This window comes from Leptonychotes weddellii, chromosome 9, assembly GCF_054177405.1.
Source record: "Leptonychotes weddellii isolate Sample4059 chromosome 9, ASM5417740v2, whole genome shotgun sequence".
Lineage (NCBI taxonomy): Eukaryota > Metazoa > Chordata > Mammalia > Carnivora > Phocidae > Leptonychotes > Leptonychotes weddellii.
In genome coordinates, this window is record NC_138377.1 from 126,277,280 (window position 1) to 126,344,604 (window position 67,325).

The 67,325-nt window shown below is 56.1% G+C and overlaps 2 protein-coding genes and 1 long non-coding RNA gene across 6 annotated transcripts; 1 reads left to right on the forward strand and 2 right to left on the reverse strand.

Moving 5' to 3' along the window:
* Positions 1-1,210: 1,210 nt before the first annotated feature.
* On the reverse strand, positions 1,211-18,323 carry SKIC8 (SKI8 subunit of superkiller complex). Of its 4 annotated transcripts, none has more exons than XM_081831822.1 (12): positions 18,232-18,323; positions 15,584-15,633; positions 14,777-14,804; positions 13,196-13,301; positions 12,643-12,815; positions 6,772-6,920; positions 6,490-6,583; positions 5,601-5,694; positions 4,118-4,210; positions 3,505-3,585; positions 3,331-3,409; positions 1,211-1,460 (listed from the first exon to the last, which is right to left on the reverse strand). In XM_081831822.1, exons 2-12 carry the CDS (start codon positions 15,593-15,595, stop codon positions 1,371-1,373), a joined length of 999 nt encoding a protein of 332 aa, XP_081687948.1. In that variant the 5' UTR covers positions 15,596-15,633; positions 18,232-18,323; the 3' UTR covers positions 1,211-1,370. The 4 variants fall into 4 exon arrangements, with proteins under 4 accessions (XP_081687948.1, XP_081687949.1, XP_081687950.1 ...); XM_081831823.1 differs by having other exon boundaries at positions 18,162-18,237; XM_081831824.1 differs by lacking the exon at positions 3,505-3,585.
* A 16,635-nt stretch (positions 18,324-34,958) lies between these two features.
* On the reverse strand, positions 34,959-38,408 carry LOC145723315 (uncharacterized). The gene is made up of 3 exons (XR_014148246.1): positions 38,327-38,408; positions 37,853-37,938; positions 34,959-36,805 (listed from the first exon to the last, which is right to left on the reverse strand). It is a non-coding gene; the product is annotated as an uncharacterized LOC145723315 (long non-coding RNA).
* A 3,618-nt stretch (positions 38,409-42,026) lies between these two features.
* CRABP1 (cellular retinoic acid binding protein 1) lies at positions 42,027-48,256 on the forward strand. Its single transcript, XM_006749511.2, has 4 exons — positions 42,027-42,172; positions 42,705-42,883; positions 44,655-44,768; positions 47,974-48,256. Exons 1-4 carry the CDS (start codon positions 42,103-42,105, stop codon positions 48,022-48,024), a joined length of 414 nt encoding a protein of 137 aa, XP_006749574.1. The 5' UTR covers positions 42,027-42,102; the 3' UTR covers positions 48,025-48,256.
* Positions 48,257-67,325: the final 19,069 nt, after the last annotated feature.

Here is a 67,325-nt window from a genome sequence, read left to right on the forward strand (position 1 = left end):
GCGGTTCTGGCGAGAAGCGCGCTGCCCGGGCTCTGCTGGGCACAGTGGCGAGGGCCGCCTGCCCGGAGGGACAGTTCTCCACTGCTTCACTCCCAGCGGGCGGCCCTCCCCTGGTTCTGCAGAAGCGGACAGTCTGACGCAGACCGGGGGCCGCCGCAGGAGGGCAGAGGGGCCCATGAGGCCCTCCCAGTCGGGGTGCGCCGGCTTGGGGGGGACCGGGCTCCAGCAGGACCCATGCGGGCGGGTGCCACTTGCTCAGAATAGCGCCCACTCTGACCATTGGTCAGGACCGATCTAAAACCTACTCTTCCAACCCAGCCTGTGTGAAAACCCATGTACAAATGGACCACAACTCCAGGGAGTCCCGTCCGTGCTGCGACTTCCTGATTAGCACCACAGAGCTACTGCTGATGGGGGTCTCCGTTCAGCTCCAGATTCCTGGGCATGGAGATAGGACGTGGAGGGTGTTCCTTCAAACTCACTCCACCTGTACATCTGTCCTTTCGAAATCAAACCCGAGCTGGGATGAGAGACAAACGGCTCTGGTTGTTTACATTTTCTCCAGCCCCACCGAGGGCGTTAAGTGCCAGCCTGCCTCACACTGGTGGACGGGAGCTGGTACCTGGGGTGGGGGTGAGTGCTGACGCTGGGGGGAGGAAACGTCCACGGCTCTGGTTACAGGAGGGCCACCGAGGCCAAGAGGCAGGAGAGGGGCGCGGGCTTCATCCTGAGGGCGATGGGTTTGGGGGACAAACGTGCGACCTCACAGGCATATGAAGTCGTTAATAAAAAGCAACAAGCTTCAGAGTGTGAACCATTTCCACACAGGCCCCACTGAAGGGGTAACGGAGGTGGGGCTGGAGACTGTGGATGCCGTGGAGGCAGCCTCTTCCACTGCAGGCCGCACCCCTGCCTGAACTCAAGTCGGGTGCGGCAGGTGAGGTCTTCAGGGTATCAAATAGACACCCAGATAGGCAGGACTCCAGAACATTCCCACCTGGGGAAATACCCTGTTCCCTTCAGGACCCCATTCTGAAACCGAGAGCTGCTTCGTCCCGTCTGTGGGGCTCAACCCTCTGGAGAGCCAGCCTGCACTTCTCAGCTGGGAGGTTCGGTGACTGCCCGGATCGCATCATCTCTGGGGCAGGTACTCCTCCCACTCTCCCACCCACAACAGGGCAGCTGAAAAAGCCCATTCATGAACACGGTGTTGGTGTTATAAACACTTTATGTTCAAGTATGAACAGCATTTCCAATAACAGAACATGAAAAGATTGATCCTGTATCTACAAAATTTGTTTTTGCTCCAATAAATGCTAGAAAGGCAAGGAATGTTGTGATCTACACACCAGCCTGCGAGACTCTGGTGTTTACACGGGGCAATCGTAGACGTGGATTTCCTGGTCATCGCCCACGGACACAATTTTTGAGCCATTTCCATTGTATTTTACTCCCCAGACCTGTAAATCAAAAATAAAGTTCTAATGACTTTATTGTTTATGAACAAACATCCTTTTGTATTCTCACTATACTGAATCTAGAAAACCAGTGAGACGGCTGTTGTGGTGCTTTCTGAGCCAGCGGGAAGGGGGCCCTTGTCCTTAACCAGGCACTTGCATTGCTACTGTTTATCACTCCCTCACCTCCCATACTCTGTAAACCTTCTGGAGTCTCGGAATCTGGGGAGTGACTGCATGCCATGAAGCTGGCATCTGCAGGGGACCAGCATGGGCTGTCACTCACGTCTCCAGAAAGAAGGCCCACCACTACCCAGGGGCGTCACCTCACTCCTGTGCCCTGCCCCCAGCCCGTGATCCTCCGTCTGTTCCCGGAGGCCTCTGGAGCCTGCCCGTCCCCGGAGCTGGACCAGCAGGCAGCATGGGGCACTGGTTTGACTTGCTGTGTTAAACCAGCAGTCACACCTTCCTGACAAAACTGCTGTGGCTGGAGTTTGGGTCAGCCTGTCACTGACTCTGAGTGGGGGTGCCAGCCGAGTCCAGTGTCGTCACGGGGTGGACCGATGACCTCCCTTCCACCCAAACAACCCTTCTGAGATGGCAGCATGCTCTGAGCCCCACGTGCAGGGAAACAAGCTGGCAGGGAGGATTTACTCTCACAGTGAAACGTTAAGTCCAGAGGTGCAATATCAAGATGAAATCCCCCCAACTTCATTAGCAATGATTTAGGACTAGATGTGAAAGAGCATGAACAATTATGTTAACTAAGCTGCATTCCAAAGAGGAGACCATCAGGGCGCCCGGCTGGCTCAGTCAGTAGAACGTGTGACTCTTGATCTTGGGGTTGTGAGTTCAAGCCCCATGTTGGACGTACATACCGATTACTTAAACAACAAAAATAAGACAAAATGAAAAAAAAAAACCCAGGATTTTCATAGAAACATTAAAAGTACATTAAAAGCCAGCTTTTTACTGCCATGGGCATTTTATCTAAAGTGACTAGTTTCCTGAGACTTGCTACTCAAAGTGGTGGGACCAGCAGCATGGACCTCACCTGCAGCTGCTTAGAAATGCAGGAGCCCAGGCCCCGTGCGGACTGACTGAATGGACCCCTTCCTTTCACTGGAGCCCCGGGGGTCCCTGGGCACAGTACGGATGCCCTGGTTCCTTTCACATCCACACTGGCAAAGACAAAAAGGCTCCTGGGAGAATAGAGCCCCCTCCTCCCCCATTTAAAGACTGAAGCAAAAGTTACCAATGTCGCTAAAACCCAAACCACCTGTAAGAATTTATGGCTTCAGTTATGTTATTAAAAAAAAAAAATCACATCACTTTTGTGGACAGCTCCAAAAATGGCAAGTGCTGTGTGTTTGAGCAATGGGCACTTTAAGATTTTTTTTAGAACTATTTGAGAGCGAGCGCACGCGTATGAGCTGGGGGGGTGGGAGAGGGAGAAGCAGGCTTCCCGCTGAGCCTGACGTGGGGCTTGATCCCAGGACCCTGAGATTGTGACCTGAGCTGAAGTCAGACGCTCAACTGACTGAGCCACCCAGGCACCCCAGGGCAATGGGCACTCCTGAGGAAGGCCCTTCCGAGCCAGCCATGGCAGGCTGCACCGGGAAAAGTGCTCCCAGCACGCCCCGGGCACCAGGGCATTTTCCAAAGGCACTGAACGGCCGTGAGGCTAGTGCTGTGTGTCCTGACCCTCAAAGGGACATCACACCTCACGGCTCGCCAGGCTGACCGCGCAGACGGTGTGTGGGATGCTGGCTGATGGACACCCATGCAGGGAGAGCAGCCCAGCAGCAGGTCAGAACAGGGACAGGTGTCGCTGGTGCTCAGACAAGGAACGCGAATGTGAACTCTGCCGTACCTGATCCTGGTGGTCGAAGAAGGTGTGGACACACGTTCTCGTGCCAACATCCCAAACTTTCACACTTTTGTCAGATGAACTATGTGCAAAAGGGAACATTAGTATCAAAACAGTTTGCATTCTGGTTTTAAGTCAGAAGGAATCAGACCAGGAACTCCACCCTCCTTGACTCACCTACACTCTGCCCACCAGTGTGCACCGTGACCAGCACGGGCTCCAGGGGGCTCCGGGTGCTGGCCTCCCTGGTGGATTTTCCTGCACACAGAGCGGCCACTTCCCTCAAGTTCTCATCTGCCCAGCCCTCATCCCAGGGTTCCCACCAGGAGTCTCAGACACATGTGCCTGTTTCCAGGTCGGAGGGGACCTGTTAAAGTCTCTGTGAAGCCGCTTCTGAATGAAGAGGCTTCTGGAACTCTGTGCAATGCTAGGAAGCTGGCTGTCCTCGGCCTGAGTGACACTGGGATCCAAAGGCACAACATGTGCGCACAGCTTTACACAGTTTAAGTTACTACTGGAACACAGGGATCCCAAAAGTCACTACATGTGGAAGCCTAGATTTATAAGGAAAAACGAAAACTTGAACTGTTCCGAAGAATCCACCTTTGTTCCAGCGAAGGACAACTACCTGCATAACTTAAAAAAAAAAACCAACAACCCACAAAACCAATGCAGAAAACAAAGTCTACCTCAATAAAAAGGGTCAGACCATCTTCAAATCTTAAGGCAATGCATAAAAGACAATCTTCATCTTCTTAGCATTTAAGAAACTGCTAAGAATCATACGTACCTGGAAACGAAGTGAGTGTCGTCGGGACAAAAGGCAACGTTCAGCACCCACGATGCGTGGCCGCTCAGCGTGCCGGCCAGATTGGCGTGTTGTCTGAAACGGGAAAGTGTCAAACAAACTGGAGACGAAACAAAGTCTTACAGGAACACGAGCACAAAATGTGTGGCTTTCCCCCATGGCAGAGAGTAGGATGCCAGCAAGACAATCCCTAAGATGGGGAGACAGAAGCAGGGGCAAGCCGGCCACCTCAGGACAGTGGCGGGCTCCGAGCCCACCAGCACGCCAGCGCCCTTTCCACACAGGCCGGTGCCTCCTGTCCCGGGAGCCGCCAGGGTTCACTCTCCGTAACAGATGTGGCTTGGACAGACCATGTTTAATCGAACCAAGAACAAGATGGGTCTAATTACGAAAGCCATTTTTACTTTCAAATAAGTGAAATCCAAGCAGCAAAGGCCTGAGGAGAACAATCCCGAGGCCTGACGGAGGTTCGGTGACCCCAGGAGCAGAGCAGATTGCAGGCGGGTCGGAGGATGTGTGGCCTCAGAGGAACCCGCCTCTGCCCTCCGGGGACACCAGTCACCCGCAGTCGGGAGGCAGGCGGAACCACAGCCACGAAGGCCTTGTGCAGAGAGTCGGGCACTGAGGCATCGGCCACGGCTGACTGTGGCCCTGGGACTGACGAGCCAGCACAGCTGGGCAGAGGCTTCCCTCCTGAGCCCGCTCCCCTGCCCTGAACACAACCTCCTGTCCTCAGTGTCCCTGCTCCCAGCGCAGGCTCCGGGAAAGCCCGCACAGGCCCACACGAGGGCACGCACACAGACGGTCAGGACCGGGGCAGGTGGACGCAGATAAGCGTGCCGTGTGCACCCAGGGCACCAGAAGGCCACATTGGGAAGCCGTGAGCCAGAGCCACAGACCGCAGTACTGAGTCAAAGGGTCAAGGACACCAATCAATCCCCTTCCAGGGGAGGCTTGAGGGGGAAGCCCAGAAGGAAGGGGCCTCACACAGGCTTACAACCAAAGGCAGCCGTGACCTGAAGAGAATGACCCTCACTCCCACACCTGCGGTCAAAACCACCCACAAAAAGGCTCCTTCATCTAGACCTGCAGCGAGCTGGTGGATAAACCGACAGCCCCCTTGGCAGGGCGGAGGAGAGCTTGCTGGATGTCCACGTTTTTGCCATCACTCTGGGCCAGCGACCGCCAGTGGTTCTGCCTCCTCCTCCGTACATGACTGACTAACCTGAAGGAACTTAAAATCCGTGAGCCCTACAAGAGACGGGATGACTGCAAACAGGAAGGAAGTACTGATCCTAGCAGGCAGCCCGTGACATTCGAAGTTCAAGGACAGGGGTGTGGACGGGGGAGCAATGCCTGGACCCTGCACACGAGTCCCTGCCCGACCCAGGACTCCTCCAAGCAGCGGGAGACAGGAAGGGCACTGGTCCCGGGCGAGAACCCTTGAGTCGGCACGATAACTTACACATCATAGATCTTGATGTAGCCATCATCTGAAGCAGTGACAAGGAGCTGGGAATCCGGGGAGAAGGTCAGGGAGCGGATGGGCATAGCGTGGCCTGAAATTCACAAAGGCCCTTGTTAATCTGGCAAATCACGGGCTCCCCACTGATGGAGTCCCTGGTAATGACCACTATCACTGATGCTTCTGTCAGGGCAGGGAATGACTGCATGGACCCCTCCTCCCAGTGTTCTAGAAACATCCACATAACCCAGGCCCCTCCAGGAGCCATTTCTCCTCGGTTCCCTTCCCCCACCAGCTGGACCTCAGCACATGAGGCTTGGGAAAAACTCCTCTGCTACAGACATGGACACACGAAGAAATACACTCTGATCTGTACAGATGAACAGGGTGCCGTTCCCCACCAAATCCTGTGCTGTAGGGTAAGTGATACAAACTAAGGAGGCAATGTATTCACTTGGTCAGAATTCAAACTAGTAGGAAAAGCAGAGTGGAAGACTCCCTCCCACCCACACCCCGAGGCTGCGGGCGCAGGGGGCGGGCACAGTGCTGTCATCCACCTTCAACTTCTTGACAAAAAGTCATTTCCTAATCACAAAGTTCTGTAGAGCCAAACAGGACAGAAACGAAACACTCATATGGCTGAGATACATTAACACATAAAAAGGTAAGCCCGTTCACCAAAATAAGCACTTAGCACTGGAACCAGAACCAGCACATCCAGGTTGTAACTAGACGACAAAACCAAGACTTGGAGGCATTTCAGATTTCTAACGAGATCACTATTTTGCAAATCTAAAGCTCATCTGTCATTTAGTAGCATTTTAATAAAAGACCGATTCGTCCTTTGTGATCTGATAACTTAGTCTGCACAAAATAAAATGAGCCATACCTTCCAGCGTGTGCAGGAGTTTTCCAGTTGCAATATCAAAAATATTGATGATCCCGTCTATGGCTCCACTGGCCAGATACTTCCCATCAGGGCTCTGTGCAGAGAACATGCGGAGGACATCTGAGACTCCATATGGTTAGGCCGTCCCCACCAAACACGCAGCGCTCCTGCTCGCTGCAGGCCCCGGCAAGCCAGACAGCGGCTGCCCGCTTGGAGCCCTGCCACGGGCGGGAAGTGCACATTGCGGAGTTGGGGAGAGAAACGAGAGCAATGTCTCCTTACATATGCAATACTAAGAATGAATTTTCCTCTTGTGTCCAAAGAATATTCCTTTTTCCCACTTTCCACACCAAAAATGTTCACTTTCCCCACATGAGTTCCTGTGGCCAGATACTGGGAATCAGGAGAAAAGGCCAAAGTCCAGGCATCCACTGAACAGGAGAAAAAGAAGGAAAAAAAAATACAGTGAGAAAAGGTGTGACCTTAATTTTTAAGACTTTTAAAGTTTTATCAAAAGGTAAGTTTTTAAAAATTAGAAACAATGTCCTGATTCAAAAACCTATGAGTTGAGATGCTAATTCTTTACCAATTTAGCTTAAGGGCTTCTTAAATTTTTAATAAAAATAGGACAATACCAAGTGTTAACAAGGATGTGGAGAAACCAAAATCCTCACATACTGGTGGGAACATAAAATGGTGCAGCCACTCTGAAAAATAGTTAAAGTTTCTTTTCTCTCTTTTAAAATTTTAATCACCTGGCACTCATCAGGATACGTGTTCTCCTTCATCCCCATCATCTGTTGCCCCCAACCCCCATCACCTCCCCTGGTGACCAGCAGTGTGTTCTCTGTAGTTGAGAATCTGTTTCTTGGTTTGCCTGTTTCTTTTCTTCCCCCCTTTGCTCGTTTGCTTTGTTTCTTAAATTCCACATATCAATGAGATCATATGATAATTGTCTTTCTCTGATTGACTTAACTCACTTAGCATAACACTCTCTAGTTCCATTCCCACCGATGTAAATGCTAAGTATTCATCCTTTCTGATGGCTGCGTAGTATTTCATTGTATATATGGACCACATCTTCTTTATCCATTCATCTGTCGATGGACATCTGGGCTCTTTCCATAGTTTGGCTATTGTGGACATTGCTGCTATGAACATTGGGGTGCAGGTGCCCCTTCTTTTCGCTACATTTGTATCTTTGTGGTAAATATCCAGTAGTGCAATTGCTGGGTTGTAGGATAGCTCTATTTTCAACTTCTTGAGGAACCTCCATACTGTTTTCCAGAGCGGCTGCCCCAGCTTGCATTCCCACCAACAGTGTAGGAGGGGTTCCCCTTTCTCCACATCCTTGCCAACATCTGTCATTTCCTGAGTTGTTAATTTTGGCCGTTCTGACTGGGTGTGAGGTGGTATCTCATTGAGGTTTTGATTTGGATTTCCCTGATGCCGAGTGATGTTGAGCATTTTTTCACGTGTCTACTGGCCATTTGGATGTCTTCTTTGGAAAAATGTCTGTTCATGTCTTCTGCCCATTTCTTGATTGGATTATCTGTTCTTTGGGTGTTTTGGTAAGTTCTTTACATATTTTGGATACTAGCCCTTTATCTGGTAAGAAATTTGCATATACTTCTCCTATTGTGTAGGTTGTCTTTTGGGTTTGTCAACTGTTTTCCTTTGCTGTGGGAATGAATGGGAATGTGTTATGAAGTCCCAATAGTTCACTTTTGTTTTTGTTTCCCTTGCCTTTAGAGATGTATTTATAAGAAGTTGCTGCAGCTGAGGTCAAAGAGGTTTCTGCCTATGTTCTCTAGATTCCAGTCTCACATTTACGTCTTTCATCCATTTTGAGTCTATTTTTGTGTGTGGTGTAAGAAAGTGGTCCAGTTTCATTCTTCTGTATATAGCTGTCCCATTTTCCCAACACCATTTGTTAAAGACACTGTCTTTTTTTTCCATTGGATTTTCTTTCCTGCTTTGTCAAAGACGAGTTGACCATAGAGGTGAGGGTCCATCTCTGGGTTCTCTGTTCTGTTCCATTGATCTGTGTGTCTGTTTTTGTGCCAGTACCAGACTGTCTTGATGATGACAGCTTTGTAATAGAGCTGGAAGTCCGGAATTGTGATGTCACCAGTTTTGGTTTTCTTTTTCAACATTTCTTTGGCTATTTGGGGTCTTTTCTGGTTCCATACAAATTTTAGGATGATTTGTTCCAGCTCTGTGAAGAATGCTGATGGTATTTTGATAGGGATGGCATTGAAAGTGTAGATTGCTCTGGGCAGCACAGACATTTTAATAATTTTGTTCTTCCAATCCATGAGCATGGGACGTTGTTCCATTTCTTTGTGTCATCTTCAATTTCTTTCATCAGTGTTTTATAGTTTTCAGAGTGCAGATCCTTTACCTCTTTGGTTAGGTTGACTCAGAGGTATCTTATTGGTTATGGTGCAATTTTAAGTGGGATTGTTTTCTTAACAGTTTGACAGTTTCTTTTTTTTTTTTTTTAAAGATTTTATTTATTTATTTGACAGACAGAGAGAGACCGTGAGAGAGGGAACCCAAGCAGGGGGAGTGGGAGAGGGAGAGGGAGAAGCAGGCTTCCCGCTGAGCAGGAGCCCAATGCGGGGCTCGATCCCAGGACCCTGGGACCATGACCTGAGCCGAAGGCAGACACTCAACCGACTGAGCCACCCAGGTGCCCCAATTTAACAGTTTCTTAAGTGAAAACAAACTTACCACAATACCTTGCAGTCCCACTCCTGGGTATCTACATACCCAGGAGAAATGAAAACGTATGTCCACACAAAGACTAGTACCCAGGTGTTCACAGCACTATAATGTTTACACAGTAGAAAACAGGAAAGAATCCAAGTGTCCGTCAAGTGGTGGGTGGCAGAACAAAACAGAAAGGAACTGCTGACATGCCACAACGTGGACGAGCTGTGGAAACATGATGCTACAGAAAGGAGATACACGATCCCACCTACACAAACTACGGGGATGGAGAGCAGATGGGTGGCTGCCTGAGGCTGAGGGCGGAGCACAGACGGACTCTCCACGGACACAAGGGAGCTTTCTGAGGCACAGAACTGCAGTGGCGACCGCACAACTCCAGAGACTAAAACTCGCTGAACACTTACAATGGGTTAACTTTACAGTGCAATTACAGAAGTGAAAGCTCACCTCAGTGAAGCGGTCAATAAACGAAGATGGACTACACAAATACTCTCCAGGTAAACTACAATATGACCGAGTATTTACCACAAATTAACAAGGACTGGAAAGAGGCACTGTTGTTTTGGAACAATCACCTGGTTTCTCAGTTACACCATACAACTTAGTTCAAGAGCTCTATTCCAGTGTGATTTGCGCAGCGCAGTGCGTCCTCAGCCGGATGGAGGGGTCTCCAGGCTCCTATGCGGCTGGGGCAAGCGATGGCTCGAGATTTCTATCTGGGAACACACACTGGTGGTAGCGTGGCATTTATTTTCTGGGCTACTCAGAAGCTCTTCAGCGCAATCCCAAAGAGCTCCGGGGGCCTCTGGGGTCAGGGCCTAGAGGCCAGGGAGTCATCCAGTTGCCCACTGCCTGCCTGTCCCTTTGCCCATGTGCACTCTTTACAGCAACGTGCCCGAAGTCTTGCCACCCCGCCCCGACAGGACAGTGCTCGCCAGATCAAAGGGAAAGCAGAGAAAGGCTCCCTCCCAAGTCACTGGCCTCATTCCTGGGAACGGCTCACAGAGGGCTGGCCCTTCCCAGCCCACTGGACTGAGGAGAGGCCGCTGCGAACTTGACGCATGGCAGACAGTGGGTCCCAGCACAGATGGGCCAGCGCCATCTCCCAAGGTGTTTTAAAACAACAGTCTCTTGCAAATTTCAACGCACATGTTTAAAAGAGTAATAAATAATTTAGCTCTATCGCTTTTCTCCTGAAATATGTTTTAAAAAGGAAATTAACTTCAAGAATGCTCAATTAACCGAGAAGATCTGAAAAAGCATTTGTAAGCAATTTCTCAAACAGCTGCTTTTTAACGTCTCCTTACTAATGACTAGCATTTATTCCAACAGGATTATGCTTTCTTATTCCCATTATAATTAACTGTTTAAGGAATAATGGTTATTAGAAAATCTGCTCTGAATTCCTTGCAGTTTAATAAAATAACATTCCTAAATTATTTTCATATTTCCCTGTTAGACGGTTTACAGTACAGGATTTTTCATGTCAAATATCCTTATGCTCAAAATTCAAGGAATTTTTGTTCCCACGCTCTAAGACTTACAATATTTGCATAATAGATATTTGCTGTCATCACTAAGCTCCACCTCGTCACCGAGCAGCTCTTTACTCTCGGGCGTCTTGCCCGTCTCATGGCGTGGATGCTCATCCCGAGTGCCTGAGTGCCGGGAAGCACGGCTGGTGTGCCCACAAGGCGCTCCCCTGTGTCTTCACGGCCTTCCACGTCCTCACTTTCTTCTTCAGGATCAGGGACGTTCTCTTTCCCTTCTCCCTGTTGTTTGTGGTGGTCCACATCCTCCATGCATATTTTCAAGACAGGCACAATGTAAGTGTCGGTGTCCCCACACTCATGACCCAAGCAGTGTGACCTTCGGATGGTTTAGCTGCTCTTTAGCTGTCAACAGCAGCACCTGCTTTTACTACCCAAGTAACTGCTGTGTAAGGACCAGATTCCTGTCTAAAGAGAAAGTAAATCCAAGCCTCTGACGATTCTCTGTACCTTGTTTCTTTCCACATGCACTTGCCACACACGGAGCCGATACCGGATGTTTAGGGCACTGTGTGTCAGGGAAGGCAAGCTAGGGGCAGACCGGTCCTCTGCCCTGGAACCAATCCAGAACTCATCTCTTCAACTGCAGCGTGCCCAGGGCCACAAAGCCCCACAGTGACCTCAGCGTCATGGGTCTGGGGAAGGCTTAGGTGTTCAAGGTAAAAAGGCAGCAACAGATCTGCTTCTTCCTCCTCTCCCCGGCTTTGTGTCTTCGCAGACTTTGGGGGCTGGCCTGGGGCCCCAAGTCCTCCATGAGCGATGTCAGCCCGTAAGGATATAGGTAAAGACAATCACCTGGGAAGTCAGTGTCCGGGTAGCTCTTTTCACAGACGTAACCCCATCCACACAACCTGAAAACTGCTTCAGTGGATGCAAAATAGGGTCTAGGCATGCATATTCTTTAAAAATTTCCAGTAGTAAGAATCATAGACATGAAGTATTGCTTCCAAGGGGAAATGCACTCAGTATCTAGATAACCGAGCTTCCCTATAAGCCATGGGACTATTACTCTTTCCAATACACAGACAGCCTGTGGTGGCTACTGAGCGTAACCAGTGGGAGGCCAAATCCACCTAGGACTCCCGTCAAGGGGACTACGTTCAGGAAACACCTAAGCACCTTCTGTGGCACCCACCCACGAAGGGTGTGCCACAGAGGGAGGTGGCTCTCTAGGGGTCATCACCCATTCCAGCTGATGGTGAATGCTATGCGGTCATTTACAAGTAGACTGAAGGCTCCAAGGAAGCCTGAGATGTCGTGTTGCTCGTTCCACATTAATCCAGCCCACTGAAATCATTGTTAATTCCTATTACCCCAGATATTTATTAAGGCTAATAGATAAGATTATGCTGTCCTACAGTACTTAAAAAAAATGTTACTCTAGAAGTTTCATATCTATTAAATGCTGGGAATCAGGTCCTGTAATCATGATTAGCAGAGATTACCATGATACAGATCTAAGAGGACACAGTGCCTTACATTCAAGACCTCTATTAGGCACTGCACGTAACAAATCAGAATATGGCAAACAGAGAAGCTCTGGACCATCCGAATTCAGGTCCACAACCCCAAACTGGCAATTCTAAAATCTAAAGCCTCTGAAAACTGTGAGTTTTTCAACAGGTTTAGTATCAAAATTTATTTGGCAGTAAAACCTAAACCAAACAGACGTATAAACCCCTGTCTCGTTGCTGAGTCATTAATGCTTGGAGGACTGCCCCCACCCCACTAAAGGTATTTTAAGCAGTCCATGCACCCATATTACCCCCTCAGACCCAAACAGTTCTGAACTGTAAAACTTCTATCCCTAGAGGTTTGGAAAGGGATTGTGAGTGTTTATTATCCTCCCTAAAAGTAAAAATCTTACCAGGTCCTGCATCTATAGACTTGATCTGTTTGCCGTTTTCCAAGTCCCAGAGACGAATATGAGCATCGAGAGAACTGGAGGCAGCAATGGGCAGAGTGTGGCTGATGTCCACGGACACCACACCCAGTTGGTGTCCCTCCAGACTCCACTGTAGGTCCAGCCTCTCATCAGACCTTCAGCGGGGGACAGAGAAATGGGTTTCTTCACACAAAACACGCTCTACCAGCATCTGAAATTCTGGGCCCCCATGACCCACCCCCTGCTCCCATTACCAACGGTCTGTGAAATGCAGAATCGGAGAGGAACCCACGAGCACAGAACACTAAAGGCAGCCAAGTTTTAACTGTGGGACTTTTTTTTCTTAAACCATAGGCCTTAACACTGAGTAAGAGGAAAACAAGTCAGGAAAAAATAAGCTGCCTTTTTAAACCACCATAATGCTACTGCCTTCTTGTCTAGAAAACACTTAATGCTTTCCTGATTGCAACTTGGGAGTCTAAGAGAAAAACCCTAGACCCCAATTTCCAAGGCTTTTAGGGGAGAGGGTGCTCACCATTTCCAGACCTTCACCAGGTCATCCAGGGATCCTGTGACCACTGTCTCCGAGTTTTCTTTCTTGTTTGTCCCCCAGGCGACTGACCAAATGGCATCATCATGGGCTAGAATAGAAAGCACTTCGTGTAAAAATGCTCATGCAACAGCTACCCTGCATGGGCTGAAAGGAGGCTGAAGTGCTGTTCCCCCAGCTCTGAGGTCACACCGCCAGGAAACCGGCCACCTGGTTTACTGTCTTGCCAAGTGCTTTCCCTCCTGCTTTTATCAGAACTGCAGAGGCACACACAACACCTGCCCCAGATCACAGGTGTACCAGGGAGGGAGGGAGTTCCGGAACAATCCGATGCTCTTCCCACTGCAGCACGCTACCTGTGTGCCTCAGTGAGGAGTGCCTATCACCTGGCTGAAACTAGAGAAACCAGCAGGACGCCCCCCACCCCCCCAACAAAGACCTAAACTTGGTAAGACTCATGTCTTAGGGACCCTTGGGAGCCAGCAGGCAGTTCAACTGCAAACAGTACAGTCTGAGAATAAGCACCTGCATACTCGAGCTGTCTCCTGTCACAAATGTCTCCTATGCTTAATGAGTCAGTTACTACATTAACTTTTTATGAATATTATCTCAATTAATCACAACAACCCTATGAAGTAGGTACTGTTAATATCCTCATTTTACAGACAAAGAATCAGAGGCTTGGAGAAGCCACATAACTCACCCAAAGTCAAAAGCTAAGAAGGAGCAGGACTGGGATTCAAAGCCGGTGTCTCTATGAACTCAAGTCCACCTTAAATCTGAAGGCCTGACTGTGGGGTCTGCAGGCCCCATGCAGGTGCATACACACGCAGGTGCACGCGGAGCCTTATTCACGCCACGTGGGGACAGTTGAGGGACACCTCTCCACGACATGAATACTGGGCACTGAGCAGCTGTGACTCACATGCAGCTGCAATGACGACGCCCACCTGAGCCGAGCCCGCCAGCGAGCTGCCTGGACGGCATGAGCTGCATGCTGGGTTGCTGACTGGCACGCCTGACTAGCCAGTTACCCATCTGAGCTAACTTGGAAGAATGCTTTTGGTTTAAACTTCAGACCACCTAAATGGCAGCTACTTAGAGCGGAAGAAACGAGGCCCACATGAAGCCCCGCGTCCCTGGCAAGCTGCACCTCCAGCCATCCCCACACACTGCTGTGCAAGGTCATGGTCTCTGCAGGAGCCCCTGCACTTGTCTGAAGTGGGGAAACCACTGTAAAGACCCCAGGGCAAGTTCTGAGGCTCTACTGGTTCCCTCTGTCACCCTGGTAGCTGGGAAGCTCAGAGCTGCATCTTTCTCGGGCGGAAAAGCTTCCCTCAGCCTGGAGCGTCCCAGTCTATTATGTGACTCCCGCGTTTTCTTTCCAGTGAGTTGTGTGGGGGCTTCTGTTGCAGTTTGCTTGTAAATATCTGTTTTCAGCTGCGTCTGCTGATTCTTCTGCAAACTGAGTACACTTGGGGACTGCGTGTCAGGTCAGCAGACCCAAAACACCAGGGATGACACAGTTTCCACAGGTGAATCTCCTTCAACAGGCAGGCTGCTTACCTTGCTCTTGTTTGAAGAGAATACTGTACTAAAAAAGAACAGACGCCACATTTAACCAGTGGTCAGACTTCAGAGGTATCCCATCCCCTCCCTAAAACACCCCCTGGCACCCACCTCACCCCCACCCCCCACTGGGTTAGCTCCCCGCCTGCCCTCCCTCCACCCATCCTACAAGCTTCCTGATTCCTGCTCATGCGAGACTGCAGAGTTGACCGTGCGAGAAAAAAATCAGTTCTTACAGAAACCGTACTCTCTCCTCGCTCCATCCCGAGGGGACTGATAAATCCCGTGCACTCCCTGCTCGGATCACAGGAGGCTCTGCATCCAGTTTCCAGCCTAAGTTTTGCAGTTGTATAAAACCACACAGCCTGCCTAAACTGTTACCATTGTCCCTAATCCTATTACAAAGATTTCTCTCTTTCTGATTTTTGTTTCTTTCTTGTTTTTTTTTTTTTTTTTAATTCAGTAAGCTCTACGCCCAATGTGGGGCTTGAACTCATGACCCTGAGATCAAGAGTCGCGCACTCTAGCAACTGAGCCAGCCAGACTCCCGAGTCCAAATTTTTTTCCTCAATCCCCCCGTCAACCGTGGAAAGACTTAGATAGCCAAAATAATCCTCCTCTTGGTGCTGCACATCTCACAGCGCCACCTAACCCTGTGGTGACTAGGTGCCCAGTGTCCCCCAGCACTTCCGGAGCAGAGCAGGAATCAGATGCTAGTCTCCTGACTACACACCCAGACCTCGTACTGGCCTTCACCCTGCCAAAGAGACCAGCTGCGGTTCTTCTCCTCACCACAGGCCTTACCTGGTTGGTCATTTCCTTAACCGAGGATGAAGGCTAGAGGCCAGACGGTTCTGTGGGAACATCAGGGCTTCAGTAAGGGGGAGGGGGATACAGGAGGTTCCCCTTACCAAGACAATAAGGCAACCCTCTGCTGGAGCAGAGATCAGCCCCAGGGGCCCCCCTCACAAGCCCTACAGTGTGGTACGATCTTCTTTTTCCCTTGGAGCCCAGGGAGTCAACTAACACCTACCCCATGCCATGTTTTCCTCTCCCCAAGTCTGACTATAGACAGGGACCAGTCTCCATCCCTTGCTGCTCTTCAGAGAGATAAAACCACAGGTCCTTTTAATTGCAAATATTATTTATTCAAAACTCAACAAGCAAGTATGTGGGAGCAAAGTGGTTAGAGTCTCTGAAGGGATGTCAGCCAAATATGCCCACGAGAGCCAACAGGCACGTGAATGAGACACATCTTCCAAAGTCTTCAAGGACTGAGCTCAACTAAACACAAACTTCCTTTAAGAATAGACGTATTTTTGGGATGCCTGGGTGGCTCAGTCGGTTAAGCAGCTGCCTTCGGCTCAGGTCATGATCCCGGGGTCCTGGGATCGAGTCCCACATCGGGCTCCCTGCTCAGCAGGGAGCCTGCTTCTCTCTCTGCCTGCCACTCCTCCTGCTTGTGCTCTCTCTCTCTCTGACAAATAAAATCTTAAAAAAAAAAAAAAAGAACAGGTGTATTTTCTCAGGCTGTAAGGGTTCTTCATATTTCATGTGTGTGCCCTAGACCCTCCAGCAGCCTTGTAAACCCTTCTCAGGACTTTGCAAATGCATAGGACCAGAAAGGGAACCAAGTAGAGTCACTGCTTGTTACTCGAGGCTCTTATATTCTATGAAGTTATCAGGAACACCAAATTAGCGAATATGGACCCCACTGCTCCCAGGAGAAATCCTGGGTTAGGGTCCCGATCAATACATCATTTCAATGCCTAACAGAAGCTTATTGCACACACGCACGCTCTCCATAGGAACCTCACACGAGGTGCACTAAGGAACATACACTTTCACACTGCGCTTGGGGGCTATTTTAACAGTGATACTACCAAATAAAAGCACAAAAATGCAACAATCATGACACTAAATAGACTGAAAAAAGGACCCTTGTTTACACGAGAGAGGTTGACACAAGAAGGCAGAGCGTGCCCTTGTTCTGCTGCAGCTGAAAATGTGTCTGGGGACTCAAAGTTTTCACCACCGTGCACATGTCCGTGAAAGACCACAAAAGCGCTGCAAGTAATGATTTGGGGCCACAAATAAATTTTAGTGTGCAAACTTGCAAATACAGAGTCTGAGGATAAGAAAGATCAACTGCACACCTAAAAGAAATGTTACCAAAATACGAAAATTAAATTTGTGATAGCTGTTTATTAACAGCTTACATAACAAGGTCTAGCAGCAAGTCTGATCACCACAATACTTTCAATGTTGTGACGAGCTTACACAGTATCCTAAGATACGGACACCGCTGTGATTTCTGTTGCTGACAAATTCACGCTGTTAATACCGTGGTTTGTTGCCTACATCCGTAACCGGAGGAAATGCTAAATTTCTGCTAGAGATTACAGAACCTAAAAATGCAGTTTTTCTTCTCATCCACGTTCATGCCCCCTCAATTCTGTCCAGGGACAGAAGAGACCATACAACGAAGGCATCCACGTTCAGGTGACTTGCTTTAAATTTGTAAACCCCAAAAGGCCACCACGATGCTCCAAGGATAACAGGAAAACTAGTAATTCCTACATAATCCTTGTCTGTGAAGATCTCCATCAAGTTGGTAGTGTTAACTCATTTGTGAGCCAAGAGCAGAGCAGGGAAGGCAGAGGAGCTCGGGCCAGGTTCGCTGCCCAGGGAAGCACAGGCCTGCCCTCTCCCCGCCCAAGCGGATCTCGCGTTTAGCAGCGGGGGGACACAGCCAAGAGCGGGAAGGCTTGCAGGAAGCCCCCTCCCCAGAAGCCAGCCTCCTGAAAACGAAGGCGTGCTTCTGTGAACGCGCGCACACACATTAGCTCACCGAATGCACCCCCCCCGCGGCGTCCCTGTTAGCGCCTCCGAGAGCTTAAGGCAGCGCCCCGGGATCGCGGGGACGGTAAACGGTGCGCACAAGCCACAGCACAGGCTGCCAGGCGACAGCACCTGGTGGAACAAGCAACTTCAGAGCTAAGGGGCCCCGGAGCCTCCTCCGCCGAAGTCACCGCGCGCCCCCGTGTGCCAAAGAGCACCACACACGCTCTGTTACCCGGGCAGGTCGGGAGCCCACAAGACGACACGGCCCGCGCCTGCACCCGTCCGGGGATGGGAAGCTCGCTGCCCAGGGGGCAGCACGGCCCGACCACTGGAAAGCCTCCCTTGCCGTAAGAGCGACCGCTCCCGCAGAGACGCCAGCCCCAGCCCCGAGGCTGCGCAGGACGTTCTCAGGAGGCAGGACCGGGCCCCCTGCTTGTCCTCTCGGGCCCCGCGCACCCACCGGAGCCCCGTCGGGCCCGCGGCCTGGAGCGCCCCTGGCAAACCAGCCCGGAGGCCCCTCCGGCGCACGCTCGCTCACCCGCCCTCCGGTCCCGGCCGCTGGCGGCCCCAGAGACCGCCATCGCCAACGGCCGGGCACGTCAACTCACCACCGTCCCGCCGGCTGCACGGCCGCCGCACTGGTGACGCGAGGCTCGCAGCGACGGCGTCGCGCAGCGATGAGCTACGGAGGGGCGGGGCGGGGCTCTCGCAGCCTCGGCCCCGCCCCAGGGCGCAGGCGCGCGCCGCAGCGCCCCCTACCGTCGCGGCGCCGCGCCGCCCCCGGCGCCGCGGTGACTTTCCGCGCCTGCCCGGCAGGCTCTCGCCTTTCTGCCTCTTCCGCTTTGTCGTCTGAGCTTCGCGCCACCCGACGACTCGTGGCGTGCTGTTGCCATAGAGTTTTGTGTTTCCAACTGCAAGTCACAGCCTGTGTGCGATAGGTTTCCATTTAGTAGGTTGTGACCAGCCTCTACCAGACCGTGGCAAGCAGGACCCCCACCGTCCTAGTCCTCCCGGCCGCCCGTCCCGCGCCCGGGACGGAGGGCGATGCAGGGCCGTGGCTGTCTGGGGGCGGCCCCTGAATGGCCAGCGCTGTGTCGGCCAACCCCCGGACAGATAGCAGTCTCTCTTGATTAAAACTGGGGTAGAAGCCAAGAAGACTCCCAGTCCTTTTTTCCGTGGAAGTTAGAGCCTCACGGGTCAAGTTTATTAGGGCGGTCTGCAGGTGTACCATCGATTTCAGGAACCTGTTAGGCCACACAACAGTTTATTCACAGGGCGGCATAAAGTTCACCTTGGGGCGTGAGCTTTGCTGAGTACACACACAAGTCTCCCAGGGCCGCTTGTCTGGTCCTCAGTAATTCCTTCAGTGACTCCTGGGCCGTGGAAACTTCATCCAGCCCCAGTGGATCCCCTGCATGTCACTAGCTTAGAAAGTTTGGGTCAAAGCGAGCAGGCTTCAAGACATCCTGAATTGCCAAAATTCTTATGTGGTGCATCCTAAAAATCAAGCTGTTCCTGTAACCATTCTGGATATATTTGACCACAGGACATTTGCTCCTGAGGCCGAGAAAGAATGGACAGATTATACCTCCAAACTGGGGGCAATTCCCATTACATTGACCCACATGCTGAGTGGACCCTGTTCAGGCTCATCCCACAGAAAATTAAACTTGCAATCCTGGGACCCAGGTTCCTAAAGTGCAGAAAGGCCTTCACATCGGTCTGCAAAGCACTGGCTGTTAGAGAAATCACGAGTAATCCGCTGTCTTTCTGCACAACCCGTCGCTTAGTTTTGGTCGATCTGCCCCTTTGTGTTTGTTGGCAAAATTTGTGGGTTTCTCTAGTTTTTGAAACTAGACTGATTATGATGTGACCACTCCCAAACCAGGATAATTGGACCATCTTTACTTTGATTTTTAGCTCTTGAATGTAAAGAAGTATTTTTGAAGACTTCCACTTTAAGAATGATAAAATTGTGGCTATCAGAAGTGCCTCCAACTACGTAAGTAAAGTGGATTTTAATTTGTATGATTTGGGCTTATGTGGACATTTTTTCTTTTCTGCACATTAAATCCCCCACTTATAGATTACTCTAAAAGCACACTGATCACTTCTTTGCCTTTGAATTTTATCTGTTGTCAGAATATTAAGGCTTTCACCCTTCTGTCTGTTTGCTTCTAAATCTGCTACTATTCATTTCCAATTGAAGCAAACTGGGTATTAACTCAACTCTTGTCAAGCATTACAGTTGTGAATAAAAATTCAATGAATCATCTCCCCAAAATGAAATAGAACAGGTTAAAAAAAATAGCATAGAAGGTGTAAGAGTTCATCATGCATGGTAAAATTATGTTAAACAAACAGGCAACCTGTTTCACATACGCAGGTAATATGCTGCAAAGGAAAATGTACTTCTTGCCGTGAGTTGTGCCAAGACGTTCGAAAATCGTTGCAATAAAGGCTTTCTAAAGACTCTCCAGCTCCATGATTCTATAATTGTGTTGGAACTCCAAATCATTCATTTAAAAAAAGAGGTATTGTACACCGGCTTTCTCCCCTGTGCCCCAGAGCACCGCCCAGAGGGTCCCTGGCATGCCTTAGCCACAGTACTGTGACACAGGGGTGACAAGGCTTTGGGGCGCCATGAACACCTTTGGCATCTCAGGAAGTCCACGAGCCCTGTCTCCTATAATGTATTGAAATGCATAAAAATGGAGTGCATGGGTTTACAAAAGAAAGCAGTTATATCAAAAACGCTATCAAAATATTTCTGGAACAGTAGCATATGCACTGCTCTCTTCACACAGACGTCTAAGAACGTCTGTAACGTCAGAGTAGTGAGGAGCAGAAACAGTGTTTTGGATGATTCGCAACAGCTGTACTATGATAAGAAAATATGGTTTGTATTGGACAAAATGACAGGGTCTGCTAAAACCTCTGCGGCTTATTGCTGACATTCGTAATTACAGGAGGTGTTAAATTCTAGTTAAAGGAGAAGGAAAATAAAGATGTAATTATCACCCACCAGTTCTCACGGACCCCCTGAATGCCCGCTGCAGAGCAGACCTGGAGAGAGTTGCTGGTATAACTGACATTTCAATGTCGCAATGGGTTGCGGTCTCGCAGGTCAGGGGGGAATGAAAGGGCTTTAGAATAAAACCAAGTGAAGGGGCGCCTGGGTGGCTCAGTCGGTTAAGCGACTGCCTTCGGCTCAGGTCATGATCCTGGAGTCCCGGGATCGAGTCCCGCATCGGGCTCCCGGCTCGGCGGGGAGTCTGCTTCTCCCTCTGACCCTCCTCCCTCTCATGTTCTCTGTCTCTCATTCTCTCTCTCTCAAATAAATAAATAAAATCTTTAAAAAAAAAATTAAAAAAAAAAAAAAGAATAAAACCAAGTGAAAACCCAAGCTAACTGTCAAAGAATTAGCTCAGGCGCAGATCCTTCGGAGGCCAAGGTTGGGAGGCCTGTCCTGAAGGGCTGCGGGTGGGATGGAGCTGTTCCCAGAGAGTGGCCAGCTGCCTTTCTAACCAGGCTGGACCCGGAGGGAGTCCACAGCAGTCACAGCGTCCCGAGCCATCCCCACTGCAGCTCTCCTGTTCACTCAGAGTCACTGGTCTGAGCATTCCGGAAGGGGAAGGAGCCTTCCAGATCTATCCCACATCTATCTCCCTCTACACAACCCCATTATAAGGTCATCCAGCCTCTGCTAGCACACCCCCAAAGACAGGGAGCTCACCACCTCAATAGGAGGGAGAGCGCCTTTGTTCCAGTTCCGGGAAGCCCGAGTTGACTTCCTAGAAAACACAGGGATCCGTGGGTGTGGTGTGGGGCCCAGGGGAAGGTCCTGCTTTCTGCTCAGAACAGGCCAAGGGCGGGGAACTCCGTGGGCTGTGTGTCTGCCCTGTGTGGGGCTCTCCGTGGCCCTCCTCAGAAGCCCGTCTGGCAGAGCCTGATGTCAGGAACCTCATCCTCTTTCCCATGTTCGTCCCAGGTGCCCCCGGACCCACAGCTGGTCTCCCACCCCACCCCGCCCCAGGCTACAGTATCTCACTGGTGCCCCTCCCTCTAGGGCCTCCGCCCTTCCCTCTGCCCCAAGACTCCCACTCTGGGAGGGACCCGCACCTCCTTCTATGCTCCTTGCCCCCACGGACAGGCTCCCGGGCCTTTCTTGTTCTGGGCTGGGCACACAGGGGTTAATGCGGGCTCTAGCACCAGGGCTCCTGGGCCCACCCGTGGCAGCTACACTCCGCAGCCTAACCTGGGCCTTGTTTCCTCATCCCTAAAATGGGGATAATGCGACGATAGTGCCTTCCCTTTAGGGCTGATATGGGGAGAAAACGCTGTTGTTTTTCTGGGAAGTCCTAAATGCACAGCCCACCTTAGGGGAAGGCCCGAGAGCCCAGGGTCTCCTTCCTTCACTGGCTCCCTGAACACCTGAGGGCACGTTCATCTGAAGCTGACAGCCAGGGCGACTCCCAGGCCTCACCTGGAAATGACCTATTCTGGGCACTTCCTCAGAAGGAAACTTTTAGAAAGCGATGGGGATTCTCTCCTTTAAAGCAGTGACCCCACATACCTATCATTAAAAATTTTTTACCATGCACCCTGATATGTGTACGTTATTTATAAATTATGTGTATGTACTATCCTGCTAATATACATATTATAAAACAAATACAAAAACAGGATTTAAAAAGGATGAGATAAAAGTAAATATAATCTGAAGGTCTAATATATTCTTCCCATATCCCAGTGGACGGTCTTGCTCACCATCAGGGCACAGAAATCCCATATTGGAGACCCCAGCACCTCCACATTTTTGTTCTGGTTTTAAACATTTGGAGAGCTACAGTGGACCGAGCCCGACGCTGAGAAGCTCACGTGTGCAGAATACCCGTGATGATCAACCCTCTGCCATAATCCACAGGGATTCATCCCGTCGGGACTGACCGGGAAGGAGCCCGACCCGAGGGAGGCCAAGTGACTTCCCCAGCGTCATTCGGCCAGCAGGTGCACCGTGAGGTTGAAACCCAGGCTACTGGGGGATGGCTCTCTCGCGTTCCACTCCCAATCCCAGCGTGTTGGGAGAGGGGGAGGTGGGGAGCAGGAGGTCCCAGGAAGGAAAAGTGTGGCCGGGGTAGGACAGGACTGCTATGGGGCCAGTGGTGGGGGCCCTGTCGCTCCTTCACCAGCTGGTCCGGGGAGGCTGAGCCAGGAAGCCCCTGCAGCCGGTCCGGGCAGGCCCCCTGTATGGGGAACAGGGGCCCAGGTAGCGGAGCCCCAGCCCGTGGCTTTACTGCTGCTGACCAGAGGGGGGCAGTCACCACTTGCTCTGGGCCACTTGGCGGGTCCCTGCCCTCCTCAGCTCCTGCAGACCCCAGAGCCAGCACTGAGTCATTAGGGGACCCCAGGCAAGGGCCTTGCAGGCCTATCTCCCCTCACCTAGCAAACGGGGGCCAAAACACCAGCTTGGGGATTCACAAAGGAAGCCCACGGAACCCCTGCCTGCAAGGAGCTCACAGTGACTCTTGGCAGGACTCTGGACCCTCCTCCCCAGGCGCCAGCCTTCCAGTCAGAGCCGCCCGTCTGACTCCCGGAGCCGGGCGATTCTATTACCCCATGTTGTGGAAGAGGAGAGTTGGTGAATCCGGAGCACCTAATAAAGTCGTGGCAGAGTGGGGACTGGAACCCAGGCCCCTGGTCCCCGCACAGGCTCTCTGTCCCTGAGGGCTGGAGCGCCCCCTCCACCAGCCTGCAGGCCCTACACGCCTCGAAAACGGGCAGGAGGCAGCGCGGACTCCCCCACGCTGCAGACAGTCGGGCCCAGTGGGGCCGAGTGGGCCCAGTGGGGCCACAGTGCAGCTGGGGGAGACGGGCCCGTTCTGGGGAAGGACAGAAAGTTCTGCCGTAGCCGGCCCGCTCTGTGACCTTCTGGGCATCGTCGGCATCTACCTACTGACCTAGGAAGCTGCAAAGGCAGGCTACCAAACAGCTGCTAAAGAAATCCTCTGTGGGGGCGCCTGGGTGGCTCAGATGGTTAAGTGTCTGCCTTCGGCTCAGGTCATGATCTCAGGGTCCTGGGATCGAGTCCCGCATCAGGCTCCCTGCTCAGTGCAGAGCCTGCTTCTCCCTCTCCCTCTGCATTCCCTCTGCTTGTGCTCTTCTGTCTATCTCTCTGTCAAATAAATAAATAAAATCTTTAAAAAAAAATTAAAAAAAAAAAAAAGAAATCCTCTGTGGAAGGGTGAGAACAAGAGGCCCCTAATGTGCCTGCCAGAGGAGGCTGGGCCCCAGGGGGCAGGAACGGGGTGGGGAGGCAGTGAGCCAGCGGCACGGGGTGGGGGGCCTGGTGAGCGGGTCGAAGGGTCCACCTGGATGACCAGAGGCTCAAAGGAGGAGAGGTCCCCCTCCCTGTGCTGGGAAGTGTTCAATAACAGGCTCTTGAGGAGAAAAAAGCCAAACTGGTTGACAGCACTCACTGATCCCTGGGGTGTCGACGGCTCCTGGGGGCAGGTTGATGTCACCGATCACATTGTCAGCATGACGCACGGAATCTGGGATGGTCAGTATGCTCGTGTGTGCCCGCTCCAGCAACCCAGTGGTCCCGGCACGTTCTCGAGCTGTCCACCTTGGCCCAGCGTGCATGGGGTGAACACACCGTGCACTGTCCGTCCCAGGGCTGCCTGGAAACGGTGTCCTCTAGGGAGAGCTGCAGACGGTGGCAGGAGGGGGTGTGAAAGTGCTGGGAAGGCAGGGGCTCTCGTTTATAGAGTTGGGGGGGTCAGAGGATTGAGAGCAGGGTGAGGACAGATCCGTGGAACCTGTCCCCCAGCAACGAGATCCTGTGGACGTCTGCCTCACAGAACCCTAGGATGCAGGCAAAGGCGCCCCCCTTCCCAACGTGCACTCAGAGCCCATCATCCGGAGCGTGGCCCCGCCCCCCTGGCCTCTGGGTTCTCCCTGCAACTAGGCCCATCTCCCTGACGCCCTGCCTGCCAGTCCCAGTGTCACTGAGGCCCAGCTCCCTCACAGGCTCCTTTTGCACCTTCCCCGCAGGTCCTGGAGACAGGACTAGATGTGCCCAGCCATGAGCTAACAAGGGCACCAGACTCCATAACCTGGGCCCGGGGCCTGTCCCCAGTGCTCAGAGACATCTGTGACGTCCAGGCTGACAACAGGGTGGGGATGACACTGCAGGAGGGGCTGAGGGTGCCTGTTGTGGGGAGGGACAGGCAGCGGGCTTCAGGGAGTCCTGCCGGCAGGTGGGCTGGGCAGCTCCGGTGGGGATGCACACAGCCCCTTGGCATTGTGCCTCTCTCCGGGGCCTGGGCCTGGTGGTTGGTGAGCCTGCCCACTCTGGAGCCCCCTGCCCCACACCTGCCCTCCTGGCCAAAACGGCCTCGGGAAGCCTGTCCCTCCTGGTTTCCTGGCCCCCTGTCCCCAGTGCCTAAGCCAGAGCAGTGGCCAGAGGCAGCCCGGGGTGGGGACACACACTTCGTGTCCGGCTGGTCCTAACCGGGGCTCAGCCACTTCTGAGAGACTTCTGTGTTCTCATCTGTGACAGAGACATGGCCCACGGGTTGTCACGAAGATGAAATGAACAAGGTGCGTGGCCCCCAAAGTCTCCGAAAGCTGAGCGGCCTGTGGAACCACCAGTTCTCTCAAGCTTTCATTTTGCTGAGAGGGAAACCGAGGTCCAGAGACAGGGCTGGCTGACCCAAGACCCGGCGGGGTGGGGGTCGGCAGGGTCTGCGGGGGCGTGGGGCGTGGGGGCAGGGGGCGGGTTCACGCTGGGCCCCCACGCCCTGGGCGCAGTCCCCTGCAGCCCCCCATGCAGGTCCTCGGGCCTTCCGGGAGTGGCCAGCTGTGACCAGCACCCCACGCTCTGCATTCGCTCTGTCCCTGCCTCTGAGGCTGCGCCAAGGGAGGAGTCCGGGCCCTGGGCTGGCCGGGCAGGGAGGACGGGCTGGGGGCGGGGGCACGGCACAGCTGTCCCCGGGACTCCGTGTCCTTGGTCACATGTCCGTGGACCCTCCGTGGCGACCCGCAGGGGCTCAGAGCCCGGGCAGGGCAGGAGGAACTCCGGCCGTTCTTTGGGCCAGGCCTCTGGGGAGGGGGCTGCTGGCCTGCCGTGGCCGCCTCGGAAGACCCCTTGTCAATTAATTTGGCAGCTCAGTGTCCGGAGCAAGTGGTCCTTGAGAGGCGTAATATATCCATGTCAGAAATGAGTTATGGGGCTCTCCACGGGGCTGTGGTCATGCCTCCCCTCCCCGGGCCCTCCCCCAGAGGCTGGCTTTGTCATTAGCCCCTGTGTTTGCCTGTGTCATTGCCCCCCCCCAAGGCAGTGGGCGGCCACAGGGGACTCATTGGAGGCCCATTATCGGTGCTGGTTGTGAGGGATGATGTGGGGGTGATGGGGGCAGGCCCATCTGCACACACATCAGGCCCTTTGTCTCAGGCGTGGTGGGGAAGATGGATGAGGCCTGTCTAGGCTGCGCTGCCTGGGGGACGTCAGGGGCTGGGGACTGACCTCGGGGACCGGGGACCGACCTTGGGCTGGGTGTTGGGTAGAAAGTGGCCTGTGCTTACCTCCGTGGACAGAACCAGATCAAACAGGTTTGAGCAGAGACGGCTGATGGGCCATAAGGAGGAGGAAGGCCAGCAACGCCGTACGAGTCAGGTGGGGTTTCTGCTTGGCCGGTGCCGGGTGTCCCCCCAGAGGCTGATGAAGCCTGTGCATCTGGGGGTTCCCTCCGTGTTCAGCCCAGGCTGACCGAGTTCTCAGACCAGCTGACGCAGACACCTCACTCTGTGGCAGGGAAACCAAGGCACGCCCAAGGTCGCGGCAGCAGCCCAGCCATGGTGGGAGACGACGTGATGAGCTCGCAGACACCTCCACCCCACTGGGGGATGACTCCAAGTCTAGGTTCTGGGGGCAGAACGGGACTCCTGCCCACTCCTGAGCCTGAGGGCAGGCTGGCCTGTGCGTGCACGGGGCCCTCTTGTTTCACAGGTTTGGGCAGAGCTGGAGAAGCTGTGGGGAGGCCTGCAGCCAAGGAGCTGCTACGAGGTGGGCGGAGACCTCACTGGGCAGTTGCCAACCTTCCATGTTCCCCCATGCACGCAGGGCACAGTCCTGACCCCTTGGTCTGGCACCTGAGGCCTGCCGTGGCCCACCTCCCACAGCGACCTAGCCAGACCGTTCTGGAGACCGTGGACTCACGGCACAGAGCTCCAGCACTGGCCCCTGGGGACTCACTGCCCTGATTCTGAAAGTCCCCCTTCCACGTCTCTCCTGCCACTGGATCGCACACTCGCGCCTCACCTGGGTCCCCAGTCCCCACACCAGTGGAGGTGCCCAGTGAACGAATGAAGGAAGGAAGGAAACCACGAAGAGCCCGACACCGTGGAAAAGCATTTCGGGCATAATTGCCAAGGGCCTTTCCCTGGTCCTCCCCTCTGTCCTAGTCATTCCGTTCTGGGACAATTTCTTAAGGAAATAATCCCAAACACAGAAGGAAAAGTGTGCAGAGATGCTCATTTGCATCCCAGTGCCCCTCATACCGTTGAAAGTGGGCCCGTCCTAAGCGTCCAGTAGAAGGGGACACACATGCCCCCTGATGATGCAGCCGTCCACACTGGCAACGGAAGCCGGAGGGCGAGCGGGAAGCAGACAGGTGCCCTGTTCCGGCGCAGCCGGACGCTTCGTGAGCGCCTTTGAGGACCCAGATCTTTACGGGCCTCGGTCCCGCAGCTGCATGATGCTGCTGATCTGCTGGTTTATTCCTCTGCCAGTTTCCGTGGCTTTAAAATATTAGAGCTGTACGATCGTGTTCTATATCTGGTGGGACACGTTTCTCCTCTCTGTCCTTCCTTTTCCGAGTCGTCATGCTTATCCTGCATATTTATTCTTAATATAAATTTTAGAGCCAACCTGCCAAATATGGAAAGTCTCCTGTTGGGCTTGAATTGAATTTACAGAGTTTGCTGAGAGAGAACTGATAGCTCTGTAAGACTGAGCCATCGTTGTATTGGTTTGGGAAATTAAGGGAAAAGCAGAGTGAACACCATCAGCAGCGTGGGAACTGCTGATTCTCCGGAAGGGAGGGAAGAATGGGTGCATGACCCCACGTGTCTGACCGCACCGCAGCAGGTATGGGGACCTGGACAGGGACACTAACGATGCAAACAGTGGGTTTAGTTTCTCTTCTCCATTTTCTACTTCTTCTGTAAAATATTTTAATTTTTAAAATACGTAGACATTTTTAAGGAGCGGGACATTGACAAAGCATAAGGGAGACCAGGACCAGGCTGCGGAGGGAAACTGGCCGTGTCCCTCCGGGAGAGCCTTGGGGGCTGGAGACGGGGGCCTTGGGGAGGGGGCGAGGCCCCCCGCCGCAGCGCTGTGCAGGGGAAGGCAGATGAAGGGCGGCTGCTCGCAGGCGGTGCCCCTGGCCCTCGGCGGCTTGGGCTCCGGGTGCTCCTGGGGTGCAGGTGGCGTGTGTGAGTGAGAGGTCCAGTCCAACCTGGGAATCTGCAGCTCTGAGGCTCCAGCACAGAGCTGAGAAACCCATCTGGGCCCGGGGGGACGTGCCCGCTGGAGGGTCTCTGGCGAGCGCCCCGAGGGCCGCTGGGTCCGGGTGAGTGAACCACAGACAACTGGGGGATATCAAATAGCTCGTGGGTTCCTGACCACTTCCAACCCCTCCACAAATCACACTCAGGATGTGTGGCCTGGGGTGTGAGCCTCCAGGTCAGGCTGGCCCACAGGACGGCGGCCGTTTTCAGCTTAACAACCCTGGTGTTCCCATCCCTTGTCCCCCACCAACCTTGCAAACGCTGGGTCAAGGGAGGGGCTAGTCCCCAAACCGTCTGGAGGGGAGGCTGAGGCTGCCCGAGAGGGGAAGTGACCTGCCCAAAGCCATGTGTAAGGAGAGCCACGCAGCCTACGTCCATCCGGGTGCCCCCCAGGCTCCAGTCCCAACCCCACAGCATTCTGTGGATTTGATGTGGTTGGAACAATAAAGGCATTTCCTAAGCGGACTTCATTCTCCCACCACAGCCCCCACCCCACACGGAGGGTGAAGCCTCCCGGACAGTTGTGTCCGCCCCCCGGGGCGATGGATACGTCAGGGCAGAGACAAGATGGATGGGTCATCGGTAATGAGCTAGTCCGAGTCCCCCTCACGGGCTGGGGGCAGGCGGCTCTAATGACCACAGGGCCCAGCGTCCCTGAAGACGGGCAGCCCAACCCGCCATCCTTCATCTGTGCCCCTCGGAGTGACTGTGGCCGGGACCCCCGCCCCACCGTACCTGGCCCACTCTCCCGTCTCTGGGGCACTCGTGCTAGGGAGCAGACGCACCAGAGCCTCATCAGGAACAAGCCAAAGGCAGAATCAATGACGGTGGCATTTCGAGGAGGGGAAGGAGGTGGGGAAGGGTCTCCCCGGTCAGCAGGGCCCAGACCACCTCCAGTTCGTGGAGGCAGCAGCCTCTTCCTGAGTGCCTCTGTCCCCTTGCAAAGCCAGGTGCTTCCCCGCAGAGCTTCCTGTGATCCCGTTTTGGCTTCTTTCCGCCCTGGGGAAGGCAGGGCGTACAGGCTGATCCAAAGCCTCAGACAAAGGCCCCCGACCACCGTGGCCACCTGCCCCGCCCGGGACAGGGGGATAGATAAGGAGCCGGCTAAGCTGCCTTCCCTTGGACTCAGGCTCCCCAGAAGCTGCATCGATCTGGAGGGGGCTGCGGATGCACGGTGCTCTGCCCCCACCTCTCCCTTCTCCTCTGCCCTCCCACCCCCTCGTCAGGGCCCTGCCGGCTCCTGGGCCTGAGGAACAGGGCAGACAAAGGCCTGCGGCGGGAGGGAGGGACTGTGCAGCCCCAGGAACAGCTGTGACATGGGCCAGCGTGCATGTGCGACCAGCGTGAGAACCGCCTACAGAATCCTCCTACTGACGTCCCACAGCTCAGGGGCCATCATGGCTCTGTGCTGCGGCCTGGGCTGGGCGCCCGGCCCTGAGGCTGCTCGCAGAGGGACGGCCGGCGGGGAAGATAGACATGTACATAAATAGGATGAGCGCTCTGAGAGCGGTCTGACAGGGGCCGCAGGGGCCAGGGGCAAGGGCTGGGGAAGCCTCCAGAGCTAGGGGCATGAGAGCTGGGTGTGAGTTGTGATGGGGCTTTGCCAGGCCGAGGGAAGGGAGAGCAGCACGAAGCACATTCGTGGACGGGCATACAGCTTCGGGGGAGAGTGGGGCAAGGGGGCATGCAGGGGCCTGGATCACAAAGGCCCCCGGGGCCAGGGCCGATTCTGAGGCTGGGGCGCTGCAGAGGGGTGTTTGGTGGGGGGGCGGTGCTTGTGGAGAATGAGGATGAGGCCCAGCAGGGCAGCAGCTGAAAGGACACAGGGGTCAGTCCTGTGAGGCAGGGAAAGCCCGTCCACTCCCCGGGCCACGTCCTGGTGCTGGATGGTGCCCCCCAAGGTCAGCCTGCCTGGGCTCTAGTGGGGTTGCAGAGGCCGCCAGGGCGCGCATGGCAGACCCCCAAGACGGAGGACATGCCCAGACAGGCAGCTGCCCCTGCTGCCCACCAGGTGGCCACTGGCCTTGGCTGCAGCAGCCGGTGAACCCACTGCGGCTGGGGGAGCCGTGCCCCCCATGGTTCCCACTGTGACAACCACCAAGCCAACCAGACATGGGGCTGAGAGAATGAAATGGTTCACTTCCAAACTCTGTTGCAGAAGAAGGCCCTGGCTGAGCGTCAGCAGGCCCACAGTCAGTGTCCGCTTCGACTGGGCTGGTAGGCGAGTCCCGCTCCCTCTTGGGGCATCAGGCTCCCCGTTGGCACCATGAGAGTCCATCCTCCCAGCCCTGACTCCCCCACATCCTCAGCTGTGCGGGGAGCTTCATGGTTTCCCCCACACTCTCCGAACCCTGTGAGGTGTTCCCGTATGCACAAGACATGTGCTAACACTGAGGCCCGATGACCCAGCCGCGGTCAGCAAGCCCACGACAGAGCCTGGAAAAGCACCCTGGTCTCCCGCTCCCTCATCTGACCTGTGCAGAGTGCGGGTATCTGCCTCCTTAGCGCTGGTGGGAAGGTGCTCAGTAACCGTCCCCGTTTTCTTGAGCGTATTTGTTTCCAAGTGGGGGGTGGGGAGAAGTCATGCCTCCACTCAGGGTCCCTCCCTGCTCCCCAGAACAACCAGCCTAGCAGGCCTGCGCTCCTGGGGGCCTCTCTACAAAGGCCCGTCAGCCAACTGCTGGTCCCAACAGTGAGGCCTGTGATTTCCGTGCTGGGGTTGGGGAAGGGAAGGTGGGTGGTGTCCAGGCCCAGGGCCCCCTGGGATGAGGCCCCATCCCGCATGGGCGGCTGGCTGTGGGCAGTTCTGGGAGGGGGCACGCTGCCCGGTGGCGGGCTCAGCCCGGGGGTTGCTGGCCGGCGGAGGGGGGCTGGGAATGCTCAGCTGAGCTAACAATACGGCCCATGGATCATATTTACAAACACTCCAGTGAGCAGGAGAGGGACGTTAATTAAATATTCACATCCTGCGGGGCCTCAGGGAGCCCCGCGGATGAGGACGTGCTGGCAGGAAGTTCGGTGCTGCTGGAATTCGGGGCTGCTGTGGGGCTCCTTCAGAAGCCTGGTAGGGCTTATTACTGGGATTAATTTCGCGTTACCATCACTAATGCAATCACCATCACAGGCCAGGAAAGCCCTCTTCATCACTCACAGCCCAGGTTGGGCGGCCACAGAGGAAGAGGGGTCACCGAGCTTGGCACCGGTTGGGGGCAGGGGGAGGGAGAAGCAAGCCCAGGGCCCCAGCTCTGATGCTCAGAGGCCTTCCTGGGAGGGGCCGTATGGTCTGAGGACCCAGCCCGGCGGAGGCCTGAGGCCGAGGCCCCTCAGGTGGGGCTCCCAGGGCTCACCCAGCTGCCTCATTGATTGGGAGAAGAGAATAGAAGCTCCCAGACATCTGGGAAGGCTGGGGCAGCTGGAGGAGCCCGGGGGTTTCTGGAGACCCACACGCCCCACATCCGTCAGTCTCGATTAAGGAGGGTCACCGCAGCATTGTCCTGGCAACGCCGGGCTGGGGGATGAGGGAGAAGGAGGCGGGCGTTGCTCTCATCTGAAAGACCATGAATCGGGCGACGGTGATTGAGCACCCGTGACGGACAGGCATTGTGCTGGGCCCACACGTGCCGCAGGACGGGCAGCAAGGGGAGATCGGTCAGGGATGAACGGGCGTCTCTTTCTTTATGGACTTTCAAAGGCACCATTTGGCATGCTGAGCAGGGCGATCGATGAGAGGCAGCTGACCCCCCCCCCCCGGCCACCTCCAGGCAGCAGGTGGATGGGCCCACGTGGGGGACGGCCAGAGGGCCTCTCGGCACCGACTCCGCACTGTGAGCCAGACTGGGGGCCCCTCCCGAGCAGGGCTGTTGGCCATCAATTTACCCTCTCCTTCTGCACTGAAAGGGAAGCTGGGACAGTTGCCGTGTTTCCTGATAAATTATAACCAGCCGTTCCCCAGCCCAGAGCAGCCCAGCACTTGTATAAATCAGGCTAATGAAAGCTGAAGCTGTCATTTTTGAGAGCAGGCATTCATTCGGCAAACCTTCACCAAGTGCTCGCTAGGTGCCCCGGCCTATGCCGACTGGAAGACAGACGGAACGTGGTCCCGGCCGGCAAAAGGCCCCTGGGCCGGCGGGACCGGCAGACACACACCAGCACTCACGAAAGGCGGGGCTGCCTGCTGGACGGAGGCTGGACTCCGGAAGCAGCAACACCACCTCCTGTGTGGCTTTGGGCCCGAGCCTCAGCCCCTTTACCCGAAAAGCAGCCACGAGGACACCTACCTTGCAGGACTGGTGTAGGGATTAAATGACCATGCAGCTCAGGGCCCAGCCCTGTGCCTGGCACCTGGGGGTGGGGGGACAATAGATGGTGAGTTCCCTCTTTCTCCTCTGCTCCTGCCGCCTGTGGCGAGCCCACCCTGGACTGTGGGAGGCAGAGGACGGATGCTGGGCTGCACCGGGGGTGGACAAGGAAGGCCGTGCTAGCAGGGGATGAGGGGTGCGACTTCGAGAATGGGGGCTGGGGAAGAGTGGGGGTTTGTAAGGGCAGGGCGTGCGTGGAGACAGAGGACGGGCTCGCGGACGATGCAGCGCGTTGAGGGAAGAGCTGGGAGAGTCGGCCGGCTGTCTCCGCTCAGCCTGCGCGGGGAGGGGCTGGGACAGGGAATGCTCGGCCTGGGGCCCGGCCTGCGGAGACAGCGGCTGGTCTGTCTAACGCAGGCTTTGGGGACGGAGAGAGAAGATGGCTGAGCCCCAGGAGGGCTGGCCAGGCAACAAGCCCACGGCAGGGACAGGCAGGACTGGACAGGCCAGCCGGGAAGGGCCCCGTGTCCACTCAAGCCCTTCAGACACGGGCTCTTGGGTGGGGGACTCGGGGACACACGGACAGAACACCCCAGACGCACAAGTGCAAATGCACAGTGGACACGTGCACGCTGCGGACAGACGCGCAAATGGGTAGGAATCGCGGGCAGAAAGCACCGTCAAGAGGCATGGCCACCCAGGCCCTCAGACGCCGCTGGACACAGGGGGACCAGGTCAGCCCAGTTCGTCCAGGACTTTCTCGCTTGACCTCAGAACGTCCCGTGTCCTGGAAACCCCCTCAGTCCCAGGCGAACGGGGACACTTGGTGACCCTACGTCGGAGACACACAGACCCACACGGGCAGACATCACGAGTCGCACACGGAGCAGAGACACACCCCCCCAGCCCAGAGACCACACTCGCACAAAAGCCGCACGTGCGTGTGCACCCCCCCAGACGACAGAGCAAAGGCCCAGCAAATCTGGAAAGGACGAAAGCAGCCACCGAGTCCGTGGGCTCCTGGCATGTGGCCACTGCTCTGATGCCACAGAAGAGCTTCGGGGGCGGGAGGGGGAGGGGCGGGCGGACGTGGACACACGGCCGCCCCGAGCGGGGCGTTCTGCCCACGGCTCGCCCTGTGCAGCTGACGACGCTCCGTCCCCGGGCACGTGTGTGGGGAGCCCAGGCACATGGGACCGTACAGCTGTTCGGACCCCCATCTGCAGCCCCTTTCCCCAAATTCTGGAACCCCAGACATTCTGACAACAGAGCTGCTCTTCCTCACGTACTAAGAGGCATAACCAGACCCGAACGGATTCTTCATCTAATTTTGTGTGGCTCTTCATGGTCCTCTCTGGTAATAGTAAGGTGCTCAACTGTCGGGCCTCGTATTGGCTTTGAAAATCTGCAAAGTGCGGAATCAGAAACACACCTCGCTCCAAGGGATTCAGAGAAGGAAACCCGGACCTGTGTGTAAACGTCTGCACTCAGGTGCGCGGCATGACGTCCTGGGCATCACCCCGAACAGGACCCACGCACGGACATCGGCCTGACGCAGGCGCTGCTCTTTACAGAATACACGCACACCATCTCATGTGACCCTCCAGAACCACGTGGGGTCGACAAGCATCACCGTCGCCTCCAATTCCCAGACACGGAAGCAAGGCTCAGAGAGGCTGAGCGTCTCGCTCAAAGGCACACAGTGAGGGTCTCTGGCCTTGGTCCCAGGGACCCCAGAGCCCATGTTCTTTCCCTGACGCTCCCTCACTTCCTACCGTCTCAACTACTCGGTGAGAAACAGTGATGGGTGGTGATGTAATCAGTGGAAGGTCCGACCTTGGAGCCCTGAAAGCTCCAGCTAATGACCACATTGACCAACGGCCGTGGCACGGCTCAGCTGGGGCGGGGGCCACGCGCCAATGTGGGAGCAGGGTCTCTGCGGGTCTCCTGCTGGTTTCCAAGAAGGAGTGGCTTCCCTTCGGCCTCCTGTAGAGCCACCCGGTCCTCAGAGCCAGCGGCAGCCTGTCTGCCTCTCCTGAGGTTCCTCAGGACCCGACGTATCTTAGGGCCACCTGGACGCCTCAGCTGGGGGAGCCTGCGACTCTTGATCTCGGGGTTGTGAGTTCGAGCCCCATGCTGGGTGTAGGGATGGCTTAAACATATAATCTTAAAAGAAAGAAGAAGAATTGGACATACCTTCGATTTCACAGCAGGGACTCCCAATGCTTTTGGGCCATGACCCCTTTCATGACTTCGGGCAAGAGAGCTTTCCAGTGGGGGACCCCCACAGCCACCTGCAGATCACGGCTTGTCGGAATAGTCACGTAACCTCTTCGGGCTTTAGGCAGCGTTTCCAAGTCCCTCCTAGGCCTTAAATGCCACAGTCCAAGGACTAGAGCTGTTCTCAGCTCACCCAAACAGGGCTCTGATCTTGCCTTCACCAGTCAGGGACCACAGTAGGCCAGTGGTTCCTGAATTTGGCTGCACATTACCATAGTCTGTGAAGCTTTTAAAAACCTGATGTCCAAGCCACACACCCTCAAATGATTACGTTGGCATCTCGGGGGGGTGGGGTGGTGCCCAGACATCAGCGTTCACCTGCAGTCCTCAGATCCCAGCGTGCAGCCCACTTCAAGCACGAGGGCTTCTCACCCTCCACCAGGATACAGATACCCTGGGGGTCTTGTTAGAATGCAGATTCTGACTCATCAGGTCTGGCTCGAGCCTGGGATTCTGCATTTCCAGCAAGCTCTCAGGTGACTCTGCTGCTGCTGGTCCCCAGACCGCAGGGCCTGGTCAGTCAGGGGGGGTCCCTTCCAGCTCAGCCCCCCTTCAGAGCTTGGTTCTGCGGGGCTCAACAAGACGGGGTGTCTGCCGCTGGCCCACCAGCAGGCTCAGCAGTGCTTTCGTTTCCTCTGGGGGTAGAGAGACAGCTCCCGCCCGAGGAGGAGGCTGAGGTTCATGGTGCTTGTGACTTGCTCTGTGGTGCACGGCCGCTCGGTGGCGACCAGGGCTGGTGGGCAGGGCACTGCTTGGCCAGGGGCCAGAAACCCCCTCGGGGCCTCGAGTCCCCATCTGCCCACCAAGACCACAGAGGGGCTGGTGAGGGCGCGCATCTGGGGCCGGCCCTCCCGGGCTCCCTCCCAGGTCTGTCTCAGTGGGCTGAGTGACCTTGGGCACTTTATTGGTTGTGCTTCAGCTTCCTCATTTAGGACCGAGTGCCTCTCCCAGGACAGTGGTAAAGAATGAACGAACCAACGACTGAACGAATGAATGAAGCACTCACTCCCAATGCCTGGTTCTTAGTAAAAGCTCAGGAAATGTATTCTTTCTACTGTAGGACTCCGTGGTCCCCAGGACCTCTCCAGCCTCGGTGATGCTACCCCCTGACTCCCAGTCCAGTGCTCCTTCCACTCCACTAACCTAGAAGAAACTCACCCAGCAGGGCACGGGCCCTGCCCCCAGTCGTCCAGAGACATCAGCTCTTCTTTGTCCTGTTCTGCGGACTCCCGGATTGTCCCAGCACAGGGGCCCCAGCCCCCACCACAGAGAGCTGTCCTGAAGACCCCCACTGGGACCCTCTCCAGAGCCCCCAGCTTGCAGGGGCTGAACTCTGACCCCCATTCTTCCAGCATGAGCTCGGCCCGTCTAAGGGCATGGGGCCAGGCCGGCGGCCCCGGGAAGCTGAGGCTCTGGCCTGCCTCCAGGCAAAAGTAGCAAAGCTCAGCAGAAATGCCCCGGATAGGGACGCCGGTCAGCGGCCTGGGAGGAGCTGGGCAACATGGGGTCTGCAAAGGCAGGAACTGCCAGCCCGAGAACAAAGGGGTCTTGGAGAGAGGGCCCAGGCCCCAGCGCCTGCTTCTGAGAATCTGCATCGGAGAGGAAACACCAGGGATTGGCCACACCCCCAGGCAACTGCAGCGGGCTGATGATAGCCCGCTTGGCCAGGACTCTGGGATCCCTGCACCCCAAGGTGCAGTGTCCACAGAGGGCTCCTGGTGGATTTGCCCCATTGGAGCCCAGCGGCCCTTTCCCCCTGGTCCGCCGTGGGAACGCTAATGACCCTTCAGAGCCCTGCTAAGTGTAATGTCTCCTTCCCTGGGAAGTTCAGCTGTCCTCCCCTGGGCCCCCTGAAGTGCCTCCCTCCCCCTGCAACGCACTTACTGCGTGGTCCCAAACTTTATCTTCCCCGGCAGCCGTGTATCCCAGGGCCATGTCTGCTCACCTCTGAATTCCACGCCGGGCCCACAGTATCTCTCCAAGGACACGAGGCGAGCCACAGGGATCTTCTGTTCCACGGGTCTTTCTGCTCCAGTCAAAGATCGATGTTTCCAACCAAAACAGAAAGGGGATCCTGACTGTCAGCGCATGTGTGCGAGCGTGTCTCAGGCACACAGGGCCCCTGGGAATGTTCCGGAACCCACGGACGTGACATGGACGTGTGCAGCTGCCGTCAGCCGGGAAGTCGCCTCTGCCTACCTGCTGTGCCAGCTGGGCTCCTTGGGCCAAGCGGTAAGGGCCCGGGCTGTGGGCCCCCTCCGGCCGCCCGCGCCGGGCACTGCCAACCTCCGAGAGCACGTGTGAGCAGAATTCCATCCGGCCCCCCAGCACCTGTCATCAGCCCCCGCCGCCCACCAGAACTACACTCTGGGGCCTGCAGTGCCCCCCAAACCCGAACGTTGTGACCCACGATACCCCACGGCTTCATCCCGTGCCAGGCGGGCTCTCTACCCCCAGAGCCCTGACTATGGCCAGCTGGCTTCCTCATCCTGGGGAAGCTTCCAGAATGCTGTCTCCTGTGGTTGCCCCGAGTCTCATGGTCTGCACAGTTCCGTCTGTCCGTCCCTATGAGCCTCCGAGCTGTCCTACCCAAAGCGGACCTCAGCAGCCTTCCCTGAAGCTGCCGACCACCGGCTGGGCAAGTGGCCTCCGCGCCGCGTCTCGCTAGAACTCCAGCAGCACAGCCCCCCTTCTCCTCCCGCAGCCGGCCCCCCGGCCCCACAGAACCGGCCAAAGCGGGCTCCGCAGGAGGCTCCACGGGTACCAGAGAGCCTGCACACCCATGTGCCTCAGATCCCTCCTCCTCCTCAACTCCAGCGCCTTCACCTCTGCCTGCCTTCCTGCCGCCCCAGGGTACACACTCTTCAGCCTCACGGGGTGCAGGCCCCGAACCCCACAACCCATCCTGGCTGCCCGCACTGGCAGCCGTCCTCTCTGTCCCCTGCATGGGTTCACAGGTCCGCCATCGTGCCCTCCCACCCCCACGCTGCACGCTGGGGTCCCCGAGCTGCGGGCGGAGAGCACACTCCACCCCAGAGCTGGAGCGCCCGGGGCCCTGTGCCGCCCCACTCACCTCTCCTGTTCCCAGAAGGGACTCGGCTGAGGCTCCGCCTGGGACCCCACCTTGCACCCCTCCTCAGCCCCGCGGAGGCCCGTCTCCTAGTGGCCAGGGAAAGGACCCGACTCAGACAGGTGCCTCCAGCTTCTGGTTCCCCGGCCCCCGCCCCCTCCAGCTCGGGGCCCTGCATTCTGGGCCCCGTCCTCTCCCCGTTGTCAGCCGCACCATCTTCCACTTCTCCTGCATCTGCCTTCAGAGACAGTAAACACCGAATCTCTTCCCCCCAAAGGCCAACAGACAAAACCCCAGCTAGTCCTTTGGACACCACGTCCCCTCCTACCTTCCACTCTCTCTCCTCTCCCCTACACCCCCTGTGCTTTTTGAAAGAAGCGTCTCTGCTTCCTGTTTCACTCTTTCCATTCTGAACTCGACCCACTGTAGCCCGCTTCCAGACCCCCCACCTCCAGAAACAGCTCTGGCTTTAGTCACCAAGACTGTCTTGCTGCTCACTCTAGGGGACATTTGGTGGCCCTTGCCTCCAGGAGCCTCTTGGAGCAGTTGGTTCTGTTGGCCCGTCCTTCCTTTTGTGAAACACGGTGCCCCCGGCTGCTAGGAGGACGTCACACCCTGGTTTCTCTCCCACTTCCTTTGGCCCTCCCCTGCTCCGGCTGCCCCTCAACACCGAGATTCTCTACCAGGGCCTTCTGTGCTTCTCGAGCTGTGTCCTGTCCCCCGGCATCTCAGGCACACTCGTGTCTTCACCTGCCCCCTGCACACGGGTGACCCCCACGCCCATCTCAGCTCAGACCTCTCTCCCGAACTCCAGGACCGCACTGCCCACTGGGTCCTGGATGCCCCAGACAACACAGACCAGGCACTTCCCACACAGACCTGGCCTCCTGCCCCTGAGCTCCCCGTACCAGCAAATGAGACAAAGTGCACAACCCAGACAGTGGGAGTCACCCCGGGCTCTCGTCCCCACTTCCCCTCCCCTGCAGATGCAGCCGGTCACTCGACTGTACACGGGGAGTCTCCTGGAAAGCTCGCCAAACACAGCTTCCTGGGCCCTACCCCTGACTTACTGAATCTGAATCTCCAGGGCTGGGGCCTGGGAATCTGAATTTCTAGAAGGCTCCCCCATGTTGCTGTGATGGCTGGCATTCAGTAACCCCGGTTCTTCCCGCGCTGCTTGCCTGCACTGGGCGTCAGCTTCCTCCCGGCATCTCCTGCCTCACCGCCTTCGGACTATGCACTCCAGCCACGCAGAGAGATGCAGTTCCAAGTACACGCAGGGTTTGTCTTTCCACACGTGGTTCTTTCTGATCACACCCCCCTGGATAGGCTCCCAGTCTCAGCCCAGGCCAGGCTAACTGCCTGCCCCTCGGGTGAGTGATTACTGACGTGGTAGGTTCTCTCCTGGTCAAACAGTAGACCCTCAAGACAGGACCTGGATCTTCAGTGGACACTCCCCCCAGCACTGAGCGCAGCTCAGAGAGGTGGTGAACAAGAGAATAAAACAGGAGGGGCGCCTGGGTGGCTCAGTTGGTTAAGCGACTGCCTTCGGCTCAGGTCATGATCCCAGGGTCCTGGGATCGAGTCCCACATCAGGCTCCCTGCTTGTCAGGGAGTCTGCTTCTCCCTCTGACCCTTCCCCCTCTCATGTGCTTTCTCTCTCTCATTCTCTCTCTCTCAAATAAATAAATAAAATCTTAAAAAAAAAAAAAGAGAATAAAACAGGAGAAGGAAGGAGGGATGGCAGCGGGGCTCAGAGGATGGTGACTCCACCAACCTGTTTGGAGGCCGGGCCACGAGCTGGATCTCTACCCAGCAGGGCCCTTCCATGGATCCTGAGGCTGGGTCCACAGAAGCACCGTGATGGTGGTGTCCTTGCTGCCCTGTTCACTCTGGGTTCCCCCTGTAAGTAGCCAGGCTGGTGGCGGGAGCTTGCCCTCCCTTCCATGTGCCCCCCGATGAGGTCTGGGGCTTCTAAGAAGTCCTGGCCACCTCCAAGCGTCATGAGTGAGGACAGTAGGCTTGCAAGGACCCGAGGACCTCCTCACATGCGGATGTGGAAGTGGCCGTGCCCTCCCCATTCCTGGACCCTGCTCCCATGCTTGACGTATGACTGGACAATGCCCACTGTGCTCCTGTCAGGGCAGCCCTGGCTGGAGGGTGGGCCGCCTTCACCTGCCCCTCTTGCCCCATCCCTCTGGTTCTTTTACCATGATTCCCCCAGCCCTTCTCCTTCCCCCCTCTGCCCACCTGCTGCAAGACCTGCCAGTCACTCTGATGCCCTATCCACGGCCCTCTGACTATTCTCACGGGCTGTCCCCATGGTCCTGACTCCCCACTCTGCTGACCCCCTGCCCCTCCCCAGCCCTAGTCTTAAGATGGCAGAAGCCTTGCTGGGGAGCAGTGTTGGTTGGGGGGGGGAGGCTTGCATTAGCTGGATGGCAGCCCTGTTTTGCCCCCTCACTGGAGAGATGCCTGACCCTCTGTGAAGTGAGTCTGATTCTGTAGCAGGCCCACCCCCTGCCTCCCACACTCAGGATCAGCTACATAATTTGTGGATCCCACTGCAAAATGAAAACGCAAGATGCATTGTTGAAAAATGATTAAGAATTTCAAGATGGCAAGAGCAGAGCATGGAACCAACCACCAGGCCCCTCTGTGAACGTGGGCCTGTGGGACTGCTCAGGTCTCACACTGATAAGGCCAGCCCTGCCCACATCTCTTTCCAGCTGGAGACGGTCTCTCCCCCCTCTCTTATCCTCAGCTGCTTTCTAAAACAGCTCCTCAGGGCCCCAGGCAGGAGCCCAGCCCCAGCCCCCTCCAGACGCCCAGAGCCCTGTTCAGCAGGCTGTCAGCATGGATTCCTGCAGCCCTGTGGGGGTCTTCCCCCCACACGCCCTCCGGCTGCAGAGCACTCATATCCTTCTCAAATCAATGCTTATTTATTGAGCCCCACCTGGCTGAGGTTGAGCAAGAGAGGACACGTTGATGAATACTCAAGTCATTGCCCTGTAGGAGCTCAGTTTATAGCAGGATTAATACTTAAGCAAGAGCAAAACCAAACACAGACTCTGCGGGTTCAGAGAAAAATAATCATATTTGATTAGGAAACTGAATATCACAAAAGAGACGCCCTAAAGATGGACTCTGATGAATGGGCAAGATCTTAGGAACCCGGAGAGGAAAGGGGCATTCCCAGGAGAGGGCTCAGCATGGGCAGAGGCTGCAAGTGGGAAGATGCATGGCTGATTCTAGAATCCTGAGTTGTGCAGTTTGGCTAAGGTAGAGGGATGATGGCACAGTGGACACGGACTGGAAGGAAAACTTGGGGTCAGCCGTGGAGGCTCACAGGGCCGCGGTGAAGTGTGTGTACCCTCTTGCTGGAGACACCGAAGGGGGGCTTTAAGCATGGTGCACACTTGGGAGCAATGGGAGAAGGAAGGAGACCTCCTTTGCATAGTATGGAGCCACACTTCCCCGCAGAACGGGCCGCTCCTAGCCCGGGTTCCAGCCCTCGTGACCGCAGTCCGGAAGCGCTGAGGCCTGGGCGGCCTCCTGCCCCGCGCACGCGGAGAGCCCACCATCCCGCGCGCCCCTTGGTTCCTAGCAGGGCCCAGGCGGGGGTCATGGGCATGGGGCTTTCCCGTCACTGGCTCGCATTGGCCCTGCGCCAGTGTGTGTGTGGGGGGCGGGGGGGCGGAATAGGATCCCTCACTGGGGTGGGGGTAAACCGGCTGCGCACGCCCAGAACGCACCACCCGGAGTGGGGAGAGCGCGGCTCCCAACACTGACCGGCCCACCACCCGCTGTATTTTAACTTTCTATTATAGTTCTCAAGCATGCACCAAAGTAGAGAGAATGGTGCAGAGCTTCCCCACGTCCCCACCGCCCCGCCGCCACAATTGTCCCCTCTGGGCCAGTGCCCGATCGCCTGACCCTCCCCCAGTGCCCACCCCCAGCTGTAGAAGAGCGGGCGCCGGGCGCGCGCACCGAGGCTGGGGTACGGACCGCGGCGGGGGGCACCGCGGGCGGGGAGCGGGGCTCGCGCGTAGGGCCGCGGGGGGCGGGGGCGGGGCGGGGGCGGGGCGCGGGGCGGGGCGGGGCGGGGGGCTCCCTCCCAGGGACTCTGGGCGCACGGGCTGGGGGCCGAGCGTCAGTCTCCGCCCTGCAGCCGGGAGGGAGCCAGCCGCGCCGCCGCTCTCCGCGCCCGTCCGTCCGTCCGCCCGCAGCCCGCCGCAGCCCGCCGCCTCGCCATGCCCAACTTCGCCGGCACCTGGAAGATGCGCAGCAGCGAGAATTTCGACGAGCTCCTCAAGGCGCTGGGTAAGCTGGCGCGGTCGGTGCGCGCCTACGAGGAGGCGCGGCCCCGAGGTGCCCCGGGCCCGCAGGCGTGGGTTCCGGGAGCAGCCCAGGCGGAGGGAGTCCCCGGGGCGAGGGCGAGGGCGAGGGCGAGGGCGAGGGCGAGGGGAGCGATCCAAGGCCGCCCCGGCAGGAGCGGCGAGTGGAGCCCGGGAGCCGCGCGCCCCGCGGACGTTTGCTGGAGGCTTGGCGCCTTCCCCGACGGTTCGGCCTCGTCTCGTGCTGGATCAGCGCCAGGGGAGGTTCCCTCGAGTCCAAGGAGGATCAGGGACTTTACATTTGGAGACTCGGTGTGAGGCCAGGCCCTGCCACGAATTCACCGTGCTGCGCAGGGAGAGCCGCTTACCCTCCCTGAGCCTGTGTCTCCTCTGGGAAGTTGGGGCGAGGGTTGGGGGGAGCGGGTGTTTGGAGGTCCCCATCTATAGGCAGAGGGTTTGGGAAGTGCCGGGCGGGCGCTGCGACCGAGCCCGCGGCGCCGCCCTCCTTCCCTGCGCAGGTGTGAACGCCATGCTGAGGAAGGTGGCCGTGGCGGCTGCGTCCAAGCCGCACGTGGAGATCCGCCAGGACGGGGATCAGTTCTACATCAAGACGTCCACCACGGTGCGCACCACCGAGATCAACTTCAAGGTCGGAGAAGGCTTCGAAGAGGAGACCGTGGACGGACGCAAGTGCAGGGTGAGGCCCCGGAGGCGGGCGGCGTTCCGGGGTCCCCCCGCCAGCCGCGGCCCGACGCGCCCCCGCCTGCCTCTGCGGCCGGCGGCGCGCTTCCCCTGCAAGGCCGTGCTCTGGCGGTTTGCAGAGAGGACTCGCGCGGGCGGGTTGCCCTGGGCTCGCGAGAAGGTCCTCGCCAGCCCGCCCCCACCCCACCCCACCCCAAGCCGCCGCCTCCGCGCTGCGCCGGGAGGGGCGGGGGACCCCGGCGGCGGCGGCGGCTGCGGGGGGCGGCCGCGGGGCTGCGGGGGGCCGGGCCGCCGCCACGTGTCCCGTCGCAGGTGGAACGGCTGCGCTCGCTTCCCCCCACCCCCGGGCCCCCGGGGACGCCCTGGATCCAGTTTCAGCGGTGTCGTGGGCCAGCACCTCTCCCTCCGGCCCTCAGCCTGGTTTCTGAAGGAAAGGCGGAGTCCTTCCCGAAGCGAGGCGATTCTGGCTGGGGAAATGGACCGAGTGCTCCCTCAGTCCTCAAGGGCAAGAGTGTGTGTTCGTGCGGCGCTTGGCCCCAGGGGTGAACGGTGGACGGACGCCAGCGGCAGTACATGCCCGTTTGCCGTGGCAAAAATCGCTTTTGGTTGAACAGAATGAAGGGTCGGTTAGTGTGTATTCTGAGGGCAGATGGAGAATTGTCGCTGCTGCAATCAGTTATCTAAAAGGCCACAAAATGTCTCCCTCCCTTTCCCCGGCGTTCAAAACAAAGAAACACGAATAAGGTTCCAGAAAGTGAGGAACTGAGTCTCCGGTTTCCTGAGGGGGCCTGTCTGATCTGCAGAGTTGGACCCTCCGGACACGGAGACTCGGCCGCAGGGGTGGACCCACATGGCGGGTTTGGCGCACAGAATTGGCACAGCCAGAAAATGATGTCCAGGCTTGCAGAGGGCAGCGTCTGAGCCCCACGGCACTGTTTGTAAAAACAAGAGTGACTGGGAGTCCCGGGGAGCTGGCCTGGCCCTCGGCAGGACTCAGCTGGGGACGTCCAGCGGTGGCCACTGCCAGAGACCACGGCTCTGATGAAAAATCGGAGGTTCACGTGACAGCCTGGCAAGTGTCAGTTAGAAAGCAAGTGTGTGTGTGCCCCACGTGGGCACCCCCACCCAGCTGGCGAGCACTGTGCTTTGTGCCGCCTCCCACGTCCAGGAGCATGAAGACGGTTGATTTGTTTTGTGTCTGAATGTTTTCCAGAGGCCGTACCCTGGAAGGTGGTAGTGTTTTTGTCCTCAGAGATACTCAGGTTTGTCACAACAGTCTGTACACACGGAAAGGAAGGGGTTATCCCAAAATCCGTGCAGTGGAGAGGGCTCCTGTCGCTGGCTACAGTGTGGCTATAAATGCCGTGTCTTAGGTTCCAGCGTGGTATAGTTCTGATGGGAAGGTTCTTGCCCTTAATATGCTAGTTGCTTGAAGGGATAGTCCATTTTGACACAAATGAATCACTGCATGCTCTGAATTTTATTCCTGGAGATGAGAGCCCAAAGCTCCGCTGGTTCGGAGAGTGTGTGTGTGCGCGTGGGGAGGGGGGAGCTCTGGGGGGACACGAGGCCTATTTATTCCCCATAAACCCATGGCCGGCCCTCCGAATCTGGACTCCATAGGGCACCGCAGAGGCTTCTGTGCCCTGCTGACAGGGACCATGTGTTGCTTCTCTCCACAGCCGAGACCCTCCCGTGCGCACTGTTGTCTCCGCTCCTGCTGCCAAGACCATAATTAATGTCACTAATGGTTTTCCTGCCTGCAGAGTTTGGCCACTTGGGAGAATGAGAACAAGATCCACTGCACACAGACTCTCCTCGAGGGGGATGGCCCCAAAACCTACTGGACCCGCGAGCTGGCCAACGACGAGCTCATCCTGGTGAGGTCCTGGGCCCCTGAATCACGCCTACAGTCCCCAGATGGTGCCGTCCTCCCTCACCAGAGAGCGGGACCCCGTCGGCCGTGCGTTAAAATTTGAGCGGAAAGCTTGAGGTGACAGTGGAGGTCACAGGCATTCATCGTTCCGTGGTTGGGAGGAGCAGGGCTGTGACAGGCTGTAGCGTCCCCACTGTGCGTCCCCATGGCGGCTCCGTGGCGGCTCGAGCCGGCCTCCCTTCCCACTGGGCCAGAGTGCATGGGCTCCGGGAGGCCCCAGGGGTTTTCACTCTGCAGAGGGATTTTTTTCCCCTTCTCGTTCCCCATTTTGCTACCAGGGAAAGATTTCAGGAATTTTAGTGCGTCAGCACTGGGAGCCTCAGAGAGCATTTTTACCGCTAGACTTACCAACTGCAGTGGCCTTCAGGAGCCAGGCAAGTCCTGTGGCTGCCGAAGGCTCTGCATGTCCCGTGGTCTGCGGCTGGGGCCTTAGAACAGGGAAGGGTGGGCTCTCCCTTCGAGGCACTCAGATTAAAACATTTTAAACAATCCTGGCCACACAAACTTTACCTGGTGAGGCCAGTTTAGAAACCCCCACGGTTTAATCACACACTGCCTCGTCCTTGATTTTAGGTGTTGGGGGCAGAGGGCGTCAGGGAGGACAGGGAAGGCTCAGTCACTCTTCCTTTGTACTTCAGAATAGAGCAGGCTTTCCCTGCCCCGACCCCGCCCCCCACCACGCACACGCGCACACATTCTCACGCACGCACACTCTCCGCGCACACGTGCGCGCACTCACACACACATACACACGCACACACGCAAGGAAAGGGGAAAGCTGTGTGGGTAACCTGGAAATGATATCCTTTGTTCTCCACGAGGCATATGTTACCATCTACCCTCTAAGAGCGCCCGCCTGCCCCGTCTTAGCCAATGGCACCCTGCAGCACTGAGGAGGGAGCCGGCAGGGTGGGATGCGAGCCGGCCACGCTGTGTGACATAGGCGTGGCCCTTCCCTTCCCAGGCTGTGGCCTGAGGGCTGCCGCTAAAGTCTGATCCCCGGGTGGGTTGCTCTCAGCCCTGAAACTGCATGTTGATCCTGTGAGCAGGCCCTGCATGGAGCGGTCTCTGTTACTTCAGCTGAGGCCGCTTGTCCTTCCCGGCCCTCATTTCCAGTCCTGTCTGCTTTCATAGAGAAGGGACTGGCTTCCTTTGCAACCTGGTGAATGCCATTTCCAGGGAAGGACTACTTGATGGGGTTGGAGGAGCACTTTGAGGCTGAGACATGGAATTTAGGAGAAAAAGGAACAAAAGGTTCGCTGGTACCTGAGTCAGCAAAGCTCTTAGTTCTGGAGCGTGGCTGAGGGTCGAGCAGGCTCGGTGTGCTCCGTGAGAAAGTGTGATTTTATTAACCTTGTAATCCCCGAGCAACCAGAAAACATTCTGCTGCGAGGACTGCATGACTTCCAACACCCACCCCCTGCCCCCCAGCTCCACCCGTGCATCCTTCCTTGGCTCAGCCGACCAGACAAGCCTCAAAAGGAGCATTAATTCTTGGCATTTGAGACTTGATCTATGGGCTTTTGTTTCAAGGGTTGTTATCATTAATAAATCCAAAACGCAGGGAGATGCTATCTCCTTATAACAAGAGGCAAATTATCCTAGTTAAGTTGAAATAAGCTCTCCCAGGGCCAACAGTAAATGGTCCCCCGGGGGCTGTAAGTTGCCTTCTGTGAAAATGGAGGATCTTCCCTCAAACCGCTCTGGAACAGTCTAGAGTTTCTTTCAGGAATCTTTCGGCATGGGTGCCGGCTGAGAAGGATGTTTCAGATCAGGTTGGAAATGGGATTTCTTCTTGTATCTGGAAGCTGCTCGTCGGCCTGGGGGCCTGGGGGAGGCGTCAGATCCGAGGGTGGTTACAGTGCATGGGAAGAGTCCAATCCCACACACTCCATGTCCCTGGAGCTGAGAGGTCAGCACCCCAGAGGCGAATTCCGGTGGGAACGCCTGCCCCCCTGCCCTCCTCCCAGCGCAGCATCTCCTGCAGACAGAGGTGTCCGGAGCAGGTACAGCTGTGCCTGCGTGACCAGGAGCCCCCACTTGGAAAAGCTGCTGATGGCTGTTTGCTTCCTGGTGTCACTCATGACTAGTGTTTCCCTGAGACACACGTTGGGACGTCCTAGCACGCGCTCCGAGAGCGTCTCAGCCAGCCGACGGGCCGGGGCAGGAAGCTGAAGGTCAGGTTTAGCCAGGCTCTCAGCCTCTCCCAGGCCTCAAGCCCCTTTGAGAATCTGAGAGCAAGGGGCGCTCCTGCAGAAAAGCGTACGTTGGCAGACGTGCCCACATCGGGGCTGCAGACTGGAGGATTTTTGATGTTTGGTTTTGTGTGTGAAACAAACATATTGCTTTCCCTGTTCCAACTGCGTGTAAGAGCCCAGGAGAGCAGGCCCCTGAGTAATTGCTAGTTTGGGGGAGAGTTAAGATAGTTTACTTAGAGGCGATCCCACTTCAGGGGCCAGAAGAAAATCCTCCATCTGGGGAGGTTTATGCCCACCGCACAGCAAACAGACATACAAACAAAGAGCCGTAGAATTTTGGCTGGAAAGAGCCTTGGGGATCATCCTGTTCCATTCCAGCCCTGTCTGACACCCCCTCCCTTCCACTCCGCACCAGCAAGAGGAAGCGCCGGGCCCCCTTCCCCGCTCTGGGGGCTGCAGAGCTGGGTCCAGGCCAGTGCTGTGCCTTTGCAGCTCAGACCCGTTTTCCAGCTTGCAGATAACTTGAGGGTGGGCAGCCGCTCTCTCCAACGCCGCCCCGTCTGGCTGGTCAGCGCACGAGCCCTGGGCTCCAGCTGCCCAGGCCCTGCGCCCTACTGAAGTCATTTGAAGAGACAGAACCACCTCAGAAATGTCCAATGTGACATCTCCCCCTTTCAGTTTAATTTTTCAAACCAAACATTTCCCATGTCAGCATTCATGGGATCCAGAAACAAAGGAAAATTGCATATAATTCTACACCCCAGTTGCTCTCTGCCCGTATGGAGCTTAAGGGAGAAAAAAAGACCTTAGCAGTTAGTGTGAGCATGTGGCACAGGAAATTGAACGTTGGTTACAAAGGGTCTTTAACAGGGCAGTAAGTGGCCTTATTAGTGATATGTTTTAAACATATTTGCACAGGCATCTGCTCTGATTGTTTTTCCTTCTCTGCAGACGTTCGGCGCCGATGACGTGGTCTGCACGAGGATTTATGTTCGGGAGTGAAGGCGGCCGGCTTGCTCCTATTTTGGGGTGGGATGCATGTTCCCCTGAGAAATGGCATAGGTCTGAGCTGCCAGTGGACACCCCCCACCCCACATCAACGTTAGGTGACCCCATTTCCCCCGTGATGGTGTTGTAGTGTTTCCCCCCAAGGCCTCTGTACCCCTGAGTCCCTGGTGCTCTGTAGTTTGGCATCTGCATGGTTTTGCCTGTCATTAAACCGGCTGGCCGCGTTGCAAGGCTTTTCCTTTCTTTGAGCTGCGTCTTCAGTTGCAGCCTGGGGTTATCGTGTCCCTGCTGTCCTTAGTACCACGCTGGGCTGGGTAGTGTCTTCAGCTTCAGCCTGCTGCCTAGGACCCCTGCTTGGAGCCTACAGCAGGGTGGCAAGCCGGGCTCCCTCCAGCTGGATCCAGACTGCAGAGCTAGGCGTGTTTGGACCTCACAGTGTCGTTTCCGAAAGGAATTAGTCTGTGTAGTGGTGGCTCCTAGCAGGAAAAGGAGGGCACATTCAGAAGGTTAATTGAGGGGAGGCCAGAATAAAGGGACTATTTACACAGACACTTACAGGGACAGGATGAAGCGAATCGGCGAAGGATGGGGCGGCCCTCGGACCAGCAACACGGGAGGTATTGCTCCCCTTTGTCTGCAGACGGAAGGGACAGAGGGGTTACCAGACAGAAGAGCTATAGCCTGGGAGGGAGCCCACCATGCAGGAGCTGTGGCAGTATGTGGAGGAAGGTAGCCACTGTCCACACCGTGGCCCCAGTGTACCGGGGGGTGGGGGGGCATGGAGGTGGAGTTCGGTTTGGAACTACGGGGTTAAGTATCCTGACCGCCCAGCTTTCGATCTCTGATCCACCTGTGCTGAGCACTGGCCAAACCCAGTGGAACGTAGGGGGCAGTGAGTCACCCTCCCCGGACATAGCCAGGTGCCGAATGGATCTGAACATGTAAATCCACAGTTGCCAACTCTTACATTTTAAAATCCGATTTCACATGAAAATCTGGATTTCTGTTTCTTTAGGAGAAAAACGGGAAAATCCCTGAACCGACATTCCCACAGGGTTAACAGCTGACGGCTTCCCCCCTTTGAGGTGGACCTTGCCACCGTCCCTGTCCTCATTTACACTGTTCCCTGGCTTCGCAGGCACCTCTCCCTGCTCTCCTAGGCACATGGGCTCTTGGCAAAGCCAGGCTACAGTTAGCTGAGCGGCAACGTGCAGGCGTGTCTGAGGTCAGGAGAAGGTGACCCTCCAAGAGTTCACAGTCTCATGGGGCAGGCATCTAAGGCCCAGGCGCCACTACCTGAGTGTAAATGAGGACACATGTACCTAAATCCTCACACCTCTGAAGTCCAGGACCCCACTTTGCTCTTGCGGGCCCTCAGCCCTTCCCAAATACTCTGCTGCGTACATGGAACTGTGGGGAGGGGGTCTCCTGCTGAATCTGGAATGCAGCCTGCTTGGGGCTCTGTGGACTGCCTCTGTCGCGTTGCCCCCCACGAAAGCGCCAACGGCTCTGTTAACAGCCCTGTTTCTCAGTCCCAAAGCCACGGGGCCCTGACCTATCAGAGCAGGGCTGGATTATGGGTCAGAGTAGAAGAAAGCCTAACACTGGGCTATACATACTGCCCAGGACCCCAAGTGACCTCTGCTGGTCCCCAGAACTTCTCAAAGCCCTTCATGAAAACACCCCCAGTGCCACTAGTCACTGGGTACAGACACTGGGACATTCCTTCCGTTTTGTTCTTTGCTAGGAACTGCCAAGTGCGTGCACAGTGCCCTACCCCGCAGCTTCATATGGCAGAGAGCAAGGGCTAGATGCCCCTCCTGGAGGAGGGGGGTTGCATGGGCCTGTAAGGTTGGGGAGCACCTGGATTGGTATGCAGTGGAGAGGGGGCAATGTGGAGGCCCGGCCTGCACGCAAGTATGCCAGACCTGACGCAAGAGAAGGGACCAGGCTGGCCACGAAAGAGAAGGTGTGAAAGGCAGGTCGTGGTACAGGGACACGGGCTGGCATGCCTGGACTCCACCCATGGGTGCTGGGTGCTCCTCACTGCGGATGGACTGAGCGGGCCCCAGCCATCTTGGCGGACGCGCGTCCTGGCTCCCGCGGCTGCCCAGTCTCCTCCAGAGCCCCCACACTGGGCAGGTGCAGGCTCCCGGTGGAAGCGAGGATGCGAGAGGCCTTCCACTTGCCCGACTCCGGGAATTCAGCCATCTCCACCATGTTCGCTACCACACGTCACATGGGGGCACACGTGTTGCCTTTTGGTTTTTTTTCCGGGGGGAGGGCAGGGGGAGAATCTCCAGCCGACTCCGAGCTGAGCGCAGAGCCCGAGGCGGGGCTCGATCTCCCCACCCGGAGCATCAATCAAGGGTCGGAGGCTTACTGAGGCACCCGGGCGCCCCTCCTTCTGATCAGCCGTTTTTGGAGACGTCCAACTCTCGCCCTCACATCAGGCCCCGGCCAGCGCGGGGAAGTCTGGATGACGAGATGTGCCAACCGCAGGACCGGCGTTCGCTTAGAACATCGGCTGTAGCCTGTTTCTCTTAAGTCAAGGCCCCGTGTTTCCCACTGGTCTTGAACACCGTGAAGGGACACGAGTGCTCCGTGGAACCCAGTCTGGGGATGGCGGCTGCGATCTGCGGGGTACACACGTTGCGTAGCGCGTGTAATTGACACACGCACGTAGGCGGTCACGGTCATCGGAATAATCTTGCCGGAGCACCGCTCGGCAGTCCCCGCGGTGAAGCGCGGGGAGGTCCGACTCCGCCCGGCATTCGAGGCCTCCCCCGGCTGGCCTCGCGCTGCCACAGGGGCCAACCTCGAAGGCACCGCAGGTCGGCCCGCCGGGAAGCCCGCCCCCTCCACCTGTCGGTCCGTTTCGCTTTCCCGCCGGGCGGTGCCGCTCACGTGACCCCCGGACCGGTCCCCGCCGGGCGCGGCGCTCGGCCAGCGTGCGTCACGTGGCCCCGCGGGGCGGCCGAGCCTCTTGGCAGAGCCGGGAAGGCGGCGGCCAGGGGTCTCCCCCGGGCGGCCAGACCTTGGGCGGGTTCCCGCTGGGGGAGGACGGTAAAACCCGCCTGGCTGGGGTGAGGGTTCGGTGCGCGGGGGTTCAGCGACGCCAGTGAGTCCGGCCGCGCCGCCGCCTGGCCCGAACCTGCGCCCCGCGTCCGGGCCTCGGACGGTCCTCGGACGGTTGTGCCCGCTCGGGCCCGCCTCCCTCCGGCCCGGACCCGCGCGCCCGGGCTCCTGCGGCGGGCGGGCGTCGTCGCTCGACTTGGCCCAGCCGCCGTCGTTGCCGGCCACCCCGCCTGTGTGGTCCCCGAGGCCGGGACGTCTCTGCGCCCCCGGGGCGCACGGCGAGTGGCTGGGGCGCTCCGTGGCACGTGCTGCCTGTCTGACCGCTGGACGGCCCGGCTGAGCCCCCCGGACCGGTCCTCCAGGCCCCGCGGACGCGGCAGCGCGCACCCACGCCCCCGGCCCCTCCGGCTCGGAGCATGCGCGCCGTACTTCGTCTGTCTCGGGGCAGGTGGCCGCACCTTCCCAGCCCGCTCCTCGGCCGCCTCCCACCCCGGAGGCCCCGGAAGTCAGTGCTGCGCGTAGCTAGAGTTGACGGTGCCGCTGCGTCTGGCCAGGGAGGCTTAAGGGAAAGTCGGCTAAGGGGCTCCTGGGAAACACGTTCTGTTCCTGATGAGAGAGGAGAGGCCGAGAAGCTAACTTGTGCTTCCTGTCTCAGAGTGTGGCGTGAGATCGCAATGCCTGGAGCTGGTGCAGCCATGTTATACCCCTGAGGAAAGGGCCGAGGGAATCTGGGAGATACCAGCCTGAGGCCACTGAGGTAATACAGTCCCCACCCCTCTTTGGGGGTGTTGCTGTGTGATTAAAGAAAAAGCCCTTCTTTGTTTAAGCCAGTTATGCAGTGGCTTCCATACTTGAAAGTAAAAGCATTCCTAACTAATACACCAAGGTAACAGACTGCAGATTTCTAGGAAGTCTTGTCTTCATGATGACTACGAGCACAATGAAACTAGACAATGTGCCATCTTGCTCGAAGGAAAAAGTAATGTTGAAATATTTTATGCAAGACCCCGGTTCATATTGTAACATCCTTCTCAGTCCCGTTACTTCAACCCCCTCTCGTCACCATGGCAGCCGGCATGGCATGTAGGAGTAAACAGCAAGGATGTGATCAGAGACAACGTGGGGCAACAAGCTTGCAGAGGCAGCCTGCAAACCACCAACCTAACCCCACCCACGCCTTTCAGGGACAGCCCACGAGGAGGGCACTCCAGGGATCTTCCCTTCCTGGCACTTTTACGGCAACAGCCCTTTAGTGCCGGCAGAGTCCTCAGTCCTGTCGAGAACGTCCCTCGTATCTAAAGTCTAAGAACACCGTGCCCTAAGATGAAAGAAATGCAGTATGTCATTGGGTGAAAACTAGTCTTCATGAAATCTCCAAAGAGTTCATTACATGCAGTCCAGAGTGCATCTGAAATCCCCTTTGACGGCACACTCTTAAACTGGACAGACCGCTGCGCTTTTATCCCAACCCATCAGAGCCCCTCCGCTTTTTTTTTTTTTTTAAGATTTTATTTATTTATTTGTCAGAGAGAGAGAGAGAGCACGCACAAGCAGGAGGAGGGGAAGGCGGAGGGAGAAGCAGGCTCCCCGCTGAGCAAGGAGCCCGATGTGGGACTCAATCCCAGGACCCTGGGATCATGACCTGAGCCAAAGGCAGACGCTTAACCAACTGAGCCACCCAGGCATCCCGAGCCCCTCCGCTTTTAAGCATCCCAGGTGTGGAGAACTAGCACCCAGGGAATGAGTCCCTCAGGGTCATCGTTTCAGGTGCTTGTCGAGATCCGGGGTTCCTTCTCTACAGTGCCCCCCTTTTTAAACTCTTACAGAAAATTTCAAGCATACACCACGGTAGAGAGAATAGTATAATCATTCCTCATGCACCCACCACCCCACTTCAACAGCCTTTGACGCCAACCTTGTTTCATGTACTCTCCCCTCTCTTGGATTTCTTTGAGGCAAATCCTAGACATTTTATGATTTAACCTATAAATATTTCAGTGTATGTCTCTAAAAGTTGACAATTGGGGCGCCTGGGTGGCTCAGTCGTTAAGCGTCTGCCTTCAGCTCGGGTCATGGTCCCGGAGTCCTGGGATCGAGCCCCGCATCGGGCTCTCTGCTCCGCGGGAAGCCTGCTTCTCTCTCTCCCACTCCCCCTGCTTGTGTTCCCTCTCTCACTGTGTCTCTGTCAAACAAATAAATAAAATCTTAAAAAAAAATAAAAATAAAACAAATGAAAGTTGACAATTACCTTAAAAATAACTACAATTATCATACCTTAAAGATTAAAAGTAATTCCTAATATCATTAAATATCCTGTCAATATTCAAATTTTCCTGATTGTCTCATAACTTCCTTTGCCAATCAGGTTTGAAAATGACCATACGTCGTGATTGGTTGATCTTTCTTTTAAGTCTCTTTGGATCTGTAAATTCCCTTCTACCTCATTTTATTTTTTAGGTATATTTGTTGGAGAGACTGGTTGTTTGTCCTGTAAAGTTTCTCACAGTCTGGATTTTGGTGATTACATTTCCACAGTGTTGTTTGCTGTATTTCTTGTAAATTGGTAGTTACATCTAGAAGTTCGGTCAGATTCAGGTTTGATTTTTCTGGCAAGAACACAGCAGAGGTGGTGTGCTGCATTTCCCTAGAGGACTCGTAACGTCCGCTTCCTCTCTTTCTATGACGCTAGCAGCCACTGGTGATCACTGCCTAGATCCATGGTTTCACTAGAGGTTAAAACATGGGGATATTCTAATTCCCTCATTTCTTCATTTCTGGGCTGGAATTCTTCCAAAAGAAGTTACTCCCCCTCAGCTACTATGCGGTAATCCTGAGGTGCAGTTTATTTTTTTATTTTATTTTATTTTATTTTTTATTTATTTATCTGAGAGAGAGAATGGGAGACAGAGAGCATGAGAGGGAGGAGGGTCAGAGGGAGAAGCAGACTCCCTGCCGAGCAGGGAGCCCGATGCGGGACTCGATCCCGGGACTCCAGGATCATGACCTGAGCTGAAGGCAGTCGCTTAACCAACTGAGCCACCCAGGCGCCCCGGAGGTGCAGTTTAAATAGGAAAAGCAGAATATATGTTTGATTCTTTCCTGTACTTACTAGTTTTCAAAGTAATAAGTTGGTTCTCCTGGCATTCTTCAAAGGTAACCAGTGCATTTTGGGTTTGTTTTTTTTTTTAACCTTTTTCTTTTTAGAGTGTCACTATGAATTTGTCGATTGAAATATATTTTCATTTCACTTCATTGCTGCTGTCCTTACAGGAGCTAGAGGTCGTCCATCTTTGGCCAGTGGGAGCCTCTTGGAATTCACTCTGAAGCCTTTTAGTAGGACCCTAGTTGTTTTTGAGAACTTCCTTGCCATTTGTGTGACAAGATGCCCCAAGTTCGGTTGGTACATTTCCTGCTTCGGCCCTGGAACCAGCCATTTGTCCAAGGAGCCCTGCTTTCAGGAGGCACAATCCAGGGGCCGGGAGAGGGGTCTATTTTTGATTCTAGGATAGAAGCCAGAGTTTTAGGATCCAAGAGGCAGGTCACACAGAAAAGAGCTACTCTGGGGATGCCTAGGTGGCTCGGGTCATGATCCCGGGGTCCTGGGATCGAGCCCTGCATCGGGCTCCCTGCTCAGCGGGGAGCCTGCTTCTCCCTCAGCCTGACGCTCGCCCTGCTCGTTGTCTCTCTCACTGTCTCTGTTGCTATCTCTGTCTCTCTCAAATAAATAAATAAAATCTTTAAAAAACGCACATACACAAAAGAGCTACTCTGTCCTTTGTTCCCTTTGTCTTTTGCCCAAGACAACGCTAACAACATTCAGATGTTACGAACACTGTGGGCGGCTGGTTCTCTTCCTTTTTACTCAGAAATCTGAGAGTTTCCGACCAGCCCCTCGGTGACAGGGGACGGGGTGGAGGCAGCAGACTTGGAAACCCTTGCGGGCAGCTCAGCACCAAGCTCTGAGGGCAGCCGCTTCAAAAAGGATGTGACTGGATAGACAGGGGTCACTTCCAACCAAGCTCCCTTTCCTCATGGGAGGCAGGCTTAATGGTCCATTGCTTGGTAGGAATAGTGAGCACAATTTCTGGGCAAAGAGCAAATTCTCACAAGGATTCTGCAAACATGACGTGTCCTATGTCTGACAGCTGGGTAATTTATCTTTCTGGGAAAGCTACCTACAGGACTTGGAGAAATTTACTTAATAAAAAAAATAGATGACAGCCACAAGTTTATAATTCCACTGGTTCCACAAGAGAGGGAGGCTCATCAATTATGGTGAATGAAAGGGAGGGGCTTGGGGTGCTCCTAAAGTGGGATTTGACCACGTCCTCCGAGCAGTTGTACTCCGGGGAAGTAGGATTTTGGGATGCCAGCATAAAACAACATTCGCTTCAGAAACAATGTATAGGAAATATTTATGGAGTCATGAACTCTTGCAAAGAATATAATGAAAAGTGAAAACTCTGAGAAAGTTTGAGAAAAAATCCAATTCTCAGAAACGTGTGGAATAGTTAACATTGGGTTTTCTTCTCTCCTGTCAGGAAGAGGTTCAGAAGAATATTAAGTTCCCTTTGACCATGTTTTTAAAAAATAAACGTGTAGCATGTTTCGATGCCAAGAGCACATTGGGGAACAGAGTTGTAGACCCTGGCTCTGCCCCTAACCTGCCCTGAGATCCTGACCTGTCTGCACCCCTCTCACTGCCCCTCTGCACAAAGCAGGGGACAGAGACTGGACTGGGAGCATGGGCCTCGCTGAGGAGAGCCCACGGCGTCCACCCACGGCGGGGCGGTCCCGTTGAGCACGATAATCTTAGAATTCTCTTTAGCCGTGTAACAGAACGAGGTGGTCATACGTGTACTAGTGTGGAAAGATGCTCAAGCAATGTGAAGTTTAACAAAAAATGAGTGATGATGATCTTGTTTTGTGGGAAAAAATAAACACTATATGGTCCGCTCTTTCCAGGAAAAGCACAAAACCCCAGATGACACACAGCAAACTGTTAACGGCAGTTACCTCTGAGGATTGGCTGTGTTGACTCATTGTTTCTATATTGCTGGAAGTCATTTAGAATGGACGTGTATTACTTTCAAAATTTAAAACACATTTTCTTTTTTATTTTTTTTTTAAAGATTTTATTTATTTATTTGACAGAGAGAGAGACAGCGAGAGCAGGAACACAAGGAGGGGAAGGGGGAGAGGGAGAAGCAGGCTTCCCGCGGAGCAGGGAGCCCGACGCGGGGCTCGATCCCAGGACCCCAAGATCATGACCTGAGCCAAAGGCAGACGCTTAACGACTGAGCCACCCAGGCGCCCCTAAAACACATTTTCATTTTAAAAGTGAGAGAGTCTGATCCTCTACGTTTGGGTTGGAGCCCATGAATCTGACTTTTGGTGAATTTTTTTGTTCCCCAAGTGATTTCAGACCGACCACCTGAGCCAACAGTACGAAATTGTGCGTGAGGTTCAGAGCGGTTAAGTCCTTGGAGCGAGTCACCCGGCTGGTGAATGACAGAGCCAGGATTACAGGCCCAGGTGTCTCAGCCCTGAGCCAGTGCATTTTCCGCTGCATCAGCCGTCGAGGACATGAAGTCGTTTCCTCACTAGGATCATCAAGGACTGCGTTTGTGGTTTAACGGTATCAAGGAGCTTCTCATGGAAAAGGAGGCCGGGAGAAGGCATACTAGTAAGTTAACGGGCTCACTGCGCTCCAGGTCCCATGCGAAGCTCTGTTCACAGCATTACTTTTGATCCTACAGGAAGCCAGCCAGGAAGGTACTGTTTTCACCCCCATTCTACAGATGTTCAAACTGAGGCTCAGAGAGATGAAATAATGTTGCCCCAAATGAATCAAAGTTGGTGGTGGGATGGAACTCAGGTCTTCCTTCTGAAGAGAATCAGACAAAGAGCAGGGAAGTGGGGAGAAAGGGACAGAGAAGTGGGTGTGTTCCCCGAGTCTCCGTGGGGCTCCTGTTTCTCAGGGCTGTCATCAACCCGCTTTGCAGGTCCTGGGGCTCTTCCCGCCCAGCCCAGCACTGCTGGGCCGCCAGCCAGCCTCCCTCCCTCCCATAGTGCATTTCCTTAGCCTACATTGATAGGTATCCAGTTTCACCAAAGGCCCCCAACTCCTGGGTCTGGTTTTAATCAGGAGCTCCAGCTGAGCCCTGGAGCAATTGCCTGGCAGTCCTCCGCGAGGCCCAGTTGGAGCCCAGCCGCTTTCTCTCCCCAGAGGTCTCCTGGAGAAGGGCGCTTGCTTTCTAGCACTCTGGCCTTGGGTGGCAGCCCTCTGGACGCACCATTCAAGGCCCCTTCCTTTGGTCAGTGTCTCCAGAGGCTGGGCGAGGCGAGACAGAAGATACTCAGGATCAGGCCAACCGCCTCTCTTTACCAAAGTGGAGGGCTCACATTCCTCTGTGACTGTCTCACTGTTGTACAATTACAGATCTCACCTGCTTCTCCTCCTCCCTGCCCCTGGAAGGGCAGCGTGGCCACACCTGCTGTTCTCGTGGAGCCTGTCTTAGGCCAGACGAGAGAGACAAGGAATCACAACTGAAAAACTCTGTGACCATATCTGAGGCAGAAGCTATAATTCTGTGGGCGCATGAGGAATTTATGATTTATCCCAGCCAGTTCTTGGAGGAGTAGGCATTTGAACTAGGATATGAAGGGTGAGGAGGGGTTCTCCAGGCAGGACTGAAGCACTGGGGAAAGAAAAGTGTGGTAGACTTTGCAAAGGCCACCAGTACTCCACATAGCCACCTCTGTGTGAATTAGATAAAGGGACCCCTTCAGGGCAGACACAGAAGGTATCCCATCCCGTTTGTGCAGTGCACAAACTGTGCAACTGTGCTAGTGGCCCTGGGAACATGGCAGCTAAATTTTGTCTGCCTTTCACCTTTTCCTTTCCCCTTCTGGTTATGGAATCCCTCCCACCCTTTTTTAAATGAACTGATTCTATGTGGTTACAGCGAGGCTAACTCCTAACCCCAACCTGGGGTCAGCATTTGATTCAGTCATAGCCAGTCAGAATATCCCATCTTCATGGCCATGGCGATTGGTTCTGGGAAGGGCATGTGATCCACGCTGGGCCAATCAGACCCCTCTTTGGGACTACAGTCCCTGTCTTCCGGGATGAGATGCCCTCTTTTGGCTGCATTTTCTGGGTCTGAGTGTTAGTTACGCCCAGAGCTTTCGAGCCATGGGTGTTACTTTTGGGGAGATGCAGCCTGAAATTGAAGCCAACATGGAGAATACACAGCTGAGAAATCAAGAGAGAGAATTCTGGTATTGTTTGATATTCTTTAAACTCACTCCTAGAGCATTCCAGTTACAAGAAGCCGTAATTTCCCTTTTTGTTTAATCTAGTTTGAGTTTTTATGCCTACAATCAAAAGAACTAACCATTATGGAAAGAATTGCTGGGATTCAAGCCAGTGGACACAGAGCCTTCCGTGCTTTGAAAAACCAAACCGAGAGAGATCTGGGTGGGGCCTCGACGGTTTCTAAATCAAGAGCCGGGGGTGAGAACGCGGGCGTGGGGACCAGATGGACTCCACGCAAAGCCTTTCCCAGGTGGCGTCTCCCCGTGTGCTCAGTGCCGCCCCGGCAGCCACGTGGGGCCAGGCAGCTGGGGCGTGGGCTTGCTCTCCACCCACACTGGGGCCGAGCCTCCGCGGAGGGCTGGTGTCTGAGCTCGGGGCGGCAGCAGGGCCCCGGCAGTCAGGGGGGGACCCGCCGGGCACAGCTGCCAAGTGAGTTGGCAGGGAGAATGTCTTCAGTGAGCTCCTGGGAGATCTGACGGGACTCATTTCATGTAATGCAATCCACTCTCACGCCCTCGGGCCTTTGCATGTGCTGATCCCTCAGCCTGGGGCACCCTCCCCGCTTTGTCCATCCGGCAAACTTCTAGTCTTGCCTTTGAAATTCGGCTCAAGGGCTACCCCTTTGGTCAACCTTCTGGGGTGGCAGACTTCCTGCCTCTCCTCCCGGCGGAAGGCGTGTCGATGCCCCCACGCCGTGAATCTGGTTGGCCTTAGGACTCTGGCTCTGACCAGTGTGTCTTCTGAGGCTCAGTCATAAAAGGCCATGCGGCATCCATCTCGGTCACTTGGGGCACTCATTCTCGAGTCCCTGTGACCGTCACGCTGGAGAGCCGCATGCAGGCCCTCGGGTCGGCAGCTGAGCCCAGTCCTCGGCACGGAGGGCCAGCGCATCCCCAGGCGTCACCGAGCAGGGGCCTGCAGCCCCGCAGTGCCCGGTCCAGGCTGCCGACCCCCAGCATCTGCGAGCACACACTGCTTGTTCTGGAGCGAGAGGTAACTGGAACTCCCTCCTTGACTCTGCTGGCAGACGTCCCTACGTTTTCCTCTGGTTTTCTGTTTTCCCCAGAGCTCCTCACCCGTGGCTGCGGCAGAGCCTTGGCCACGTGGCCTGGAATTGTCTTATGGGCGACACGAGGAGGTCCTGGGGAGAGAGGGGTCCCGGGGAGAGGGGGACGTGTCTCCATCTCCATATGTCATGCCCAGGAACGGCCCATACGAGGCATTAGCAGAGGGGGAGGGAGAGACATTGGCCGGGGGAAGCCCTCTGCAGGCCCAGCTGTGACGGTAACCAGGTGAGCAGGGGACGTTGATCGGTCACCATGAGGTCCACAGCAAGGATGATGGGAAAGGAAGCCACGGAGGTAAACGCCAGCCTCTGGCTCCTTCCGTCTGCATCAGCCATGGGCAGCATCAGCCCCCGGGGCTGGAGAGGGGCTGAGCCCCAGCGTGGGCGGAGTGGCCTCTGCGCTAGGGTGAGGAGAGACCTGGGCCAGGAGCCCTGCCTGCGACATTTCCTGGGAGACGCCCCTTAGAAACGGAGGCATGAGGAGCGCCATTCAGCCATGGATCTGGTCCCCGAGATCCTGGGGGCAGTTCCTGGGGTGACGGAGCAGAGCCCCGGCTTGGGGGAGCCTGTCGGCTTCTTCTCTCGGGAAACCCACTTGGAATTCAGCTGGGAAGGCAGTCCCTGCGTGTGAATAGCAGGGACAATTGTCCCAATTGCACTGCCTGCCCTGCGTTAGACGGGGAGCTGCCGGGGCACATCTGCCCCTTGGATCTCAGGACGAGGGGCCGCCCAGGCTTTCCCGGAGAGGTGGGTGCTCTTGCTTGAGCCTCAAGCAGCCTGTGGGGTTTCAGGACAGGGACACTTGAAGACAAGGAAGAGGGGGTCACACTGGAGGCCCGCCCCCCACCAGAAGCTTTACGACTGTGGACGCTTACACTGATCAGGTAGCTACGCGCACCCCGCCTCGTAGTCCAGGAAGCCCCGGTGTAGACGGTTTCAGCAAACGATGTGGCAGTCCGATGTGGGGTCCCCTAAGGGGCAGCGGGGCAGTGAGGATGGGCAGACGCCCCTGGGCCGAGGCCCCTGTGGCCCTCGGTGGCCCCATGGCTCCCGTGCACACAGCCAGAGACCTGGCTGAACCCCGCTTCTGCCGCTCACCAGCCGCGGGCCCTGGACGCTCCCGCCCCCTGAGCCTGCGCTTTCCCTGGAACGAACGTCCTGTCATCCCACAAGCAACAAGGGTTCGTTTCGAGGGACAAGGTGGCCCCTCGACCTCCACCGCCCACTGTGTGCAGCGTTGAGGACAGAGCGCATCTGCGGGGCTGTGGGCACCTAGGGCTCTGGCCCTGTGCTCCCCTCCTGCAGGGCAGCAGGCGGCGGGCGCTCCGGCGGATGCTGTGGGGTGAGCTGAGCCCTCCCCCCCGCAGTCTCCTAAGTGGCTGCAGATGTGGTGCGAGATCATCCAGCAGGCCAGCCGCTGATGACAGGAAATGTCCCCCCTCCAGCCCGTGCTCCACCCCTCCGCAGGACAGGCAGGGGAAGGGGCGGTTTGAAGAGGACACTCGTGAAAAATGCCTACAGAAGAAATGCTGTGCTGTCCCTCGGGGGCATCACAGCAGAACTGGGGGGAGATTTTGCCGGCAGGATGTTTTCCAGTGGAAAAATAGAATAGCCGTGCCCTTTCCAACGTACCGAGTGTGAATGCCAGGCAAGCATCTTGCTTCAAAGAGGTGGTGTGTGCTCATGGTGCAAACTAGAAAAACCCCAAGGGGCACCTAACATTAACCCGGTCTCCCTCTGAGTCCCCAGCTCCTAGAGGCAAACATGTAGCACGTCCCCTCTGGTCCCCAGAGATTCTCGGCACTCAGTGAAGACACACCGTGCACGACACTATCATGCTGGCCCTCAGAGCCACTCCTTGCCCCCCCCGCTCTTCTTTGCACCCCAAGAGGCCGACCCCTCCAGGCTCCGGTTTCCCAAGGTCCTGGGTCAGCGGCTTTGGGCTTTGGGCTGGGTTCAGCGGAGGGGAGGTCCGGGAGCTTACCCCGGCTGCCTTACCCTCCCTGCGTCTGGCTGCTCGACTCTGCTATCACTTTGTCCAACCCGTGTCCCGAATTAAATTCTCTCGATCCAAAAACCTTGAATGGAATCTGCTTTTTTTTTTTTTTAAGATTTTATTTATTTATTCATGAGAGAGAGAGAGAGGCAGAGCGAGAAGCAGGCTCCCAAGGAGCAGGGAGCCCGATGTGGGACCCGATCCCGGGACCCTGAGATCATGACCTGAGCCGAAGGCAGACGCTTAACCATCTGAGCCACCCAGGCGCCCGGAATCTGCTTTTCTAATCAGACTGATTCCTTCTTTCTTAAAGCTCCCGGGCAGCTGAAAACTTTCATGGATTTGCACAAGTATTTCTGTTTTATTCACCCAAATTATGACATGTTGAACACGGTTCTTCATCTCCCTCCTTTGTTCACTGATATGCTCTGTAGGGTTGTTATTATTTTTTTATGTCAGCGTATATAGATCCCCCTCTTTATAAATAGCTTTTATTGGACCAGTGTCCATCAACAAACATGGAGGCTTTTTCTAGGTTTCTTCTGTTAAAGATAACTTCTGGGTAGATACCCTTGCACACACCGTCATCCGTGTGGAGGTCCGTCCGCAGGGTGAACATCTAGAAGTGGAGATGCTGAAACCACAGACTGCATCCAGTAACTGGTCCACACGGGGTGATTGATTACATCCAGTAACTGGTCCACACGAGGGTATAAAGGCCTGGCCCCCGACCCCAGCTCAGGATAACTGGGAAGGGTCGTCCAGGTTCAGGACGGCCATGGGGTCAGTGGGGGCCTCTGCTGAGCTGCATCTTCTCCCTCTGCCCAATCCCGCAGGTATTGGTCCCAAAGGCACTTCCCTCTGAACCCCATCTCAGAGCTGGCTTCCCAGAGAGCCAGCCTGCGACAGGGCCCCGGTCTGTATTTCAGCCGCCCCCCCGGTGACGTGACTGTAGCTTCTGCCCTCGGGGAAGGCTACTTTGGATGCATGCCATCTTCATGTTTTTTATTTTCTTAGAGCCATGGACCCTTCTCAGAATACTGTTCGTAAATATGCACAATAAAATACATAGGATTAGGGCGCCTGGGTGGCTCAGTCGTTAAGCGTCTGCCTTCGGCTCAGGTCATGATCCCAGGGTCCTGGGATCGAGTCCCACATCGGGCTCCCTGCTCTGCGGGAAGCCTGCTTCTCCCTGTCCCGCTCCCCCTGCTTGTGTTCCTGCTCTCGCTATATCTCTCTCTGTCAAAAAAATAAATAAATAAAAAAATACACAGGATTATAAAAGAAATCAATTTTACTGAAATATGGTTATCAACATATTTTTCAAATTGTAATGTTTCTTTATTAGCCCATCAGTGGAGATCCCACAGCGCATCTCACAATGACCGTAATCCTGAAGCAGCGAGGAGCATAAACCACATCGCAAGACGCCTGCACGGCTATGCTGTGATGGGGAGACCCTAGTGATTTCTGGTGGGACAGGATCCCACTGGGGTTCGCTGCTTGCATCCATAGCGGAAGGAAATGCTCATCTAGAGGTTCAGGGAAATAAATACGTCCTTGTTTGTTGTGATCCAAGGGCACACCCCCCCTGAATTCTGTCTGCAAATCCCTGCTCCAGAGGGTGACCTGCCTTAGTAATCTAGTGGGTCCCCTGTCCTCGTGGGTCCCCTGGCCTCATGGGTCCCCTATCCTCGTGGGTCCCCTGGCCTCATGGGTCCCATGGTCTCGTGGGTCCCCTGTCCTCACGGGTCCCCTGGCCTCATGGGTCCCCTATCCTCGTGGGTCCCCTGGCCTCATGGGTCCCCTGGCCTCATGGGTCCCATGGTCTCGTGGGTCCCCTGTCCTCACGGGTCCCCTGTCCTCGAGGGTCCCCTGGCCTCGTGGGTCCCCTATCCTCGTGGGTCCCCTGGCCTCATGGGTCCCCTGTCCTCGAGGGTCCCCTGGCCTCATGGGTGTTCTTGCTGTGAATTTCCAGGTGGGCTCTCCTGCCAGCTGAGGGCAGATTTTATTATTATTTTTTATTTTTAAAGATTTTATTTATTTATTCGACAGAGCGAGAGAGCACAAGCAGGGGGAGTGGGAGAAGGAGAAGCAGGCTTCCCGAGGAGCAGGGAGCCCGACACGGGGCTCGATCCCAGGACCCTGAGATCACAACCTGAGCCGAAGGCAGACGCCCAACCACCCGAGCCCCCCAGGCACCCCTGAGGGCAGATTTTTAAACCAAGAGTAGGGGGGACATCCAGCGGCCTCTCTGATCTCTGCACTTGGGTGGGAGCGGGCAGAGTGGGCAGAGCCTTGGGCAATGCTGAGCAGCACAACAGACCCCACGCTTCCCACCTTGAGCAGGTTTCCAGTTACACCAAAGCAAGGCACCAGATTGTTTTCCAGATCGTTCGATGGGACTGCCTATTCCTCCTGCCTCCTCTGTTTTTGGCTCTGAGGCTTCCTGAATGGCCGCCGTTTCCCGCCCTGGTGGGACGTCCTCAGTCTAGGCCCACAGCTAAGCGGCTTGTTCAGTAAAGGAGAATCCATCCGGGGCATGTGACCTCCTCACTCCTCGGGGCGAGTGGTGGTGGCTCATCTGCCCCGAGCCTGTAGCTGGGAAGCAGGTGTAATCTTGCGGGGAGGAGGGGTATGTGCTGAGTGTCTCAGATGTGGGACAAGAAGAGGCAGAACCCTGATGGCAGGGAGAGGTGGGGAGAGGGGTCTGGACCCCTGGCTCCAGGTGACAATGGAAACGTCCTCCCTGAAATGCATGCCCCTTCTGCCCAGGGCCACCTTGTGCCGAGCATGGTCATGAACAGGACACTCCTCCCTCCAGCCCTGTCACCTACCAGCCGGCAACACCAGCCAATCGTTCATGTCTTCCAGCTTCCGTCGTCTCGCTTCTAAAACAGGACGATAATACCAACGTGGTCGGTCTCACTGGGTTCTTGTGAGGACTGAATGAGACCGGAACACACTGAGCTCTGGGGAAATGAATTCGCTGATGGCGGGGAGAAGACGCGGGAGAGCAGGGCTGCTGTGTACAGATGTCCATGTTGCTCACTGTTCAAAGGAGTCCGGCCTCCCCGTCCTGCTGGCCCGGTATCCAGCGTCTACTCTACTTGCCGAGCCATTTGACCTGCACAGGACTGGGGAAGACGTGCCTATTTATAGCACACACCGTGTCCCTGCGCGCCCTGGCAAACAGGCCACATTCAGCTGGAGGGAGGGAAACGGCCTCCTGCCTGCTCTCTAATGGGCTTTCGTGGAGCTCTGAGACCATAATTATTTAATGGAGACAACTGCAGCAATCTTAACTTGTTCCTGTTGTTATCTGTAGAGACAATTTTTTAAAAACAGTCAATGGGTTTTTTTCCTTTTTAACAGCTTCCTCCTCAGTAAATGCAGCCGCGGCCCTGGGGGCAGAGTGTGGGCCACTGGACAGCCGTGGCCATGGCCTGGCTGTGGGATGCCCACAAGCCTTAAGTCTTTCTTCTGAGTCCTTGAGTCGCAAATATAGTGCTGTTTTCAGTATGGACCCTGGTGTTGGAGGTTGGCAGAAGTAGCGTGGGCTTTCTCTGACCCCGGACACGGAGAACAGTCAGTCCTCCGTGGTTGTGGGGAGCCCCGAGCTCTCAGCTAGGGGTGATGCCTTGGAGTCTATGCTTTCTGCACCCAGATGGAGCCCCTTCAGACTCGGACCCCTGGAAATGGACCCCAGTTTTGAGAGGAGCGGACGCAGCAGTGGACAAGGGCCTGCAGCACAGTGCGGCCGGGCCTTCTCCCAGCTCACTGCTCAGCCAACCCCTGCCTCGGGTCCTCCTTTCCAAGTGGTCCTGGTGCAGGGCATGGCGTGTGAGGGCACTAGTCCCAGGGCCAAGATAGGCCAGGGTTCGCTGTCTTCCACGTCACGTCGGCAGCCCGCGTCCCAACCGCTCAGCTGGAAAACGGGGTACCAGCTCTGCCCCCGTCCCACGGCGGGTGTGGGACTGCTCGGGTTGATGCATGAAAACACACAGCCCCAAGCTGGGACACAGCACGTGCTCAGGCCTGGGGCAGGCGCGAGTAATAAGCTTCACCTGCTCCTGCATTTGGAGACCTCAGAAGGACACCTGGTCACCTCTCTTTGTCGGGGAAGAGGCCCCTGTTTCTCTGCGGGCAAGTGCCTGTCCCGTGGGGGACTCGGCCTCCTCCTCTGTGAGATGCTGGGGCCTGTGTGGGCGGCGTGGGTTGGGCTAAGCTATCCCTAAGCCTTTCCCACCACTGGGTTCATTTTGTTCGAGGCTGCACATCTCTGTCCCCTCGGTGAGTGTCTGTTGACCCCCCACTACAGCCGGGCCCTGTGCTGGGCCAGGGGACGCAGCAGAGAGGGAGGAGGATATGGTCTGTGCCCACAAGGACCCACCGTCCTTTTTTTCTCGTAGCCACTGGGCAGGCCTCGCTGTGGACAAGTAGGAATTTCACTCCGTGCCAGGCCCAGACCCGGGGGCCGAGGCTGCCCGCGCCCCCCGGAGAGGGCACATCGCCGGGGTGGGGTGGTGGACGCCAGGATAAGGGCCCCCGGAGGACGGAATCACACCCCACCGGATGGGGGAGGGCATCACAGAGCTGATCCCTGACGGCGGGGGTTTTCCCGTGGAGGCCGTTGCAGGCGGAAGAACAGCAAGCACACGGGGCTGCAGGCCGTCCCTGCAGGAGAGTGGGGGGCGGCGGACGGAGGCAGGTAGAGAGCCTGCGAGGCCTGCGCCGAGGAACTGGGACTTCGTCCTGCAGACTGGGAGGAGCAGAGAAACTGAAGAAGCGGTGTCCGGTGACCATGTCTACACTCCGGACGGTCACGCTGCTGACCTGTGGAGGAGGGGTCTGCGGAGGCGGACCCAGGGGAAGGGCTGGGGTGGCGGGGGCACAGACCAGGGGCGGCAGGCGGGCAGGAGGAGCAGGAGGGCGCAGGGAGTCCGGCAGGCCGGCTGGACCGCGGGAGGGGCCGCTGGGCAGATGATGCGTGTGTTTGACACATGTGCCTGGGGGCAGGGATCTCAGGCAGAGGGGCCAGCAGGCAGCGCCCCCTCCCCCCAGCCTGGCGGGCAGCAGGGACGCCAGCTGCGTGGTGCCGACAGTGGACAGGCAGGCGGGATCCCTCAGGTGTGGGCAGATGGTTCGCACGACGAGGACAGAGGACTGAGGCATCACAGAATTTCAAGAATACAACTCAGTAACTTTCTGGTAAATGTATTGAGTTATGTCACCGTCACCACATGCCCGTTTCAGAACATTTTCCCGACCCCAGGAAGATGGCCCAGGTAGAGCCGATCCCGCTTCCCACCTGCTGCCCTCGGCACCTCCGTTGCTGGGCTTCGTTGGCACCGGCTTCGCAGCCGGATTCGGTTGTTGCTCTTGCCGTCCGTCTGGGCTACCCCGCGCGTCCGCAGCAGCCGCCCGCCCTTCAGCCGCCTGACGCCAACCCCGAAGCCCACGTGTGATCACCTCCAAACCCAGTGCCCACGTCCGAGCGAGCACCCCGAATCCACAGCCCAGCCCACTGCCCCGTCACCAACGGCTCTTCCAGGAACACGCCAGGGCTTCGCCGCCAGGGGCCCCTCCTCGTGCCTGGTCCTTCCCGCTCTGTCCCACTCCCGCGTCTCCGTGACGCCTGACGGCCACTCGCCACCACAAGCCCCCGCGGGGTCCCCAGAGCAGGGCTCCAGCGCGCTCTCTGCCAGAGGACGATCCAGGCCGGCCTCCAAATGCAGGGGAGCCGACTGAGGGAGAAGCAACCTCCTTTCTCCCAGAGCCACCCTCTCCCCCAACAATCACGCTTTGGTTTTGTGAGTCCAGACGTCAAGCAG

Coding starts and splice junctions, on each gene's coding strand:
- SKIC8 (XM_081831822.1), bottom strand. Junction 13,302..14,776: donor TCTCTTCAAACAAGAGCAAG/GTAAGCAGCCTG, acceptor TTTCTATTCTAG/CCCATGATGATGCCATTTGG. Junction 6,921..12,642: donor GTCTATAGATGCAGGACCTG/GTAAGATTTTTA, acceptor TCTCCTGTTCAG/TGGATGCCTGGACTTTGGCC.
- CRABP1 (XM_006749511.2), top strand. CDS start 42,103: ATGCCCAACTTCGCCGGCACCTGGAAGATGCGCAGCAGCGAGAATTTC. Junction 42,173..42,704: donor CGAGCTCCTCAAGGCGCTGG/GTAAGCTGGCGC, acceptor TTCCCTGCGCAG/GTGTGAACGCCATGCTGAGG. Junction 42,884..44,654: donor TGGACGGACGCAAGTGCAGG/GTGAGGCCCCGG, acceptor TCCTGCCTGCAG/AGTTTGGCCACTTGGGAGAA.